The sequence below is a fragment of the Lepeophtheirus salmonis genome, chromosome 13, assembly GCF_016086655.4.
Source record: "Lepeophtheirus salmonis chromosome 13, UVic_Lsal_1.4, whole genome shotgun sequence".
In the NCBI taxonomy this organism is placed as follows: domain Eukaryota; kingdom Metazoa; phylum Arthropoda; class Copepoda; order Siphonostomatoida; family Caligidae; genus Lepeophtheirus; species Lepeophtheirus salmonis.
This window is the reverse complement of record NC_052143.2, coordinates 1193475-1265228: the sequence shown is the minus strand read 5'-3', so window position 1 is coordinate 1265228 and position 71754 is coordinate 1193475. Positions and strand designations below refer to the sequence as shown.

The following is a 71754-nucleotide window of genomic DNA, read 5'->3' as shown; positions in this document are numbered from 1 at the left end:
TAAATAAACGAAAGTAAATTATACACGAGTATCGAATAAACATTTTGCTCATTCGGGAGGACTATGTAATTTATATAAATTCACATCAACAGGGACTTTGATTGTAGTTGAGTTCAAAGCCTTCAAAATCTGTAAGAGGAGAATTTTTTGTTGTAACTCCAAGTTGAAATGGAATACTATCGCCTACAAACAAATAAACAAATTATATTGAGGTTTTAGTGTTAAAGATGTGACCCCTTACTTCTGATGACTCCATTCTGTGTTTGTGCCGCCAGTGCATTAAATTTTTTCTCACAAAAGTTGCTAATACTTGTTCCAACAGCATTCGGAATACTCACACTTCCCATCTAAAAAAACAAATTATTCCAATACTAATAATCAGATACAAGGAACATTCAATGAATCACTTACGGCGCAGACTCCAGTCTGAGAAGTGACAATGGATCCCAGGGTAAAGAACCTACTCCTATATTCAATGGAACAAAATCCGTTTGCTCGTCGAACACAGTTTTGATATGAAGAACCTGCTGGCATTCGTTCTCCTGCTCGATTGTACGAGGATATAACTCCGCTTTTTTCCGTAAAATACTGAGTACAGCCAGTTGGGGCCCTTCAAAAATAATTTGAATTAATTAAATGTATATTTAAGGGAAACAAATTATTCATCTGGATAGAAAATTGAGAGAAAATTTTATACTTATTTGTATGCTTTTCAAATACACCACAAAAGCACACGCAATGTCAAACAAATTATACTCGAATTTTATATATGTGGTAAAGTATTCTCGAAATTAAATTTTTTAGTAAATGACTGGCAATTTTCTCGGGGGCATTTTTCCTACAAACGTAATTCCTCACCTAAAACTGGACTCACAAGATATTTGTGACGTCTTAATATTCCAGAAGCGATTGACGTTTCCATCAGAACCCACTGAAATACTCCAGGTAATCGAATTTCCATCCCCAAATTCAACATACACTAGAATACCCAGATATAGTAAGGGCTTAACTTTTTAGTCTATGTAATTTACTTACTATGCTGCCCATTTAAATTTTCTCCACAAAGGCCTCCAATCCCTGGTGGATTAAACCCGGTGGGACTAGTTACCGTGACTTTATCCCCGGTACCTGCAGCTCCCGCCCCACTTTTTCCACAAACACCATCAGTTGGCTCTGCGGTTGCTAGCCTCTCAAAATCCAACCGAAGTTGACAAATTTCTTTTTTTTTTTTTAATGAGAAAAACAAACAAATTAAAATAATCAATGATTAATTGTTCTAGATATAATACTTACTGGGAGAAGCTTTGTTGATGGTATAGCTACAGGTCTGAGTACTTCTTAGTGCAGATGGGAATCCTGGATTACGGATATAGGTTACATTTTGAGACACAGTTGATCCACAGTCTGTAACACTTGAAAAATAAATGTTTTCATTGTAAATTTAAGATAGATAGATATCAATAGAGATATGAACAATAAATGAATTACTTGGAGTTATTGATATCTTTAAAATAAATATATATACTTTTATTATGTCACAAACCGGATTTATTCAACATAAAAAAGGTCTGTTAATGCACTTTACACTTAATTACTAAATTTGTCAAATGAACTATAAAATATATGTATTAGCAACTTGATTCTTGAAAGTACTTATTCAGACATACCTGAAGACGCAGCAAACACCAAAACCTGTAAGAAATACGTGTACATGTTAATAAAATGATTGATCAACAACTTTCTAAAAAACTATAATTACCTGAAGCACAATGTCCATTGATTTTTCCATTCCTGTTTTCGCATTCTCCAGTTGTAAAGCAAACCCCCTTTTTGAAAACAAATATATGTAAATTGATGTAATGTAATAAAGCTAAATATTTTAACATCAAAAAGGAGATTATTTTGTGGAGATGAAGGATAATTCTAAGTCAAGTGTGCTATGAGATATGTGACTCAATTCTCAAAGTTTGATGATTATTAGTCAAGTATCTTCAGTTTAGCTCGAAAATAAGAATAGTAAAGATTTCGATCTATGGTAAGAACGGAACACGTTTTATTGACTTCAAATTTTTTTAGAAGGTTCTCTCACTTCAAAATTTTAATATGATATTTTTTGTCTCTCTCTCCTTCAATTATCAAAAATATTTGTTTTAAATGAGTTAATTGCTCAAATTTAATATAATCTTTAGGATTTAAGTTCATTTTTGTTGATATTGAATAACATAAATAAGTTAAAAAACTTCATAATAATTAAATCCTTTTAAAATTAAAGATTAGAAAAAATATATGAGTGGGATTATTATGAAACGAGTCAAAACGTATCCAAATGTCGAAAAAATTAATTTTAAATTCGTTATTTATCGGGGTGTTACCTTACTCAAGGTCGTTACCTTTATTTCTTCTCATACATAGAATTATTATTCAATAATTATTTGGAATTGTTGAGAGCTTACAAATAGCTCATTAGAATTCAACTAATCAGCCTTTATAACACTGATTAGGATAAAAGAAGTAGAAATATTGACCGCTGACAACAAACTCTGTGTATATTTTTGTCTTAGGGATGTAACGGTATGAAATATCTTCAAAAATATAGAATGAATTTTGTTGTCAGCTGTCGAATTTTTCTTCTTTTCCACTCAATTGTGCTCTGAATTCAAATTAGATCTCGTTAAACTTGAAAGAACTCCGAATAATTATTATTTAATAATTAATCATTCTATAGCTGAGAAGAATTGGCTCACGACCAACTAATTTACATGTTTTTTTTTTGTTTTTTTGTTCATCTATAGGAAAGATTGCAAGGTATAACCAATTAACTTCATGTTTTCAGTATTGTGTCGATCCTTATTTAGGATTGAAGACTGTAGTCTTGTTCAGTTCAGTCCGGTCCAATGCAGTTCTTTCTATTAGTCATGAAACATATGAAGTTGGGTCCTTGGTAACGAAACTCAACTTTATTTCTTTTTCTTTTAATTATTTCTAGTACTGACAGTCCGAAGGACTGATAGGGCCGGTCCTAAGACTGGAATGGACCGAATAAATAAGGCTTGACAATGCACAACATTTTATAAACTAATATTATTTTGGGGATCACACAAGATATGAGGAAGATATGACTCACCATTCGCTCACTACATTCCACGTTATCAAATTTAACGATATTGAATAAACCAAATTGCTCTACATTTTGCACATATGTATGTAAGAAAATAATAATTAAAGAATCAACAGTTGACTTATTTTGAAGCACTCACTTGACTCTCTTCTGAACGGAGCAGCCCCTTCCATACCATTCAAATATATCAGTATGCAAATTAACAACTCCTGCACGTAGACCATTCTCTCCTCCTTTTCAACTGAGATTTGATTAATACATATTATCTAAAAATTCTCATTAGGGGAGTTAAAGATCCATTAATTATGAAACAACACAAAAAACCATTTGTACAATGAATTTTATCACAAGTGACCAAGCAACAAGGAACGCAAAAGTCTCAATATGCTGTTAAATATTTTTTGCAATGTAATCAAAGTAAAGAATTCTGCTCTAGATATCGTGGTTGTATAAAAGAGATGAAAAAATATATTGATGGTTTTATTGGTCAGCTGGCCCTACACAATGATCGTACAAAATATTTTTCTTCTCTTGCTGTTTGTGAATGGATTTCATGCAGAAAATACTTTGCTAAATGAGGATGAGTCAAAGGATGGAAAAGGTAATTTAAAGCAATTCAGTGTTTTGTTCGTTCTAATCATGGGTATATAATGAATGCATTTTTTTTATATATACAGTTTTATCCTTGTTTAATGTTGTGACCTTTCCTGTAAGTATGTACATATTATCTAACAGCTATTAAGCAGTTCTACACATATAAATACCTACTCAACAACGTTGTACCCATTCTCAAATAGAATGACGTTTGCGCTGGTAATGGAGCTCGAAATGGAACTTGTCTACCAGCAAATGAATGCGCTTCCCAACAAGGGGCTGCTTCTGGCTCTTGTGCTTCAGGATATGGAGTATGCTGTGTTTGTAAGTAGGTCTAATTCACTTTTAATAACAATTCAAGATAACCTCTACAATTTTAGTTTAATTCTCTCATTTGAAAAAATCATATTTAGTAGAATTGTATTGATCTTTAATATCCGTTCAATCCCTAATTCTAATTCATCCTTAAAGAACGTCCCAAATATTAAAACACCCTCTAAAGGGCTGCCTTTTCAATAATGCAATAGTAAAATACTTCTGTTTATCAATATTTTAATTAGTTTTGTGGAACTTTATGTATTTTTCATGTACGAGAAATTTCTCTTCATTAAGAGAGAATTAAAATATTTTGCATTTTTATAAAACAAATCATAAAGATTTATGAAAAATGACGTAATGGGCTAATATCTAGGATGAAGTCATTAAACTAAGAAAAGATTGTTTTATGGGACAGCTTTTGCGTTAGATTCGGTCTCGACCTTAAAATTTATGACAGGGACGGATACCTCCCTAATATTTAATCACATTTTGTATTCATATACACGCAGAGAGCAAATATTTTCAAATAGAGGCTACGTGTTGTTACCTTTATTGCATCATTTCCTCTTTTAAAAAAAAAACAGAAAAAAGACCCCAAATCATCGGGCAATTAGTCAAATAAATCAATCATACCAACTGCTATTTATATCTCAAGTACTCCCAGACAATCATTGTCATAATACCTCTTTGAAATGAATTAGATATAAAGGTATATGTATTTCGGTGTTCCCAGTAATTTTGCCGTAAATTATTTTGCCTCTAGGATTTTTCACCTTAATATATAAATAAATGAAGTTAATTCGTTGTAATTGTTTATTTTTGCATGAAATTAATATTCCCTTTGGACATACAATGCTTTAAAAGTTTGTTTTCTGTTGAAATAATGATGTAATTATGCTCTTGCCTCATATTATGGTTGTTCGTTGATCCATGAGTCATCATGTCTAATGATAATAATTACTAACGGAGAAGAGATTAGGAATTCTTCGTTTCAAATCGTTCACATGTTTATTTATTTTGTTTTTCTTATTATACTAATAATTTGATTACTTACTTTCTGTCTGGTTCAAATTCATTACATAATTAAATTTTGTTGGTGTGTACATTGAAATTTTGAGGGCATGATTCCGTCATTTTTTCTACAAAAAACAATTATTTTATGAGTTTTATAGTCCTGCACATTACATATGTTTATTAAAAATTTCCAAAAGAACGTCAATTTTAATTAATAATAACAAAAACCACGTATAAATCTCTTTTCTTTATATGTCAAGGCGAAATATCATTGAGGCAAAATGGATTTAAGGCAAAATGTTCTGAGGTAAATAGTTTACGGCAAAAGTATAAATCGCTGTATTTCATACTATGCATTTCCTACATAGTATTTTATTCGATATTACTTTGTGATATTTAATTGAAAGCGTATCTATACTTTTGTATTTCCATAAGAATAATAAATTGGCCAATATATATATATACGACAAAGGATCAACCAGAAATTGTATTCTTGTCCTTTAGGAAATAGAGCATTATGAAGTATTATTACTTATTATTTAACAAAAATACTTGATTGTGCAATGGAAGGTGACTGTATATAAGGCCTGTCGATAAGAGATTCCTTTTAGTTGTTTTTTTACTGCCTATTTTGATGAAGTCACAGAGGAGGCAATTTAGGAGGAAATTCGATTAAACAAATTGTATTAATATATAACATAGTATTTTATTTTCGCATCGGACAATAATATTAATGTACATTTTTACACTTCGACGATTACGGTACTAATGTTTTTTTTTGTTGTTTTTTTTTTAAATAAATTAAAAGTTGTTTTTAATGAAAAATAGGTCAGAACATAAATTTTCAAATAAATATACAAAAATAGTGGACATTTGTTGGATTTGTAGAGACTACCACAGCACAAATACGCCTAGTACCTCTAGAAAAAGACATCATTCTTAGAATAATAATATGATTAAACATATACATAGTAAGTAACACTAAACTTGGCTCCCTTGTGACGTCATCAAAAAGTTGTCAACTAACGTCAAACAAACTGTGTTGCAGGTTTCTTATCGACACACACCTTAGATATAGTCACTTTGTATCAAGTGAGAGGAGTGAATCAACAGCTGACAACAAAATGACTTATGGTATTTTATATATTTGAGAGGTAACACCTTTGCTATGCAAAAATATCTTAAGTGGAATGGAAACAAGTCCACGTATCTGCAGATTATTTTTATAAAATATAAATGTAATTGATGACCGTTTCTGCTCCAAATTGAGAAATTGCAAATATCATTGTCATTAACGGAATTGTATTAATAATAAAGGCAATAACGTTACATACTTGAATTAAACTCTTTTGTTAAATATTTTCATATAAATGATTTATAATTAATAATAGAACTTTATAATTATTTTTAACCACAATTGTACAGCGATTGACTGGTGATATACAAAACATGTTTTTCATTTTAAAAATAAATGCCAACCAAGAAATATGTCAAACCCCCTAGATGAACTTTAAAAGCTGCGGTAGTATTTTCATCTTCTATATTTCTATCGATCATAGTAGTTTCAATACTGTAAACATGAAATTAAAAAATTGAGTTAAATAACATCATAATTAGAACACTAAATGTATAAAACAAAATATTCGTAAACGTCATGTACCTACTTTATACATAGTATGAATATTCAAAATATTTATTTCAATTTGATCCATAGTTGTAATTCAATGTGGATCCATGTCAAGTGCCAACTGTACATACATTGAGCAAACTTCTATCTCTTCAGCAGGATCTCTAAGCCAAAATCCTTGTACCTACAGGGTAAGTGAGTTTTATTGTTCTTAAAAAAATATCTGGCAGGAATATTTTCAACCCAAAATTGTTCACAGGAAAATTGTCACAACAGAGGCGTCCTTTTTTATTCAAAAATCCATAATTATTCAAAGAAAATTTAATTTTGTGGATTTTTTTTTCAAAAATCCCCAGCTATTCACAAAAATACATTTTTTTGGGAAAAAAAAGTAAAAGGTAAAAAAACTTTAATTTGGGGGGATACAGCCCCTCTAACCCACTCCCTGCAGAAGCCCTTGCACAATCCGTGTTATCTCAGTTCTTATTTAGGACCGAAGATTGCAGTCCATCCAGTTCACTCTTTGTCCGGTTTCCTTACAGTCCTGTTTATCAGTCCTAAAACTTATGAAATTTGATCCTTGATGAAGTTATTCAACTTTATTTTCTTCTCCTTTTGAATCAGTTCTAGTACTGACAGTCTGAAAGACCAACAACATTAAGGACTGGTACCCTAGTTAAAGAAAAATATCACGCTGTTTCCGATGAGCATACAAAAGTTAAAAGCTGAAAACAATGGACGAGTCCTGGGCATACCTTGTGGCCGGTAACAAGGGCTGATTGGGCCGATCGTAAGACTGGAATAGACCGAATAAATAAGGACTCCTACAACACTTCCTACAATTATAATATATAAGTGGCGATTCATCTACTGATCTGCCCCACCTATGTACAAATGATACACACCCATCTAAGGATCCATAGAGATTTTCCCCATTTACAAATATGTATATCCATCACATCTTCAGGTGGCAAAAGGATAAAACTGAAAGTTTCACCTCTAAAATGACTACATAAAAAAAAAAAAGCTTACCTCTACTCAGCGTTTTCGAAAAAAATCAGAGAAACTGTAGAAGCTTTTATATTTAAATAGTATTGTGAAATTAGGAGGGGTCCTTTATGGTCCTTGAAACGGGGGTGGTTGTTGTTTTTAATCTACCTTGTAGCCTTAAGTTTATAATGCACGACCCGTTTACCTGGAGCATAGGTGATTCTATAGGGGATTCTTTCAAGTGGTAGCAGGGGTTTTAACTGTCTGTAGTTGGTACAGTTATCCTGTACAAGCATTGTGGATGCAATTTGGGAAATTAGGTTGGTTGGGTTGTTTCATGCTTACCCATCTCCAGATGAGAAAACTATCAACAGATCCTTAAATGAGTTAGACCCATCTGTAAATAAATCATTATAAAGGTACTATTAATTGTGATCAATTATTACGGAGGGCAATCCTTCGCACCTGGATTGATATGCATATGTCAGGAGTTTTCAAAATTTTCATTTTTTGAAAACCAGCAAGGATTAAAGTTGTGTGATTATTGTGTCAATTTTAAAAACCCTAGATTTACAAAAAGTATCTATTTTTAAAAATTAGTTCTTCGTTGAGGTGAACTTCGGAACTTATTTTTCAGACCTTCTTTCGATTTTACGACCAGAGACACATCCAAAAGCTTTAATTTTGGCAGGCCTGATACAAAGATAAATATGCTGGGCCCATTAGCTACTTACTCTTCTTTTTTTTTTATTGGAATTATTTTAGAAAATAAAATGTGGGACCATCTTGAATTTTTTTTTATAGAAAGAAATTTCAATTTCTTACTTATTTTTTTCGACACATTTGCTACCCTATAAAATATTATTCTCTAGGGGCGAAGGATTCCTTTGCTCTTGCCACTACGCCACTGCTTCCTTACCTTACCCGACATTCTTCTTCCTTGGTTGGATATTTTTTTTCTGGTTTAGTGCTCCCTTTAAACCACTTTTATATACATTTTGTTTTTATTTTTCTTAGCTTTGTAGGAATAACGATGACGTTTGCCGTTTGCGCCTGGACTTTGTGACAAACATTTTGGCACAGCCCTTTATGGGTACAGCTGTTGCAAATGCTGCTGCTGTAGGCGTTGGCGGATCTATAGGAGATTGCATAGATGATACAATGACTCTTTCATCACCTGGAGGTCAAGGGGCACCTACTATTTGTGGACTAAACTCTGGTCAACATAGTAAGGAGATAATGAAAAAAAGACAAATTCATCAAAATACATACTAATCGTTTAATTATATGTATTAAATAGTAATTGTAGACATGTCCGATCTGGGATGTAATGAATTGACATTCAACTTGAGTCCTGGATCCAATGCTAACAGAGAGTGGAATATAAAAGCGACTCAGTTTGTTTGCAATGATAATGATGGAGTGGGAGGTCCTCCAGGTTGTCTACAGTACTTTCGTGAGCCCTCTGGTACGGTTGCATCCTTTAATTTTGATACTTCGTCAACAGCAGTGGCGCCAACTACAACACACTTATCCTCTCAAAAATATAACGTGTGCTTTAGGTTTGTATTTGAGAGAATACTTTTCTTTTCCTTTGTGCCATCATCAGGGGCGTCCACAGGATTATAAATATATATATATATTTTTTTTTTTTTTTGGGGGAGCTTTGTTTTTGGATTTGATTTTTAAATCCGAAAGTTAAATTTTTATAATAAAATTTGAACAATTATTTTTATTAGATAAAATATTCGAAATTCCACAAATGTTAACATAATTTTTTTTACTATATTTCAAAGGTAAAATTTTTTGAAAAAAAATCTAAAATCCACAACTGCTCACATAAAATTTATTTTTTGGAAAAAAATTTAAAAAATTAATTGTTTTGAATAAATCATACAAAAATCCATAGCTATTCAAGAAAAATTCAAAAGTTCACGTAAAATTAAATTTTTTGGAAAAAAATTTCAAATATTATTATTTTTTTTAAATAAAAAAAAAATAAACAATTCAAAAATCCACAGCTGTTAACGTAAAATTATTTTGAAAAAAAAATTAAAAAATTCAATTTCAAACATTAAATTCGCTAGTTAAAAGGGGAAATTCCTAAATTTGGGGGGGGGGCTACATCCCCTTTAGTCCACCCCTTGCGGACGCCCCTGATCATGGCATTGACTCTATATTATCTTGAAGGAGATCAAGTAGTAACTGTGCAATATGTTATTATTTGCATCAAACAAACTCATTTGGACTGAGTATATCTTCAATTAACAACATGGCTAAATCCGTAATCGGCTCCAATTGCAACACAGATTGGATAACAGTAATTTGTTCAAGATTTTGAGTATTATAATTAGTCTTGTGTTTCTGTTTTTTTAAGATTCCAGAAGCAAATAATGTGTTGGCTACCCCTGTAACAGCTACTAACCCATCTGGTGTGAATCGACTATGCGGAAGGGCTCTTAATATGATAACTGCTATGGGTTCTACAACAGTCTGCAGTAAGACTTTTTTTGTATATAATTAGGGTTGTAAATTCTAAGGACTTTCGGTATGACAGCAGTTTAGCTATTAAATATATACAAAGGTGAATTCCAGCGGGGAATGGGCATGTTAAAAAAAAAGGAAAACTGAAAATCCTAACAATTCGAAGAATGTTTTGAAGGAGAGAAAGAATACTGCTCATGACGTTTCATTAGATCAGCTACAATCAACTGTGACAAGGGAGGAAGGAAAAAAGGATATAAACAAAACCATTTGCCAGTATTACTCCGATTTCAATCCCCAATTCTACTTTGAGTCCAACAAGGACTTACAATTATATTTCTTCAACACATCCTCAGGGTCTTTTATGAGCACACACGAATGTTCAATCAGATTTTGAATATAATTGAATCTATTTCAGAGAGGATGTTCATTACTCAGGAATTAAATAATAATGACAACTGCTAAGGAAAAGAAAATTCATTCTTTTTACTACCAAATGCAAATTAACGGGCCAGCTATAAACAATAATGGATTTACATGTATGGATATATTTATATATGGGATATATATCCTTTGTTAAGGATAGTACAGAAATTCTACTTCGCATCCCTCAAAGATATGCAAAGGGAGTAGGGGTGTCTATGGGGGAAGGGCTTCAGGGCTTGAGTTCCTCCTAAATTAAGGAATTTTTCCTTTTAACTAGAAAATGTAACATTGTAATTTTTTTTTCAAAAATTGAATATTTGAAATTTAATTTAATTTTTCAATTTTTCCTCAAAAATTTTCTGTGAATCCCTATAGATTCTTGAAATATTTATCCGAAAAATTTTATATTTGAAATTTAATTTGAGAATTTTTCTTCCAAAAAAATTCATTTTTTATCAACAACTCTGGATTTTTGAAATTTTTATCGAAAAAATTGAACTTTTTGAGAATAGATATGGATTTTTAAAAAAAGATTCCAACCAATTTAATTTTTGTGAGTTGCTATAAATTTGTGAAATTTTCTCCGAAAAATTTTATTTTGTTTTTTTAACAAAAAATTTTATATTTGAAATTTAATTTTGGGAATTTTTTTACAAAAAAAATTCATATTTTTGGAACAAGTCATAATTTTTTAATTTTTTCCAAAACATGTAATTTTTATCTGAATAGCTGTTATATTTAAAATTTAATTTTGGGATTTTTTTACAAAAAAATCATATTTTCGGAACAAGTCATAATTTTTTTAATTTTTTCCAAAACATGTAATTTTTATCTGAATAGCTGTGGATTTATGAGGAAAAATTGGCAGAAAAAGTTTTTTTTATTCAAATTTTGTTTTCAGAAAAATTTAATTTTTCAAATTTTTTTCCAAAAAATTGAAATTTTTAGATTTTTCTTCAAACATAAATCCAAAATCTAATCCCACCCCAATACCCCAAAAAAAAAAAATATATATATATATACATATACGATTCTGCAGACGCCCCTCCGTCATTCATGCGTCCACTCACTCGCTGTTAACTTAGATGTTCTATCCTTAAGAGTTAATGAATAATTATAACAGCTTCTGAAAATAAGATACACTTTTCATATTGGCAATTGAAAAAAACTCACACGCTAAAAAAATGCATAGAATTTACAACTTTACTTATAATTGCTTCGAAATTTTATAATTCCCATTTTTTTTTAAGGTATAAGCACGCCATTTATTCTCGGAGTCAATTTTAATGAGGATGAAATGACAGTTACTGCGGCGGATGCAACTATGAATGAATTAGCACAAGTAGGTTTTGTACATAAATTCAAAATAAATCCCTCTCTACTCTTTTATACTTGACTAAAATACAATATGACTTTACTATTTCAGATACCTGGAGGAACTTATGGTTTTTGGTTAGACTATGAACAAAAGTCCTGTTGAGTTCTTTGATCCAACTTTATACTTCTATTATTATTTAGTTCTTCAGGTCAAATTTGATTTAAGCTGCTCAAATTTTAAGTTGTATACCTCAGTTATCCCCAAAGTTTACCAAACGATTTAAAATAATATAAATACACACTTTATACTTATAACTAGAACCTTCGATTTATTGTGATGGGGTTGACGAATACTTGGGTATACTTTGATACAATGTATGTTATGCCAAAGTAAAGATTTGAACTAGAGACTCCGTACTCTTTACTAGAAAATTTAAGCAAAAATAGGGGTAAAATTTTTATTTTAAATATTTATTTTCTTAAAAAACAGTCATTCTGGAAAATTATGCAGCAAACCAAAAAATTTAATATTTGAAATTTCTTACCAAAAAGTGTAATTTCTTATGAATATCTATGTATTTTTGAAATTTTTTGTGAATAGCTGTGAATTTCTTGATATTTTTTCCCAAAAAAATTTAATATTTCAAAAAAAAAAATAACATTTCAAATATTTTTTGAAAAAAATTTAATTTTATCTGAGTCGTTATGATTTTTTTGAAGAATTTATTGAACAGGTGTCGATTTTGGAGGAAAAGCCAAAAGCTACGGATTTTTTAAATTTTTTCCACAAAAATTTTATGTTATTTTTGAAAAAATTTAATTTTTTGTGAATACCTTCTTATTTTTTAAATTTTTTTGTAAAAAATTTAATATTTGAAATTTCCTTTTGTAGATTTTTTGTAAACAACTATAGATTTTTGAAATTTTTTTCAAAAAAAATTTAATGTTTGAAATTTCCTTTTTGAGATTTTATGTGAACAGCTGAATATTTTTGACATTTTGCTTGTGAATAGCTATAGGTATTTTGAATTTTTTTTTCAAAAAATTAATTTTTGAAATTTTTTATGAATTTTTCTATTTAATTCCAAAAACCATGACCTCCCCCCCTAAAAAAGAAAATTATAATCCTACAGACGCCTCTGAATTGCTATCCTCTTTCTTTTTTCCCCCCCACTGAATTCTACTTTTCAAAGTACCTTCTATAGGGGTAAACTGTCATGCTGCTTTATTATATTAGCTATAACAGCTAATAAGCAGCTATGAGATGGCGAAACTTGAACCAAACAAAAATACTCCAATTAATACTCTAAGTCTAACAATGACATCCAATTATAACTCCGCCCCCAACAAATCATCAATGATGCTCTCTGTCTTTTCATGAGTATACAAGTATTTTAGAATTAATAATGATAACAGCTTACAAATAGCCCCCCCCTCCTCCCATTAAATGTAATCCTTTGGTTTTTGGATTTTTTTGGAAAAAAATTTGGGAGAAAATTTTCCAAAATCCAGAACTGTTCACAAAGATAAATTTTTTGGAAAAAAATTTCTCAAATCCCCACTTTTTCTCAAAAAAAAAAATTGAAAAAGTTAATTAAATTAAAAAATATTAAATTTTTGAAAAAAAAATTCAAATAATTAATTTTCTTGTAAAAAGTAAAAATTCCTTAATTTTGGAGCTGGGTATTTTTTATTTATTTCTATAACCTAACAAAGTAATTAATAAGAATCGCAAATTAAACATTATTTTTGGATTCCGATTCCACACCCGATTCCGATTAATCATCCCATCACTAATTTCTAGTGATTTAAATACTATGTATTTTTGAGCTGGTCCGTTGTTTTGGTAATATGAAGAATGAATTTTCTTTTCCTTAGCAGTTGTCATTATTATTTAACTCCTTTGTAATTGGTAGCATAAAGAATGAATTTTATTTTACTTAGCAGCTGTCATTATTATCTAACTCCTGAATAGGGAACTTCCTTTCCTAATTTATTCAAGTGTATCGAACCCCTGATTGAGCATTCCTGTGTGCTCACAAAAGAGCCCTGAGGTTTTGTTGTGGAGTTATAATTGTAAGCCCTTGTCAGGCTAGAATTTGTGGATGGCCATCGCAGTAATTCATTACCATGTCTTTGTGTATTTCCTTATTCCCTTCCTCCTCTGTGACAGCTAATTGTATCTGATATAATGAAACGTCATAGCAGCTCAGCTTCTCTTCCCCGAAACATGGGTAAATTCATACGTCAAGCCTTTAGTTATTCTTATAAAAAAGTGGGGAAAGGTCCTTGACCTAGAAATTGACCTACGTTTGTTATTATATGAACCCAGCACAAGTCCTGGTTAGACTCAGAGTAGAATTGAGTATCGGCATCGAAGTTATTTCTGCCCTTGTTAAAAAAAATGGAGTGGGATTTGTGCTTATTTCCTTTGTTCCCCCTCTCACAGCTGATTGCAGCTAATCCCATGAAACGATACGACAGCTAAGCTGCTCCCCTCTAAAACATTTTTCAAACTGTCAGGGTTACAACATTAATTTTGGGAGTTTTTGGCGGGATTTTTTTACAAACGAAAAGTACTTAAAAATCTACCATTTCAATAATTCAACAGTAGATTGTAAAATAAGAATTTTATTTGTCAAATTCTGGACTCCATTTCTTATGTGATATTGTTCATATTATCATCATGCAAAAAGTAAGTCCAGTAATATACATACAACATGCAATATGCAGTTTTAGCAAGGTATTTGATTATAGGTTAGCTCAAATCCTTCCAAATTAGCGTTACCTGCGTCTTGGACTGCTACTCCTAGACGGAAAGGGATCTCCTCACCTAAAATTATAAAAAATTCTGATGAAGGATACATGCAAAGGGTACAGTTTACAAATTTGGCCAGACGTAATTGAAATTCAATCATTATTGCAACCTTACACTAATAAGGAAAAAACTTTGTTTCGATCATTAAATTTCCATTTTATCATTGAAGCCTCAAGGCTGTCCACAATGTCGAGATAAAAACGTAAATCATGACGTCTGTCCAAGAATGTAAATTGTTCTAAAATACTTATAAAATGGAGACATACTTCGAATAACTCCATTTACAGTTTGTGCATTAATAGCATTAAATTTCGTTTGACAAAACGTGTTTGTGGTAGTACCGACCGCCCCTGGGATTGTGATTCCAGCAGCCTAAATACAAAATGCATATGTACACTAACTGAGATGGATTTAAATTATTTTTTTATTTGACCCACAGTGCATGCTGCAACCTGGGATGTAGCTATTGCCCCCAATGTAAAAAAGTTGCTTCTATATTCTATTGCACACTTTCCATCTTCCCTCCGTATACAATTTTGATAGGTTGACCCAACCGGAAGTCGTTGTCCTGCTCTATTATAAGAAGATATTGTTCCACTTGAGCCAGTGAAATATTGTACACATCCATTGGGAGCTCTGCAAATGAAAGACTTTGGATATCAATTCCGCAAAATATGTATAAAGCTTACTTAAAATTAGAATTACAGGGAATTTGAGATGTTTTGATGTTCCAAAGACGATTAACAGAAGTATCGGATCCAACAACGATGCTCCATGTTATAGAATTACCACTTCCGAATTCCACATACACTAAATTTAAGGAGGAGGAACATAATTCACACTATTAAAAAATATAAATAACTGTTCAAAACTTACTATGCTGACCATCCATATTATCTCCACAAAGTCCTCCAATCCCAGGGGGATTGAATCCTGATGCACTGGTGACTGTGATTTCGTCCCCTGTCCCTACTGCTCCGCCTGAGCTAATTCCGCAAGTTCCATCTGATGCCTCGGCTGTTGACAGTTTGACAAAATCAAGACGGAGTTGGCAAATATCTGTTTTGAGAGGTGAATTAAAACATTACTATAACAGATGAATTAAAATCTCACTGGTGTTTAGTCTTTGAATAGTAAATGAGCAGGTTTGGGGACTGTTTAAAGCTGATGGAAATCCTGGATTACGAATAAATGATACATTCTGAGTCACTGTGCTTCCACAAGTATTTGTGCTGTTCGTATACAGATCAAGTCAAATTATGATTAATATTATATGTTGATCTACCTGAAAACACAGCAGACGCCAAAGCCTAAGGAAGAAAAAAAAAGTTATTCCTTATACAATATTGAACTTCTGAATATACAAAGTGTGTTCAAACAGTAAGGTGACTTTTCAAATTTTGCGGGCGACGTATATTTGGTATGCTATATTTTTTTCCCTGGTTTTTTTGTTAGTACACACACGAAAAGGAACATGTATATATTGTTTAAAGATATATAATATGTTTTGTTTGTTAATGAGGAACATAATGGTTAAAAGTTTTTTTGCATGTTCCTTCTATACGTCTTTTATCGTTTGGACGATTGGGCTTTGGTTTCGATATCATAACCATATACCCCTGATTAGTCACCAGTTATGACTCTTTTGAGCAAATCAGGATCATCATAGACGTATGGCAATAGCTCATTAGCGCGATGCTAACGATTATTTTTGTGAAAATTAAGTAGTTTCTGAACAAACTTCTTTGAGACTCGTATCATGACCAAAACATTCGAAAAAAATTAATAGCACTAGCCAACCAATATGTCAATATCCTTATCAACTTCTCTGCTAGTCATTTGACTATTTTCAAAAACAATTTTCTTCTCTGCTAAAAAGATAAACGTGCTCAAAATCTAGCATACCAAATAACCGTTGCTCGCAAAATTTGAAAAGTTACTTTATTGTTTGAACACACCTCGTAAATGAGTATTGAACACTAACCCGATGCACAATTCCCATTGGTGGATCCTCCCATGTTTATACAATCCCCAGTGGAGAAGCAAACACCCTGAAGGCAAAGTATTTATTTAATTGGGTTTTAGGATGAATATGAGTTAATGAATTATTTATTAACTTTTGTGAATATATGTTTATGCATTTCATAATGCAATTCTTTACTTGAGTAAAAGAAACTCATGTATACGCACCTTACTTTTATTAACAGCCAAATGATCAAAATGGTATTGCAAGAACAATGAAGTATGTATTGTGCGGGACTTTATATTAAAACTTGCCCTACCGTCAGACAGTGTATATGCTGTCCAAACGGACAGATGCTCCCAATTCATGCAAATTAAGTACGTTTTGACCTATGATACAGTTGTATTTAAAGGTTTAAAGTTACAACTTAATCTTTAGTAATATTGTATTGGACTTCTAATAAAGGATTAATTATCAGTCACTCATATACAGGGTGCGTAAGCTATCTGTACCTTCAAAAAAATTGAACTTAATTTTCTCTCCCACCTTTTATAAGAATTTATAAATAAAATCAGATTTTGAAAGTCCGGCTGCTACATGTGAGGCCTCCCATTGTTAAAAATGGAGAACCAAGGCTTCACCTTGGTTTTCTGGTACCTATAGGTAGGCATCAGTGTTGTCGCTCCTGGTGCGGATTCCAAGGTGGGTTCCGTGCCTTTTCAAAATATTTGAGACCACGAATTCGTCAATTGATTCCATTTTTTTCATCCAGTGGAGGTTTGAAGAAGCTATTTCCTAAGTGGCCAAGATAAATCGCCAAAGTAGCGGCATTTATATCTTACGCACCCTGTGTATCTAAATCCTTGTACTATTACATGAAAACAGAATTTGAGAAATATAAATTTTGAATAAAATTTCCCATTTTTTACAGATATTAAAACCAATTTACAAAATCAAATTTTTATTTCTGACCCAAACGAAAACGTTAACAGCAGTAAAAAGTTATACAACATTTTTATGAACTATAACTCCCTCTGAATCCCTATTTACATCAAACTGTAGGACATGGTTTTTTTGTTTGTTTTTTTGTAAGACAGGTTAGGAAAAAAATCAATTTAAAACACCCTGAAGTATAATTTAAAAATCATACAAACCATTCCCTATAATGAAAAAGAAATATACTTACTCCGCCCTACAAATTGGGGATAAAATTGGGGATTCTTTTAATATTTGTCGAATTCAAAAGGATGGAACTTACCTCTCTATCATTGCACTCAACATTATCAAATCTAATGATATTGAATAATCCAAGGATTCCTATGAAAAATCTTATTTAATAATAATCTTATTAAGGCCAACTTTATCTCAATCTTTCCTCATCAAATCTTTCAAAGTATAACTATAAGCAATTTGAGACTTCTACAAATTTAATTAAATTGAAACAACATTTAAACTTTTGCATAAATACAAATATATTTATTTAAGCAATTAGATGAATAATTCTTAAATATTATGGAACATTTTTTTAGATATTTTTTTTTTAAAAATGCGTGTTGGACATACTCAATTTTAAAGAAGGTTAATCAAAGACTTCTCTGTGACTCCTGGGACCATCAAGAGGGGTATAAAGCACAATTTTTCACAAGAGATCCCACGCAACCTTCTGACAGATTGCATGAAAGCTAGAAGGTTCAAGAGGTGCAAGAAAATCCTCACATGAATCCAGGCAAATGGGTCAATTGTGAAAAATTTCTTGGTCAGGAAGATTTACACAGTTGATCAATTCCACAACCCCCGCAATGGCTGCTGGCTTGCAGAAACAAAAGAAGAGGTCCAAGTGGTTTACCAAACCAAATATCAGGTCCAAACAATGGCCTCGGCGTTAGGGCCGATACAATTATTCATGTGTTTCTAAATCCATCTCTCAAGTCCATATTTTTCTGCCATAACTGTATATTTTCTAAGATAAGCAGATAAACAGCCCATGCAATTTTTGTAACAAAAAAAAATCAAATAAATATTGCTACTTGATCAGAATTATTACTTTTCAAAGAAACCCTTTGAAAAAGGGTTGTTTAAGACTTTTATTTATATTTAATCAAGATTCCACATAAGATGTAAACCCATTTTTGAAATCACAATAATATTTGGCAAATCAATCACATATTCATTTTTATGTAGATTATTGATTTATTTTTTTTCTTACTCAAAAGTTAGCTCATGCCTATAATAAGAATAGAAATACTCAAAAAAATTCTAAAATTAGATTTGATACGAAAAAATTACTTATTAGGTTTGTGATTAATACGTCAAATACTACAATACTTAGAATACGGACTAAAAATATGGGAAAGTGTGAATTTGTGTTGAGTTCTGTATATCTTCTGTAACTCAGGATCAGTGTATTTACAGGGTTAAAAAGAAAAGGGGATTTAAAGACTTTATTCTCCTTCAAAAATATTATTTTACGCTGATTCCGATTTACTTGGCCGATTAAGAGTTATTTGTCACTTGAATACCGTGTAGATTGGCTCTTTTTTAGAAAGATTTGATAAGGAATGACCCATTGATATATATGTATGTACAATAAAAATGGATGACTTTACTTACTTTTGTTCCTTTGATGCCCCAGGGCAGGGATGTTGGACAATCCACATAGTAGGATTAAGATTATTATAGGGTAAAATACAAAATTTGTTAACATTTTGCAATAATTCTACTCTGTTTCAAGATATGAAAGCAAATGAAATTGGAATTTCTTCTGCTCTTAAAAGATGAAAAGTTCATGGATGAGAAAGATGTACATGCAAAAAAAAAAAAAATTTTTTTTTTTAGAATGACCCAGATGATGAAACAAAGAAATGAAATCTACATGATAATAAAGTTAATTGCATCGAAGCTTAACGTCATAATTATTAATTAGATGCATTTGAAAAGGGATCTGAGAGCATAATTTTTAGCGACACAATCAAAGTCTGTAATCAGCAAATAAACAAACTTAAAGAAGTATTTATGCTATTTTTTCGCAAACATTACTAGTCAAAGACTAGAGTTTATTATAAACACACTCACTTCAATTCAAGATGATTGTATTTTTTACACTTTGGTGTGTACTTCTATTGAATCAACAAGGAGTCTTTGGAGAAAATCATCGAAATAGAGACACGGATTTATTAGTCAAGGATTCTTCTCCAGATGGAAAATGTACGTAGAATAAAGTTTGAACTGAACCATTCATAAAACAAATTTCTTTCTTCCTCAAATAGTTTTGTCAATTTTTAATGTTGTCTCATTTCAAGTAAGATTTATCGTATTAATTTTTATTAAAGGGGTCTTGACTGGAAAATATTTTAGGGGGAGGCAGTTTGGTTTTTGGAATTTTTTTGGGAACAAAAAATTTCAAAAATTATATTTTTGGGGAAAAAATCTAAAAATTTTAAAAAATTCTTTGCTATTTACAAAAAAAAAATATATATTTCAAATCTCCAGAGTTGTTCACAAAGAAATTTATTTTTTGGAAAATAAATTTTAACATAAATTTTTTTGGAAAAAAATTTCAAAAAAAAATTGTTGAAAAAAATCCTGTAACATCAGTCGACCATAGAATGTTCTTTATGCTGTAACTATATAGTGTTATATGAGTCCTTATTTATTCAGTCCAGTCATAGCAGCGGGCCTCTCAGTCCTTAGGATCAGTCCTTTGCACTGTCAGTAATAGAACTGATTAAAAAACGAATAACGTTTTGAAGGACAGAAACTTTATAAGTTTTAGAGCTGTACAGGACCGCAATTAGTTACAAAGCAGCTAGTTAGCAAAAAGATTAGCTAAGATTAGTAATTAGTTACAAAACACAACAAAAACCTGAGCCCTCTAGCTTAAGTACAAGGCTAAAAAATGGAATTTGAACATGAACGGATTCCAGGCCAATCCTCTCAAGTCCATGTGGGTCCATGCAAGTTATTTTGGGGTTTCACAGCAGACTGTCAAGAATTCTATCCAAAAAAGTGGATAGAAAGAGCCTTATGAGGATGGAGAGACCACTTTTGACAACAGCAATGAAAGGTCCCCATCTCCTCTGTTGCAAGACTATTTTGAATAAGTCTTTTTGAACTCTTTTTTTGAAACTTTTGACCCTCCTACAGCGCTGATGCCAATCCCCTCCACTAAACCTTTTGAGTGCATGTTTATTTCCTTCCGACCCCTCCACCCTTATCAGCTGATTCTAGCTAACCTAATGAAACGCCATGCCAGCTAATCTTCTCTCCTCCAAAACATTATTCAAATTGACAGAGTGTTCAGTTGTCTTTTGATTTCTTTTCTTTTTTAACATACCCTAAGTACACAGGATTTTCATCACTAAGTAAGTCCTTTGAATAATAATTATCTTTTTAATGCAATTTCCACCAAGAACAATATATGTTCCTCATCCGCCACAAGAAATGGTACTTGCTTTACAGCCGCCGAGTGTACATCTAAGGGTGGATCCGCCTCAGGGACATGCGCTTCAGGATATGGAGTGTGTTGTGTATGTAAGATCAGCCTTCTACTAAACTACATACTTTGAGTCATTCATAATTTATCGTATTCGTTAAAGTTATCCTAGGATGCGGCACCATGTCCAATGCTAATTGTACGTATTTGGAACAAACGTCAATTACGAGTGCTACAAGTCTTTCTATGAACCCATGTACCTACACGGTAAATAATCACTTGTCCTTTTGTTATATATAAGAAAACAATTTGAATTCTTTGTAGATTTGCAAATGCAGTAGTGAGGCATGTAGACTGCGGCTCGACTTTACAACAAATATACTTGCTCTTCCCGTCATTGGGACTCAAGCAGCCACAGCGGCCGAAAATTTAGGTTGTTGTTTATTTGGGAACAAATTATGTAGATTATCATATATTAATATGTTGAATCGTATTTACAGGAGGAGCTCTTGGAGATTGCACTGTGGACTTTATGACTCTCTCTTCTCCTGGAGGACAGGCGTCCCCGGCGATTTGTGGATTCAATACGGGTCAACACAGTAATACCTTTTTTTTAAGGGGGGTTATTGAGTAATACGTATTTTGTATCAATTCCAGTGATTGTGGATATGTCTGATACGGGATGCAATGAACTTACCTTCAATCTTGGAACCGCCTCTTCTACAGCACGTCAATGGAGTATCAAGGCGACACAATTTGTTTGTAACGATGATAATGGGAGCGGAGGTCCACCAGGATGTTTGCAATATTTTACAGAACCCTCTGGCACAGTTGCCTCCTATAATTTCGATACATCTGCATCTGTTGTTGCTCCAACAGCAACACATCTTTCAAACCAACAATACAATATATGCTTTAGGTACATAAGTTTATAAGCACGTTATGACTTCATAAATTTTGTATCTACTTTCTTTAGACAAGGCGAGGGTAATTGTCAAATTTGCTACACTCGTCATGCTACTAACTCCTTTGGTGTCAGCATTTCTCCTGCGGCAGCAGCTGCACAAGCAGGGGTTGGAACAGTCTGCAGTACAGACTGGATAACTGTAAGTAGATCATATTAAATGTTTAAACGTATACCATTTAATACTTACATGACTTGTCTATAATACAGATTCCTGAGGGAGCCGTAGGTCCATTTCCCACTCCAGTAACTGGAACTAATCCGACTGGGAATAACAGATTTTGTGGAAGATTACTCTCAGGAGCGGATGGAGATGCAGCGGGAACTACTGTTTGCAGTAAAATATGAATTCGTTTTTAAATTGATTGATGTGTTCATATCTAACTTGGACATTGAACAGAAAATGAGAGCCGTTCCTCCTTTTGTTCATTTTTGAGAACCTGAATGAGAAAATATGGGAACGGCGTTCATTTAGCCGTTCATTTTTTTCATCATGTTTTATTTTTTACCTCCAGGACCAAAGCTAAAACCAAGTGGTGAAATAACGACCACTTGTACAATTTATTTCTAATTTTATTGGCTACAAGAATACTGATTGTCCGCTAGGGGCACAGAGGATATCATGATTCATGAATTACTAATTAAGTAACTCTCCAACTTCCATGACTTTAAGTAGATAACTTTTGGGTGGGAGGCTTGGTTTCTCGAATTTTTTTTTCAAAAACAAAATCCAAAAATTATAAAATTTGTTGGAAAAAAACGTAAAAATCTACAGCTATTCACAACAAATTAAAAATTTCGTAAATTTTTTTACACATCACAAAAAGTTAAATTTTTTGTAAAAAAATTTCAAATAATAAAATTTTTGAAAAAAAAAATCACAGCTAAAAAAATTAAGATATCAAATTTTTTGGAGAAAAAATTTCAAAAATCCATAATTGTTCACAGAAAATTAAATTTTTTGGAAAAAAATTTGAAAATTTAATATTTGGGCAAAAAATTTAATAATATTTCAAATATTACATTTTTTCAAAAAAAAATTCAAATCCTAAATTTTGTAGTAAAAGAGAAAAATTTCTTAAATGAGGGGGTCCGCAGGGGGCCTTCCACCCCCGCGGACGGCCCTGATTATGTGTTAAAAATTAGCATACGTCACAAAAACAAATGATAACCTGACATCATATTGGTTATCTCAAAATGGAGAAGGTTTTTTAGGGGCCCACTGAGCCAATTAACAAATAAGTGTCAGAAAGATTTTTTTTTTTTCAGAAATGAACTATAAAAACGTAAAAGGGTCCAAGCTTGATTCTAATCATATCTTATAAAAAGTCAAGGAAGTTCTAAATGCCAGAAAATATATTGTTTTATTTTCTTTTAGTTATTGGAAATGATAAAAAGCATTTCATTTCATAATATTTTCTATCAAAAATTATATATAATTTCTATTTTTCGTATAGGTATAGTTTCTCCCTTTGTTTTGGGCGTTAATTTTGACTCAAATGAGGCCAATACAGGAGCAGCAGATTCAAGTACAAATGAACTGGCAATTGTAATAATCATACATTATCAAATAAATTGACATTAATTACAACTATTTTTTTATTTTCAATGTATTAATAGATACCTGGAGGAACCACTGGATTTTGGCTCGACTATACTCAAAATCCATGCTAGATATCACTGTGAGAATTGATTAAGATGTCCATATAAGCATACAGTTCTTATATTGCAAGAAAGTTGATAATGGATCCAGTTGACGTATTTTATTTATCTATTTTTATTTGTACTCTTTTTGTGGATGTAATAGAACATGGCTAAAGTACTAATCTTTGCCGCATTAAAGATGCTCAGTAATACGAGTTGAAGAGAATCATTTTATTAACTATTTCTTAGATTATCACAAGGGTGTCCACAGGATTTTATGGGAAAAAATTACAGAAATGAAATTCAAAATTTTTTGGAAAAAATAATTTAAATATTTAATTTTTAGGAAAAACATTTCAAAAATTGATAAGTATTTACAGAAAATTAATATTTTTCTAAACAAAATTCAAAAATTCATTTTTCTAAACAAAATTCAAAAATTCATTTTTCTAAACAAAATTCAAAAATTCATTTTTCTAAACAAAATTCAAAAATTCATAGCTATTAACAAAAAATTAATTTTTTGGAACAAGATTTAAAAAGTTATATTTTTTGAAAAAAATTACAAAAATAAAATTTTAAAGGTTCAATTTTTTTAAAAAAACAATCAAATATTTAACACCTTCGAAAAAATTTTAAAAAAATCGATAGGTGTTTTCAGAAAATGAATTTTTTTGGAAAAAAAAAAGAAAAGTTAAATTTTTTCGGAAACAAAATTCAAAAATTAGTAGCTTTCAACAAAATTTAAAAAATAGGTAAAAAAAATTCAAAATAATAAAAAAATACAATATGAAATAAAGAAATAATATTTTTTTAAAAAAAGTTCCAAAATGAAATTAAATTTTATAAAAAAATTACAAAAATGAAATTTTAAATATTAAATAAAATATTAAATTTCTAAGAAATTTTTTTTAAAATCCATTGGTATTCTGAGAAAATTAATTTTTGGGGAAAAAAAATTCAAAATTAAATTTTTCGAAAACAAAATTCATAGCTTTCAACAAAAAATAAAAAAATTTCCAAAATGAAATTAAAAATGTTAAATTTTTATGAAAAAAAAATCAAATATTAAATGTTTCCCAAAAATTTTTTAAAAATGCATAGTTATTATAGTACAGAAAATTAAATTTTTTGGAAAAAAAATACAAACATTAAATTTTTTGCTCTATGTAGATTATGTGCCCGAATGACCTATTTATTTAAGTAAAGAAATCTTTAAAAAAATTAACGCTATTTTCGCTTGAAATTTTTTCATCCTGACTAAAAACAATTGCATTAAAAAGCAAAACTTCCCTAATTTGGGAGGGATTGCAGCCCACCCTCCTGTGGACAAACCTGTATCATTCAACGAACTTAAAGACAGACAATCTAACGTAGACCGTGTTAGATTTTGGAACATGTTTGCTCGTATTTTGAGGTTTGGCTGTACATCTATTATATATTATATACTCTAATGAATGAAAAGAGCAGATGATTGGAAAAATACATGGGCATAAAATAAGATTGGAAGGCTTGTCTTGCTTGACCACATTTTTGAGGATACTGAGTTTTGCCAGCTCAAGGTAGTATAGTATATAACACCATTTTCTTTAATTGGTTTATATATTATATAGAACATAAATATATATAAATAAATCGGAGCAATTGCGTACAAAATTACAAAAATACACATTATAGTTTATTCTTAATGCTCCGGGGTAGAATTTCAAATAAATATCAATCTTTGAAAAAAAAACAGTAAACAAGCAAATTAAAAATTATGATAAATAATTGTTAAAATTTTTTAAAACCCTTTTTAAAATACTTTGATGATTCCGTGAAGTTGATTGAGTGTACCAGATTTCTTCCCCAGCAAAATTCCATGACTCACATCCTGATTTAGGAATTATCATTGGGAGAGAGACATAGCGGGCTGAAGCTGCCAAGATTATACCTCTCAACTCATCCTCCCGAATAGGCTGATAGTTAGTCGGCTGGCGATGAGGACCTTAAAATTAAGAATTGCAAAGTCCAGAGCCCTTGTTACCTAAAAACTTCCACCCTTCTTCTTTAAAATTCCAAAAAGAACAAGACCTTTAACATATTTTTCTTCCCCATTCGTCAGCCCTTTTAAATTTATAGATACAAAATATTTTAGTATATAGATGGCAGGTCAGTCCACAAAAGCATGAAGTGTGTTATTATATAGTTTTCCACAGTCCTTGTAGGGCCTAGTATATTTAATACAATCTGTGGAGATTTTTAACTGCTATGGAGCTCCCAGAGTCGATTCACACTTGCATCCAAATTTAGGGGGCCATCTTAACGTGCCACAGGCATTTTATTTATCATTTGTTAGAAGAAATAATCTTTTTAGGGAAAATTATCCAAGAACTTTTGAAAGATTGTTAATTTATCTAAAATAGTTATCTTTTATAAAATGCTCAATTGTTACTTTTTTTATTAGGTAAGAGTTCAATTTATTTACACAAAAAAAGAAGTTAAATTTACAACTTCAAAAGCTATATGCAACCTCTACACATTGATCCATATTGATATAGAACAAAACTGTAAATTTTTTACCAAAAGAATCATTTTAAGACTATGTCCGCTTAACATGTTTGAAAAATATATAAGTATAAAAACCAGTATTTTATCTTATAAAGCAATTTCTTATAATTTGAGATTAAATGATATATTATTGGGTAATTTAGGATCTGAGTGTGTATTATTTTAGATGAAGTACTGTTATATATATAATTTAAATATTATAGAGAGGCACTGACACGTTTGTATCCTATTTCATTCATATTTATACGCTTACTAATTAATTAATATAGAATACTGTTTAACAACTTATTATAAAATAATTTTATGGCCAGGGAATGGAAAAGTATTTAACACTATACACCTATTATATATATTAAAATGGAATATTGTTCAATTGAGCTTTGACATTTTCAAAGTATGGATTTGTAGCTTCTTTATGTGCATCAATGATTTCCATTTCTGTAATAGCGTCATATTTATCCTTTGAATAAATCAAAATTTGACCTCCTAATTCACAAACAGCAATACCAAATGCTCCAGGATCCTTGTTTCCGAAAATAGAGTTACGAGCCCAAACTATTATCCTTACTTCATTGTTCTCTCCTCTCACCATGATGACATTATGAGCAATGCTGTTTTCCGACAAAAAACTTGTAAGAGCATGAATTTTTCTACTCATGGGAACGAGCTCCTTTTCATGTGGAACAACGAATACAAATCCTGGAGCTGAGTAGTCCTCAAATTCCCAAAGGAAAGAATCGAATAAAGGGATTAAAGGACATGTCTGTATGTATAGGATTCTGCTCAAGTAATGAATGTGCCAGTGGCAATGATTCACACTTGCATAAGCACATAGAGAGTTGAAGGCAAGACGGAGACTTCTACTTCCACTTTGAAAAATAATGCAAAGAGCTAGCTCAATCGCTTTTTGAGATAGCTTTTGAGGAGTTTGACTTTGAATATCCGGAACAAGGAGTGAGTGGAATGTCTCAAATGGACTTGCGTTGATGAGAATGGAATGTCTACGAGGATCCTTCTCATTTTTCTCCTTGATCTCAAATAAAATCTCAGACTCATTGACTTTTCCAAAATGAAACTTTTGAGGATCAAATGGAGCATTGACAGAGAGCATGCTCTGGGGTTTTCGTCGATTCGTTGAACGAAGTGGACAATACTGTGCTAAAAAAACCATATTTTCCATCCATCAATCCCTTTTCAGCCTCAGGTTTATCAAAATAGTATCGAAAGAGTCCTTTGCACATCCGGTCTCGCCATTCTGACTGGAGGAGTCGATCAAAGTATGTTTCTTCGTTAGGAGGTACATCATTGTTTTGGATATCATATTTTTTAATCATCCTCTAAAATATATAATATAATCAAATGAACAGGAACATGAAATAAAAAAGTATAATTACTATACATTGTTACTAAAAGTTTCAAAAAATCGTATCCATTTACTATACCTCGTGAACTGATGACGTCATTAATAAACTAGAAAACATTTGTTTATATTTTTCTGATCATGTTAATTATAGATGTCAAAGTGAGTCGCATGAATATACACTAATACATAATCATTAATATTACTGACCTTTACAACAAAATTCGACTACATCCATCGTATTTCTCCAGGATTAAGAATGCTAGGATATATTAATTGAAGAACGAGGGACTAAGGAGCCATATGGAAAGTAAATCCAAATATTTATAAGTTATTTATATTTATACAACTACCTAAATACAATGGAGGACTCTTGAGAATGTGACGTCATCTTTGATTGACGAGTTATTTTTTTAAATTTAATGTGTATTCAATAACAAAAATAAAATTTGAACAAAATAGAATCCAATTTACAAAATCATTGCTAAGATGATTTTTCCCGTGCATTCTGGGGTACAAAGTTCTGTTTTTTTTTTTTTTTCTGCTGTGACCACGATAAGAATATGAATGAATTGCTGCGATTTTAAATGAGTTATTACTTATTATCTATGACATGTTATAGGAAAATTTCCTTCTATTTCAATTCCCCCCTTTCTTGAAACACACAAGTGTTTTACATAAAGAAGCTACAAATATTTTTTATTTGTCTATATCATTCACAGAAACGGACTGGTTTCCAAAATAGATCAATTGACAACGTCTTTTCTTGTGTTACAATAAAAAGAGGAAGCACATCATTTAAGGATATTGAGTGTCATTAGTTTTTAAACACAAATTAAAATATGACTGAGAAACAACGAACGAGCTTTGTGAATAACTTTGTGTCTGGAGGATTTGGAGGGATTTGTGCTATCGCCTCTGGACATCCATTTGATACAATTAAGGTAAGAATGTTGAAGGCATAGAATAAATTAATTTAATTAGTAGTTGTAAATGGGTTGACATAACTTTAATTTGTATGTCTGAGGAGAACTAAGTTTAGAGATGTTGCAATGGATTTTACGCAACATTTACTCCACAAATCATCACAAAACCTCGACTCCATAATTATTTACCTCATAGTCCATAAATAAATAAACGTATCGAGCGTTTTCATGTGACGTCATAATTGTGATGTCGTCCATTTTGGGGGCATAGCTAACTAACCAATTGTATTACAATGAACAAATATTTCCATCAATATTAAGAAAAGCTGTAAGCTATTGCAAGTCAAAATGAGACCAACAAATAGAAGGCATATAGACCTTATAGGCATATAGATGTAATATATAAATCTATTATCTTGTTTTGTTATATAATATATATTACCATAATATCGATTAAAAATATGTGATTACATCGTTTCACAATACTATTCCCATGTTGCAGATAAAAGTTAACTATTATAATCGAAAAAGTAAAATATTTTTAGCTAACTATTCTACTTTTCTCGTCTGTATTCGATCCAAAAAAAAATTGTACAAATCTAACAATTTCTTGGGATTTCAGTAAATATTACTTTGATTTAATGCAGATATCAGTATTTATGATTAGCATCAAGTAGTATTTAAGGGAGGTCTTGAATCCTTTTTTATTGAAACACATCATTATTCGCAAGCGAAGAATATATTATTGTATTAGTAGGAGGGTTTCCCTCCTTTATGAGATATTTGGATAATTTCCACATTGGAGGATCATGAAAATAAATGGAAGGTCTCATTCTGGGTATGAGGTTGTAAGTTCGTATTTTATGAAGTATTGGGGGGGGGGGGCTCAAAAACGATCTGTGGACTGACGTATAAGGACGGAGGAGTTGGACATGGAGTTTTATCAAGGTTTATTGGAAATCTGTTCTTTATATGTATTAAAAATATCATCTTTAAGCCCCCAAGATGGCATCGCCTTCAATTATGATACCATTTATCACGGACTAAAATATAAAAAAGACTGAAAGGAGAGGTGGGCGGACTGATAAGTAAATTAGTCCTCCTAGAACCGATCCAACACTACGTTAAATATTATTTTTTAAGTAGCTGAGTTAATTGAATTGATTAAATGATTGGTCAAAACAATATCCTCAAAGGAAGACAAAAATTAACTACTTCTTGGGTGTTTAACTCATTAATATTGTCTTCTCCTTTCGAAGTCTTCTTTAATTTCTCATTATCTAAGTTTATAAACAGCTGAAATTTAGATAAAGATGTTTCCTGCAAATTGTTGCCTTTATATACTGAAGCGTCTGCAGGGGGTTGAATGGAGGGTCTATATAATTTTTCAATTTTTTTTCCAAAAGAAAAATTATTTCTTGTGAATAGCTATGGATTTTTGAAATTATTTTCCCAAAACATTTGATATGAAATTTTTTAACAAAAATTTAATTTTTCAAATGCTTTTTACCTAAAAAATAATTTTTTGTAAATATCTATCGATTTTTGAAATTATTTTCCCAAAACTGTAATATTTGAATTTTTTTTTCCATAACATTTTATTTGTAATTTTTTTACAAAAATATTAATTCTTGAAATTATTATTCCAAAAATTAAATATTTGAATTTTTGTCCAAAGCATTTTATTCGAAATTTTTTTACAAAAAATTAAATTTTTCAAATGTTTTCGCAAAAAAAAATAATTTTCTCATAAACATATATTTTTGAAGCAAATTTCAATTTTTTTTTCGACAAAATTCCGAAAACCAAGCCTCTCCCAAAATATAATCCTGCGGACGCCCCTGATATTTCTCTTTCTCTATGACATATCTAAGTCATTCCTATAATTGAAACACACACAAAAAGGTCATTCATTGTATGTAGTTTGATGATCCTTTTTTCTATTATAATTGCTAAGTGTGTTAATATTACTCTAAGGAATATTTTAATGCCCTTAAAAATGTCGCTACTGTCGACATGATTCCATAACCGGTTTTAAAGATATGACTAGATGAATATAATATATTACATTTTTGAAGCCACGGAATATTTATATACAAGTACAGTATAATATACATTTCTAGTTACAAATTCATATCATAAATTATTGAAGAGCTGCGTTGTGGGTCACTCATAGTGTGTGTGTCTGACACTGGAGAGTGGAGACATGCCCTCGGAAGCGATAATAATATCTAATATAAATAACTGTCCCATCTTCATTTGAAGGGAGTAGGAAATATTGATTTTCTCTAGTTTACTCAGCGATTAATAAAGATATATTAGTACTATGCCCCTCTAGTACATGTTACAATTACATTTAAATGAGTTGGAGAAGAGGGATGGAAGAAATATCAATATATGTAGGACTATTTAACTGAAAGACTCCAAGATGAAAAAATATCAGATCTTCTCATTTATCTTCATTAATAATTAATATGGACCAGGCAGCAAGAGATATGAATCCAGTGAGATTTACTGATATATATACGATAATATAGTCCCTGGATCATTGCTGTGTTCTTTTGTATATTACAGACTTAATCCCCCGGGGGTGTTATTGCATCACGCAACCTTTCCTCCAAATAGAAACAGAAATAAAGGACCCAATTTTATTTGGTAGTCAACAACGGGGCTTGATCATTGTTTACTTATATTAGTTTATTACATCAAGTACTTACACCGAGAGTCTTGTACGTAGAAGCAAGGAAATTTTTTGAAACAGAAAGGTAGTTTTCCAAAAACAATGAAAAATATAGCTAATTATTCATTCTCTATGTTGTAAACATAGAGAATGAATAATAGTAAAGGACTTTAGGCAAAGAGTGGACACTCAAGGCAAGGAAGGTAGGGGTTAGTAGTTCTCAATTCTGATTGGTTTAAAATTAGAAGCTGCTACATGTTCCTCCAGCTAGGCACGCAGCCCACGGCGTTACCTCGCTAACGCAAAAATACCCGATGTATTTTGTTGTCAGCTGTCGATTTCATCTTCTCCCCTTGATACGTCATGACTATTTCATAATGTATTATTTCTCATAAATACACAAATTAATAAGTTATTCTATACGTATGCTCCGTTTCCGAAATAACAGGAATATAATTTCTGGTTGATCCCTCGTAGTTTATATAATATATATATTGGCCATTTTATTATTTATATGAAGAAATTTTGGCTTTTTTTTTTCTCCAAAAATTCACAACTATTAACAAAAATTAAATTTGCCTACAAAAAAAAAACCTTTTTCCATGTGAGATGTCACTTTTGAGATACCGCAGATAACATCTCAGCACCCACCTAAATACCAGCTGCATAATCAATTTTTTTATAAATTCCAAATTTTTTTTTTTTTTTTTTTTGAAAAATTGCAAAAATTAAATTTGTTTACTAAATTTTTGAATGAATATGTCATCGATTAAATTTTTTAGAAAACATTTTAAAAATCTAGTTATACACACAAAAAATTAATTTTTTTCATAAAGAAATTTCAAAAAATCCAATTTTTTGGAAAAAAAAAAAATTCAAAACCCCGTTGTTATTCTCGAAAATCCAATTTTTTTTTAGAAATATTAAAAATTTCAAAAACCCATTGCTTCTCACAGAAAATTAAGTTTTTTTTAATACAAAAATTTTAATAATGTACAAGTGTTGACGAAATTTTTTAGGGAAACAATTTCAAAAATATAATTTTTGAAAAAAAAAATGGAAATATTTCATTTATTACAGAAAAATTTCACAAATACATAGCTCTTCATAGAAAAATATTTTTTGGAAAAAACTGAAAAATTAAATTAAATATATGGAAAAAAAAATTTTAGTATTACATTTTCTGGTAAAAAGGAAAAATTATTTAATTTTTGGGGTCTACATCCTCTCTAGTCCACTTGCTTTGAACATCCATGTTGCCTGATTTATTCGGTTAATCGTTCAATTTTAGCCCATTCATTATAAATCCAATATGTTTTTTAGTTGGTCCGTTAATTTTTAATTGGTAGATTAAAGAAAAAAAAATTATTTTCTTAAGCAGATGACATTATTATTTAATTCCTGAGTAGTAAACATCCTTTACTAAATAGATTCAATTATATTAAAAACCTGTTTGAAAGTTCGTGTGTGCTCATAAAAGACGTAGTAGAACCCTGAGGATTTGTTGAGGAGATATAATTGTTTGACTCAGAGTAGAATTTGGGATTGTCATCGGAGTAATTTTAGCAAATGTCCTTATTTTATATCCTTTTCTTCTTTCTCCCTTGTCACAGCTGATTGTAGCTGATTAATGAAACGTCTCTCCTCTAAAACCTTCTTCGAAATGATAGGGTTACCATATTGATTTTCCGTTTCTTTTCTTTTTTAACATGTCCATTCCACACTGGATTTTCAACTTTGACTATAATATTAATCTTTCCATCTACATATAAGTATACATGAACCTACTAAAGCTGTCTATATGTACATAGATATATATTCATTAGTGTTGGGTTTCGATCTGGAAATCCTGGACGGCTCTGAAACCGTTATAAATTTTGTTAGACCAAATTAGTTTGGTCCAACAAAAAAGCTCGGTCTGAACCGGTCTCATATAAAAATTCGGTCTAGATCGGTCCAAAGGAAGAATTCGGTCTAGTTCGGTCCCAAAAATCGTTTTAGACCGATTTTACAGATAATTTGTTTATAACTTAACATCATATCTTTGTACTAGAAGAGATCGTGTACTTTTGAGATTTAAAAAAAATGACTGAGAGTTGATCTACAAAAAGTCCGCGGTCTGGACCGAAAAATCGGTCCAAATCGCTCTAGAAAAAATCTATTAAGACCGAACTTTTTTTTGGTGCTGGACCGAGTCTCAACACTAATATTCATACTCTTCCATGTATGCATTGAGTTATTTATGTAACCTCAAAACCTGTTTCTCATTGAATCATGGGATGACTATTTCATAGTTATCCCATACTTTAAAACTTGTTGCATTCCAAAAGGATAATATTAGAAGAAGAATATGTTTGTTGCTGTACTACGTAGGGGGGCACGGACTCGACTCCACTATATAAATTATGTATGTATATTATCTAAGAGATATTACATATTTATCAATCACCAACAAACGAGTTATTATTAGTCTCTAGTGTATGAACATAGAATATCAGCAATTCTCGTTTCCAGCCACAATATAACATATTAAACGTTTCATAAAAACACAAATAAAACTTGTTAAAAGTGTGTTTATGACAAAGTTAATAATATGATTCATTAATGGTAGTGAATGTCTACATATGGCTAACTCCAATGCAGGGGCGTCCGCAGTACTATATCAGGGAGGGGGGATTGGGTTGGAACTTTTAGAAAAAAAAATTCAAATATGAAATTTTTTGCGATAAAATTTCAAAAATCCATAGATACTCAAAGAAAATTAAACTTATTGAAAAAAAAAATTTATTGCAAATTTTTCTGTAAAAAAAATTTCAAAACTCCAAAGCTATACACAGAAAATTAAATTTGAAACTGTGAAAAATTAATTTTTTTATAAATAAAAAAAATTCAAATTTTAAAGTTTTTACTTACAAAAGTTTAAAATTCCATAGTTACTCACAGAAAATCAATTTTTAATAAAAATTGAAAAATTAAAATTACAAAAATTAAATTCTTTGGGATAAAATTTCAAAAATCCATAGTTACTCAAAAAATATTAAAATTTTTGAAAAAATAATTTGAAAAATTAAATTTATTCGAAAAAAAATCGTCATTTTTTTCGTAAAAAAGTTCAAAACTCCAAAGCTTATCACAGAAAATTAATTTTTTGGTAAAAAAACAAACAGAATAATATAAGATATTAATGGTAATTGGTATGATCGAATTATTTGTCTAACTACTACATAGATGATTTCGGCTTTTTTATTTGTGTCTTTTTGGAGGATTTCTGTTGTATGTTGGATTTATGAAATTACGTGCCGTGCCGTCTTTAATGAGCACACACGAATGTTCAATCAGTTTTTGAATATAATTGAATCTATTTGGGAAGAGATGTACAGGAATTAAATAATAATAACAAACGCTAAGGAAAAGAAAATTCATTCCAGCTAAACAATTCACAGTATTTACATCAACACATATATCCCACCCTCACCCTCTCCTTGTCATCTTTTTTTATTACAAAACACTCAACTCATAACATAATAACGCAGCTTTTCATTTTTATTACCTTTCAAAAAGGATTGAAGCAATCCGCCTGTTCCAACACCTATGCTCATCAAAATCTAATTGTATTACTTTGGTGTATAACTAATTAGAAATGTATTTTTTGATATTGTTCGTTAATAAAACTTTTACAGCCTAGAAGAAACATAGGGTCATCTCATCTTTAAAAAGATGGACATTTAGTAGTACATATATGATATGTAAATCAGGAATACACAGGTCAAGAACATGTTTTATGATTAATTATATGTCTGTTAGGGAGTGAATAAGTATTTATACCGTCTGTATGCAACACGGTTATAGATCGAGATTGCATTCTGATTATTTTTTTCGATAAAATGTAAATTAAAAACAACTTCTATTTATCATTTGCAGTTCATATTAATGAAAAATTAATGAAATATTAGAAAATATTAAATTTATATTTTTTTGCGTCTGAACTGAATATACGTATCTCTTGTTTTAATATGTGCTAGGCCTGATTGGGACATATAGTCTTCTTTATAATTGGGTATAAAATATATATAGATATATATATTTTTCTTTACATCAAGTCATGCATTAAGTTACATTTAAGACACTCAATCGAATACAATATTGATTTTTTTTCTTCACTTTTACATACTGTATAAAGTATTAATACCAGAGGTTGGCAAGCCCAACCCGCTAATGAATAGTGACCGGTCCGTTATCTTATCATAGAAAATCATTTAAATATAGTAATCCTAAATGAAAGTTTCTAACATTAAACGGCACTATAAAACTAGACATTATCATAATAAAAGTTTTGCTCCTGTGATTGACAAATATTTCACGTGATATAGAACTGAACAAAATGATTAAATAATGAGTATTTTTTCGACTTTCCTTTTTTTTATAAATAAAATATAGATTTTTCTTCTAAATTGTGTTTATTTCTTAAATAGAATTCTTGTAGTAAAAAATAAGGGTATTGTTTAAATAAAATTATATTGAATACTTGTTTTCTCTAAACTAAACAGAAAATCAAATATATATTCAATAACATGGTTTTCCACCAGGATTCTGCAGCTAAAGCTATCTGGCCCTCTGCCATGACACTAGATAGCTGTTTGGCTCCTACTCTTCAAAAGCTTGACCAGCCCTGGTTAAGACTATATTAGGGGACCATATTTTGATATCGAAGAAAGATGACCCATTTCCAATCATGTCGATTTTAGGGAAAGTGTGGGGGGGGGGATATTATACAATTAAATTAAAACATTTTTGACCAGAGATTACTATTGGTATCATGATATTGTAGGAACTTCTAGATCAGTGGCGTAGGAATCATAGCGGGCCTTGCCCCAGACCCCTATCTTTGAATTTTTTATAGTTCTCGCAATAAAAAAATCTGATATGAGCACATGTAATTGTAATATATATACTAACAGAGGTGCCTGGTTTGCAGGGCTAAATAGAAGGGAATGGAAACAAAGAATGAAGGTAGAATGAAAGAGAGAGGGGTAAAGAAAGATACAGAGGGATAATTAAATACCAAACAGAAAGAAATAGACAGATCTAGCTGAAAGTTGGTGTGTGATCTTCCAAGAGACGCTACTAACTGAACATTATATCAATGGGCTTAGTATGAACTTTTCAAACGACCTTCGTATATTATAAAAATTAAATTAGTTTTAATCAATAAGTGAATTTTTTGAGCTTTTTTTTCCGGCAATTCCAGCGTTTTCCAATGATTTTTTTTTACGTCACCAGGGTGATACAGTGTTATCTGAGTTCCAAATAGCTGAAGGCTTCTTATGGATCTCGACAAATCGTATTGGGCACCAGACGATGTAAATAAAAGAGGGAAGGGGTAGATTATGGATCCAGGTCTGCTACTAAGCAGCTTGTCTGGGCCCTGTAATATCATAACTATAATATTTCTTAAGCCAGTGGTTCCCAAACTTTACAGTGACAAGGCCCCCCTACACTAATACATTTTTAGCTGAGGCTCTCTTTATACTATGTATGTGTAGACCGAAAGCATTCCTCCATTTTCCGTCTTCCTGCACCCCCCTCCTAGCCTCCCCTCCAGGCCCCACTTTGAAAACCATTGTCTTAAGCAACCTTAGCTTTTTGGGCCCCTGCTGGAACTTGGGGCACTATGCACGGACTAAGTTAGCTGCGGCCCAGTTTGTATCACATATCATTTCCTGGCCCAAGTTTCCAATGCATAGTTAAGTACCTGTTACTCCCTCAAAAAAAGGGAGGCTAGCTACGCCACTAATAATAACAACATCTTTAGAAAAGAAAATTCCCTATAAAATATGGACGATCCAAAAAATTCAGCCGGTTTGGATTACTACTCATCGCAACGTTTTTGAATATGCAAGAGCTATAATGAAAATAAATCACAATTATTGTTGTTGCTAAAGAATTATTGTAAATTCTCAAAATAGTGGGGGCACTGGAATTAATTTTTCAGGCCTATTGTTGTATAAATATATTTAGTATTCACTTATCTCTAACTAGTTAGTCCTTTGATTTTTGTTTAGTTGTAGGACTTAATAGTATGTAGGTAACACTCCATACGACAGGTACTATGCATTATTCATGACTTTTTCTGTATTGATTGTCTTACACAATATTCCGTCTTTCCTTCCTTGGAAAGAAAGTTTCAACTAACTTATGTAGGTATGTTTGTTGTGTGTTGTTCATCATAGTAAATCGTATACATATATATAAATCATATCAATTACTTATGAATTTAAAATCATCATACAAAAATTGGTTCGAAAAAAACCTCCCCCTCCTCTGAGTAATTTGAGAACCTTTTATTTTTTTTATTATTATTATAAGTTTGTGTAAGATATGGTGTAAAATACTATTCGCCTGATGTGTAGTCGCTCAGTCATCATTATAAAAACAACTTAACAAAAAATGATTAATCCTCTCAATATTGATATAGAGCCGTTTCACTGACGTACCAAATCGCATCGTAATTGAAGGCGACGCCATCTTGGGGGCTTATAGTTAGAGGTATAGGAGATACTGGAGGTCAAGGGGAGGACATACATAAATGTATTTTTTATTTTTTTATTTAAAGGTTCAAAAAGTACTAATCCCACACAAAATATCCTCTCCTACGCATCTATGCTTATCTACATATATTAATGAGACAAAGTTGTTCTGTATGTGTGTAATCCCTAAAGTCATTTTTGATCTAAGAAAGATCAATGTGATCATATTAAGGAAATCTCGCAGGCGTTTTGCTAATAGCATCGAGCATGCGCATCATATTAAAAAAGAGAAGAAAATTGAGTAGATAAAGTGATGCTCTGGATATGTTAAAAAAATAACAAAAAGAAAAGCAAATTGGTAACCCTGACAATTTGAAGTATGGTTTGCAATGGAGCACTATTGGTGTCATGAGATTTTATTAAAACAGCTACAAACAGCTGTGACGAAGGGGAAAAAGGAGATAGACATAAGATGGAACGGCGTAGCTTAATGGACAAAGCGCTTGAGAGAAGTTGTTCTTTTGAACTCTATGTGCGTAGGTTCGCGCCCCTAGAGAAGGAAATTTGCTTTATATATATATATGGACTTCAAAGAAGATTTCTATGTCAAATGGAGTAAATGTAATACTAGAATGTTTACTTATACTTAATCAGTGTAACTCCATGTGACCATCGGCAAGAATTACTTTGTTGTCAATCCTCAATTCTACTTTGAGTATTATAAGGAACTACAATTATAGCCCTGCAACAGATCCTCAGAGTTACTCTTCGTCTTTTATGATCTACCACAAATATTTAATCCGGTTTTGTACATAGCAATGACATGTTGTATGTACGGGGTGCGTCGAAAAAATCTTTACACTTCGTTTTTTCTACATAAATCAACGATTTTTTGTGAATGTGGTTAAATTGTCCCAGGCAAATACTAAAAATAAACTAGATCTTCCTGAATGTCTTAGAAGCTGAGACCTCCACCACGCTTTTTAATAGTTACGTCAAATATATACAGAGTGCAACAGGGAAAGTTTCCGCATCATTAAAATTCATTTTTTGAGCTAATTAATGTTTCAGGTGACATCTCAAGCAATGTTCCGACACATGTGTTGTATTTCTTGATTTGATCAAGATCGGGAACAAAAATGAATGAACAGGAATAAAAAAGGCAAAGGGTTTTGGATCTTCTCGACGTGGATGTTGATCCAAAAAGAATGCCAGACATTGTCGATGTGTCTGTGAGAACAGTGACAAAACAGTTCCTGTAGACCAAGGTCAAGGAAGATCCAACAGCATCAATACGATACTTGGCTGACGAGTTCAACATTACCATCAGGAAGGCAATTCATGATGACCTTGCCCTTAAAAGCTTTGTCAGGACTCCATGACATCTCACCGATAGGATGAAGATCTTAATGCTTGATAAATGCAAAAAAGTCCGTAATTACTTGAAGAGTCATCCGTCGACTGTAAAGATATTCTCAGCCAGGAAAATTTTCTCGGTCGCCCAGGCTTTGAACAGCAGAAATGACATACTTATAGCAGCATCACCTGTCGAAGTCCAGTGTACCTTCAGTGTATCCTGATGTGAAAAATCTTGGCCTGGCTGAAGGCTAACTATCTGAATGAAATTTAGCTGGTGCTTAGGTCAACTCATATTTTAATGTACTCTAAACTATAGTCTATAAAATATGAGTTGAAGACCCATATTTTATAACCAGCGTGTGTAGCTAATAGTGATGTGGCGTGAGCCGCCTCTTTGAAGTGAACTATGGGAGACAGCTACCCACTAATAAGAAGTTGGCTTATCAAATGATGGATTTATTTATAATGGAAATCGCGCCCCTCCCCCTAAAAAAAAGTAATATATATATTTTGAAGAGCCGTTTGGGAGCCGAAAGAGGCCAGCTCCATAGGACCATAGGACCAAGGTACTCCCTGGTTCATCATATCCAGAGTTGCTACAGTTACTTAGAAAAGGAAGTCCGACTACTGATTACTAACTAATCCGTAATCAAAAAGTAACTCACTTACTTTACTGACTACTTGATTTTCAATGTAACTAAGTTAGACTACAACTTACTTTTTTTATTACATTCAGCAGTTGCCCCCCTTGCCCTTTAGCTGGAAACAATTTGTCGCACGTCACCCTGAGACGCAAAAAAATCCAATGTTCCCTCCAAGCTGTTCATTTACGCAATTGGGCAATTCTCAAACATTGTCAGTGCACATGAAAAAATATCCTATGTATAAAATAAAATTTGATTTTTTTTCTATCTGTCTGGCAGCAATGCACTCTGATCACTTAGAACATTGTAGCGTGCTTTAGCCATCATCAACACTATGACATATAATGCTGAGTGCCTTATAGTGGTATGGTGCATGTAGCGTATGTCAAAGAAACAGTTGTCCTCTCCCTCCCATGGTTAATGGTATAAATGCCATTAGACTATTTAAAGGGATAGAGGGTACTTTGGAAGGAAAATAACAAAAATAGTAAGGCTCCATGAAGTGGTAAGTAATTTTAATTTTAATTCTGTTATGGAAATTGTAGTGCATTAGATTAATCGCTGCTGAAAAAAAGTAGACAGATTACTCTTACTTGTTAGGCACATCACTGATTACATCATGCATATTTTTTTCAAGCTCTTATTTGTATCCATTCATTCTTGAAGAGAGAACATTTAAGTATTGAGTAATTACATGTGAGTGTGATCATAAAAAACAAAGAGTGGCAAAGAGGATTTGTGTTTTCTTGGGGATTTATCCTCTATATTCTAGAAAAAAAGTTTGTGTGTCCATGGATGCCTCATAAATCCGGGCAATACGGGGTGATGTTGCTAGTATTTGATACTTTTACTGAATAATTTGAACAAAATTCAAATCAAATTTGATCAAATTCCCTTTTATTAGCTTTAAAAGCAGAAATATAAAGACTGAATATTGAAGCTGCCACAAAAAAAATCAATTATATATTTGAATTAAATCAAATTAATATCTAGGGAATAGATTTCACTATTAGTTTTCTTTTGAATCGATTATTATTAGAGAAGAGAAAAATAGGATAATTAAATAAAAATATCTTATCTTTGCAAATATAATAGCATAGTTATTATCTGTAACGCTATGTGAATAAAAAAATTAGGTAATGACATATTTTTAGTAGATATTAGGATCTGATATTTAAAATAACTGCTATTTCGTTGAATGAAATCCGCTTGAATATCCTTTTAATCTTATAAATATAGATTTTTGATGGCCTGTAAGATTCAATTTCTTTTTTTATTTCTTCGTCCCATTTTGAGATCGAAATATATACGGGATTTTCCTTAATAAAGCATTTCCTCTGACGTCATAAATTGCATTTTAATTGAAGGAGACACCTTCTGGGAGCTCGTAATTAATATTTTTACTTAAAAAAGAACCCTTGATAAATCAAATAGCTTTAAGAATTAAAAAATGCTCAATGTAGATGCAACTTTTGGGGCTTAAACATGTAGCCGCCCAGACACGAACCCCATGGACTATTCTATCTAGACGTTTCTGGAGTGCTACTCCTCAGAGGAGTGTCCAGCCTCTAGAGGATTCATCAAAAAAGAGTGGGCCAAGTTCGAGTCTGACTCCATACCTGATGTAAAAAAATACTGAGACCTGACCTTAAGTAGTCATTAAAATACTCATAACTGATCAGGATGATGTTCTACATAGAAAATTTATTATTACTATTACTATCCACATTAACTATGAATCTGGCCACCATCAGCCACACATTGGCAACATAGTCTTTTTTCATGATCCTCCATTCCTGGTTAAAGGAGGTCTTCATGGCATAAATATTCAGGTAGCGGACTTTGCAGGCCTTCTTCTCAATTTGCCACCAAATAGAGTAATCCAGTGGATTAAGATCCAGGATCTAAGAGGGCCAAAGGTTGTTGTACCAGAAGTTCATATTGCTTTAGCAATATTAGCAGTATGCTGAAATACCCACTTGACCTTGTTGGACTTCTTCATGGTCTTGGTGATCTATGGGACCACATTTTCCTTCAACATCATCAAGTAGTCAACTGCGGATAACCGGTATCCGACCGGAAACCAAATTGGAGGCATATTTTCTCCAGTTGATACCACAACCCCAAACATCATCACAGAGGTTGTATGTTTGGTCTTGGTGACTGTCCTGATGCTTTTGTCAGCCTTGTCAAAGCATACCATCCGATTATTTTGCTTTTTGTAGATGGGGTCAACGGTAAAGGTATTTTCATCAGTGAAAAAAATTAACCAGTTTCTGCTGTGCTTCAGATCATTCAAAGGTCATTGTTATCGCTGAAGAAGGAGTCTCATTTCTTCTAAGCGACCTTCCTCCATCCTTCGGATGGCCTTGCTCATAGTAGATCGATGCACCTTCTTCTTCTTAGTGTACTCTGACATTTACATCGTTGGGTTGACCTTAAAGGCCTCCATGATGTCTTCAGACTTTACTTTAATGGGTCTTCCAATCTTAGGTTTGCCCTTAAGGTTATCCAAACAATTTATCACCTGTCAGACTTTACTGACGTTTAAGGCCTTCATGACGTCAAAGGTGGTGCTTCCGGGCTGGAGTAAATGGTCTATAGGGCTCTTCTTACCTCCATCGGGACATATACATAATTTTTCTTTACATCATGTACATCAATCAAAGGCTTAGAATCTAAGCTAATCAAAAATAATCAGAACTTTAAGATTTAATCAATAACGCCTGCTCATAACAGTATTTTTAGAAGGGCTCATTACTTTTTCTACACGCGGTAGTTAATATCTGAAAGGGATTTGGATCAAGTATTGAGGAAATTATTAGAGCTGAGTGCTCACATATTGAATAAAAGTTTTGGCGAGCACTATTTCTCGATGATTTTATTAAATAAATGTCCTCACAAAACCTTTTGTTTAAATTTTACTCTTGAAAAATTGAAAATGATAAAATGCTTAAGATCGATCCTTTATATTAGTGGAACAAGGGTTTATATGATTTGACCTAAAACGTACTGTTAATAAAAATCATCCTGCAACACATTCCCTGGAGAAAAAAAGCAAACTATATCTATTTATTTACAATGATATTCACCGTATTTTACTATTTTTACGAACAAAATAATAATACGAGTTTATTCAATTCTTTTTTCTTCTATAATATTAGCATCATCATCTACTATTATTTGTGTGAATCGCGTTTCCTTCTCTCTTTTCTCCTTTTCCCCCTTTTTCTTCTTTTTTTCATGTATTATTGTAGCGTGTAAATTCTCCTTTTTTCCTTTTTTATTTTCAAAAGTCAATTCTCCTTCAACACTAACGCCATCTATAGACTACTTACCTTCTACATTAATTAATCAGTACTCCAATTCTATTATTTATATGTAGACTAGGGTGGTTTGTTTGTATACCTTTGCAGTGAAGGTCAGTGAAGAAAAGGTCGCGAATCTCGATCAAAGTTTAGAAAAGGGAAGAATTATATAATATTAAGTCAAAGGAATAGTCTGTAGAGGATTTTCACTGACGTAATATATTGCATCATAATTAAAGGAGACGCCATTCTCGGGCTCAAAGTTGATAATTTTACTACATGAAATGGATTTATGAATAAAAAAAGACTGTACTCTTCATTTGAATACTACTTAATGCTAATGATAAATGATGATATTTGAATACAATCAAAGTAAAATGTACTAAAAACCCTGGAAATATATTGGTTTTTGTATCGATTATGGATGGATGAGAAAAGACGGATAACTGGAGAAAAATATATAATGCTTTCCATTGTAAAAGTTAATTTTATATACAACACAGGAATAAAATTGTATATAATAACATATTTTAGAATCATTTATTTAACATAACTAGCTAACAAATGGAAACATTTTTGATAGACGGTAAGTTTTAGTTCCTATTATTTGTTGGTCCCATTTTGAGATCCAATAGTTCAGTTAAATATAAAAAGTGTTTTCATTGTTATAAAACTTGGTTGATTTGGTTCCCCCCACATGTCCAACATTAACAATGATGACGTCACTTGAAAATGCTCCATACATGAAACATTCAATCTTTTTTCCCTTGCTTTTTTTGACCAACTACGTCCGGGGTTTTTTAACTATTGGTAGAATAATTATGAAAGGAAAGAGAAAATTGAATTAGAACAATCCTGTAATGAATGTTCTAAGGAATTAAAATATATTTATTTATTAATAATATGGTCCCCAATATATATTTTAATTCCTTAAAACGTTCATGATATGATTGTTTTTCTTCAATTCCTTCTTTAATTGCATAACTATTAAAATACTCCACAAATTGCCCTTGGTTTGACCAACTAAGGGGAAAAAGACCTTCCTTGTTAGTCAATAAAGATTAAAGTAAAGGAGTATTCGCTATTTGGCATATAATGTTATTATAAATCGACATTTTTCTAACCTATAAAAAATATTAATAAAGCTTTTTTCTAAAGTAATCAATCCTATGCAGCAAAAAAAATAGAATTGCATTAGGAAATTGGGAACATACCTTTACTCATCTCTGAAAATGTAAAAAAAAATAATAATAATAATAACAGTCTTTCTTTTTGCTTTCGAAATAAACATTATGACAATTTTGTATAGAACATTTTCACTGAGATCATAAATTGCATTCTAATGAATGGAGACACCATTTTGGGGCTAAAACATAATATTTTTACATCATAAATTGAAGTATAGATTTTTGATTGACAGTAAGGTAAGTCCTTTTATTTGTGTGTCTCGTTTTGACTTCCAATAGTTGACGTTGCCTTACTATTTCTGAAAAAAAAGTGTGTGGTCATTGCTATAGCACCCGTTTGTTTGTTGAGGCCCTCAAAATAAACGTCATCAAAATTGTGAGGTCACGTGAAACGTCTCTATAGTTTAAAAAGTGTACATCTAATTATTTTGACCTGCTGACAAAATAAAGATCATTTTTAAAAAATTTGATCCTGCCGTGCGACAAAAATAACAAGGGAATTTTGCAAAATGGGATTTATTTCCTTATCACATTATTCAACCTAGCTGCTATGGGAATTTGATAAGAGTTGAAAAACAAACAGTCGTAATGTACTACGTAACATGGGATGTATATACCATGTGGCGGATAAACAATCTTTACACTTTGTTTTTGATACATAAATCACGGTTTTTGTGAATGCGGTAAAAATTTTCCGATCAAATACTAAAAATAAACACACAAACACTAGATCTTCCAAAGTGTCGTAGAAGCCGAGAAAATGCCATCTGAACGTGACCAACGAATTTCGGTCAGCAACCTTTTGGAGACTGGCAAGAAATCAACAGAGATTGCAAAGCAGTTGGGGATCTCCAACATGAACCCGGACATGAACGTGGACTTCTAGCAAGACTTCCTGCACACACGTGCAAAAAGGCCTAGAAGGGGTTGGAGGAGAACTTGCCTTTGTGACCAATGAAAATGTGGCCCTCCTACTCACCAGACGCCAGTCCATTCATTTTTTGGGTGTGGGTTGAGTCCAAGGTTTGTACCGTCCGCTACCCAAATATCAACAACCTCAAGGACGCCATCAACCTGCACTGGGATGTCATGTCCGAGGACTTCATCCGCAATGGGTGCAAGGCCTTCAGTGGCCCACTGGAACCCATCATTGCTCCCAAGGGGGGGGGGTACATCAATGATTTGGGGGTGGCCAAGACATCATATTAGTTATTTTCATTTTATTGACATACCCCATTACAAATGGTTGCTGAAATACATCGTGATAAAGTTTTAGATTGAAAGTGTAAAGATTTTTTCACCGCACCCGGTATGTATATAGTGAGGAAAAAGCAGGAAGGGGAAATCGTTATTTTTTTTTTTTTTTAATTAATGAGAGATAAATCGATTTTCGAAATAGATTTTTATTCTTCTTGACATTTAGTATTATTATACTCGTATTATAGAGGATATAGATGATCTAGAATGTAGCAAGTAACTAAGTAGATAATCATACTCTCCTATGTCTACTATCAGGAGCAGTGGGGAGAGAGGGGGGCGGAATGAAGAAGGAACGAACAAGCCAACTTAGTCTTTATTTTATCAAATAGTCAATAATATTATTTTTCCCTGCAAAAGAAAAAGAAAAAAATATTATTTGATTTCCCTCTCTTTCTTACTCTTCAAGTATATTAAATACATAATCTTATTTCGTATGTAAAATCATCATTACTTTTTTTTTTAAATAAAGAAAACAACAGCGTCTCTTATCTTTCAAGAAGAAGTATTATATATATGATATGTACATAGTAGTCATATTTACTTAAAATTGCTGACGTTGGAGTCTGTCCTCCACCTAGATATTATGTACATAGATACGTTCCTTGTATATTCAAATATAATATGGCTTCCATGCCTGAGTATATATATTTATTCATGTTTTCATTACTGTGGCTTTTTAATGGCTTCATAGCTATGTGGATTTTCTATCCCTTCTACTTGAAAACACTTTACCTTTGTATATTGTATGTCAGAATCAGTACATCAACAATCTTTTAATATGATTATTCTTCTTTTTTTTTTTTGCATTAATAGTGATATATATGTATGTATATCTTGTGTAACGACGATGAATTAACTAATCATATTTATAGGGAAATGGATCTGAACTTTCTTCATTTAGCTTTCTTTTAAGTTCAGAGTGAGGGCACGAAGCCTACTTTCCATTCTATCCCCATTGTTTTTGATTACAAGGTTTCATTACGTAACCAAAACGACAGCTGAAACAGTCAAGTCCCATACAGCCTAGAAGAAGCAAAAACTTATTCATCAACAAGTATACTTACTATCTCTGGACTATCTCTCTGTGGTCCTCCTCCGTCCATGACCTCAATCTGCTTGCCTTTGCAGTTTAAGAAATATTAGAGAAGAATCTTTATCGCACCTCTCATTCACAAGGCCTCAAGAGCTGTTTTCGGGCGTGTGGGGGCTGTACTTTCTTGTGACAAAGGTCATATTTAATAAAAAAAATATAGCTAAATATTATATTTAATCAAATTAAAGATTGGTTTTGAGTTATCTTTGATTGATTCCATAAAAATCACGTTTTTTCATGCTACTCCAAGCTTTGGATTCTCACTCTGTACATGTTTTCAAGACCAAAGTTACTAGTTTAACTACGTTTATTAAATTGAATCAACATAATAATTTTGAGGAATTAGAAGAAGTTGATATAAAATAATCGTTTAATCATAAGGCTATTTTGAAATAAGTCTATTTTTCTACATCTCTTTCTAATTAAATGCAAATATCGATAAGATTTTTAGAAAAGCCAGTGTTTATTATACAGATGGATCTAAGATAATTTGCTTATCTATAAAATCTTTATACATTTGCATATGGCTAGATAAAGTCTAACGATTTTGTAGAGGAAAAGCTACAACATACAAATTCAACTTTTGTCTTGAAAAAAAAAAGGCATATTAAAGGATTTTGCCCTATTTCATGATTAAATTTCATGGAAACAGGGCGTAGGAAATGTTTTCGTTTGTAGGGAACCAGATCTTTATATATGTATATTTTTTCTTTTCTCTGTGTATAACCGTGCACCCTCTTAATTGCCAATTAAATACAAAATTAATTAATTAGATAACTTATTTTATAAATATGTACTTTTTAAGTACATATTATACTACAACTATTAAATACGATTATTCAATGTAGGCTTCATATTTGTCAATGACTGCTTTCATCTTTTCCAAAGAGATATACAGGAGGAGTCCATTTTTTCTGCAATAGAATCCCTTATCGGAAAATGGGTGACTGCAACAATTCAATATTTGAGTAGGTTTTGGTATTAAACTTTCTTGTGGAAAAACCCCATATGTAAAAATCTTGAGGGTTTTTATCTAGGGAGAAAAGAGGCCATAAATCTTTCGCTTCCGACCAAAAGTAGAAATTTGATGAAAGCCTCTTTTGGGTCATATTTAAACAATGAGTAGGAGCGAAATCTTCTGGAATTCATACATTTAGTCGCTTGAGGTATTATACCAAAGCAAGGCTTAAAAATACTGTACAAAATGGTGAAAATATAAATATTGGAGTTGATTTTGAGTAGGACCCAATTTCCCCAAACATCACAGATGAGGTTTTGATCTGTCTGGTCACCAGCGGCATTGCTAACTTTCATCATTCGGGGGACAGGACTTGGCCCCAAAAATTATCAGTACTTTTATAAATAAGTTATCTTTATATATTAATGATAAGACCTTTGGGGGTCTTCAGAAACTTTTAGAAGGGCTCAACCGACGGCCATGCTTGTCACTATTTTTATCCTCTGGGACATTATTGATGTCTTTGGGTATGAATCCTTGCCATTACGGTACTTAATAGCCTCCAGATTAAAAAGTTTATCATCGTGATGTGGTGAGTCTTTCTGATGATTTTTTGAAGCAGCGAAGGAGCCCGATTTCTTCTTTTTGCCTGAGAGACTTTTGAAAACATTGACGAATCCTAGGCTTATAAACCTGCCTCATAAGATCTGGCTAGGTCATTTTGTGTATGAAATCTTGGGAAATATAAATATATTTAGCCTTTTTTGTTATACAATCTCAATGGATTTCGAAGAATCCTCATCCGTACTGATTTTATCACTTCTTGTGTTATTTTTCATAGAGTTCCGTTGCCAGTCTCCTTAAATAGTTTCAAAAACCTTAAACCCTCCTTGTCAGGAAATATATCAGTTCAATTTCGAAAATATCCTTGGACTGAAGCCTCTTTTATACAAATTTGAGAAGGCTTCTCTTTGATCTTCAATCCTTCTGAAAAGATACACGGTAAATTAAATAAATCGGCGAAAATGCATCGTCTAATCTTTTTCTATAATTGAATGAACAGAATACCCATTAATATTTGAAATTAGTCAACCAAATTTAGAGTGAGTTCTTATCCCGACAGGACTGTAGAATAACACAAATCCCTTAAAATCATATGACAATTCTTTGAAAAATAAAATTGGTGTTCTAAATTATAAGTAATAAGTTTGTAAACAAAGCGATATAGAGTGGCACCATCCTGCAGCAAAATAAAACCAACCCGTGGACTTCTTTGTATGGAGTACAGTTGAGTGACACAACAATAGATCCTTCTACAACAACAAATACGAGATGAGTTTTGAAGATCCGGTAAGAATTCCGGAATATGTCAAAGAAGACTGTCATCAATACCTGCTCCCAATCACGAAGTCGAGTGGAGGCCATTATTGACGCCAAAGGCGATTATATGGAATAATAAAACTTCTTTTATTATTCAGCTTTTATTTGGGATTAGTTTTTGTTAGTTCCATTGAAAAAAAAATGTGTTGGTTAGGAAATAAATCATTCAGCTAAAACAGCACTTGTCTAATAGATGTTTTTTCTTCAATTAAGACTTGTATTTATTTAGAACAATAATGACAATAACCAAATTAGTGATACTTCAATACTGCATTTTCAAACGCTTTGTTCAAATGATTATATTTATATGTATGCCTATGCATAGACTTTGAATGGATAATGGGACAAGAAAAATGATATTTGTTAAATATCACAAATTAATCCAAGTTATATTTTTCACACTTTTTATTGTTTATTATTATTATTTTTCCGACTCAATACACACATATTTTGGCAAATATTTACTCCTATAAACAAACATATATAGAAATTTTACCCATCTCTGCCTTCAGAGTTTAATTAGGTTATTGTTTATTTATTTACTCGTTTTGAAGTATCATTAGTTTAAAAATAAGTGAAAGCTAAAATATTCGAAACATGCATACACTAACACACAGAGAGAGATATATATATATATACATATAAATAGAGACAGGAGCTACTTGAAATGAAAAAAAAAAAAAAATTCCTTTCGAAATGAATTTATTTTTTTCGAATACTAGTCACATATAAGTAATTTTTTATAAATAATATCATTCCTGTGACAGCCTCGGCCATTTGAAAGCAGACTCACTTATTTATAGATACATGTAGAGTCTTGTTATATACATAGTACATTCATGCTGATCCAGGAGGGGAGTACCTAGTTGACTGCTCTGAAATAGACTCTGAAAAGACATATGTACATAGATGGATCATACAAGGAAAAATGCATTTACATATCTTTGTGGAAATTTAATAGAAAAAAAATTACGTTAAATGAAATTTGTACTAATTTTTATTTGTTTTTTTAAAATGATACTTTTAATGAGGAGAAAGTATGTATGTAGTTGATATTGAATACATGCCAAATCCCCCCTTACAAACTCAGTATCCATCAGTTTGTTTTCTTATTCTATGCATACTTTGATACAGCGGCGTTGCTAACCTTTTTATGGGGGCTTAAAGCCCCTAAAAGTATTTGAAGCCTCTCAAATTTGTAATATATCTTATATATATTTATATGTCTGTTGATGGTTTTATCACTCATGGAATCCAAAATGATCGAACAGATCAGTTTTAGCATGTAAACTTATAAAATCTCAAAGCATGTTCCTATAATTATTTTTTTTGGTATGTCTCGCCCTTTTCCTCGGTCTCTTCCTGGGCTGCAGAGTCGGTACAAATCGGTTGACGATAGCCAATAGCCATGATAGTTCTTTACTTAGTGAATAGTCAATGTCATCAGTTTAAAGTGTAACGTTCCAGTGAGTGGTTGATTGTATTGTTGTTCCTTGGTTACTAGTCCGTCAATTATGTTCAGAAACTAATGAATGTATTGGCAATAGATAGATTGTGATCCATTTCATTTGTTGTTCATCTTGTTAAATATCTTATATTCCAAATATTTTCTTTATACATGGCAAAAGTATTTACTGCATAGAACTAATAACTATCTATTTTAGCTATAAATTAAATCTACATTTATAGTCTTTAGACTCAATAGTACTTATATAAACAGTAAAATAGATTATTTAAAAATGTGTGTCGGAATCGTCATTTTCTATAACAACTCCGTGGCCCTGATCTCTTCCATCTTCTCTTCTCCCTCTTTATTTTTCTACGTCTCTTCCTGTCTATAACTTCATTCCTTGTTTCCATTCCCTTCTATTCCGTCCTGCAAAGCGGTCACTGTCTGCTATTATATTTATAAACCTATTTGTATAAGTAATTACATAATGGATTTGATATTTTTTAGGGATAGCAAAGCCCCTGATTTGATATTTAGCCAAACTAGTATGGTATTACTTAGTAGGATTACATAAATGGAAACTAGAAATGGAGTCCCTATTTTGAAAACTTGGCTTGCACTTAAAATTCAACGACTTCAGAGTATTTTGCAGAGCCGGGCGGTTTCGTATCAAAAGTGCACCTTCGTATCGATACGGAACGTAAATATGATAAAAAACAATAAGAAGAAAAAAAAATGGTAGAGATAAACTGTACGGACTCAAGGGAAATTAAGTCCGTTCCATGTTTCGATTTAGTTGTACATAGGTTCTTGAAAAATGTTCCAAATATTAGAACACTCTTTTATAGTATAGTACTTTAGTTTAAAAATTGAAAAAGTTTATCAAAAGCTAAAGTACAGAGCTCAAAAGAGATCTGAAGTCTCAAAAAAAAAAAAAGTACTTGGGAGGAAAGACTTGAGTTTCGATACTCAGTCTGATTGATCTCAGTATTGCAGGGGCGTCCACAGAGGGAGGGCCGGATGGACTGTAGCCCCCCCCCCTGCCTCCCCAACCCAAATTAAAGAATTTTTGCTTTTTACAAGAAAATTTAATATTTGAATTTTTTTCAAAAAGTTTAATATTTGAAATTTAGTTTAGTTTTTCAATATTTTTTTTCAAAAAATTTGATGTATATGAATGGTTATGAATTATTTAATTTTTTTCCAAAAAATTTAATATTTCAAATTTTTTTCTAAGAAAATTAATTTATGAAATTTTTTTACAATAATTTTTATTCTGTGAATAGCTTAGAATTTTTTTTCCAAAAAGTTTAATTTTAAATAATTTTTTCCCAAAATCAATAATTTTATCTGAAGAGCTATGGACTTTTCTATGTTTTTTTTTTTTTCCAAAAAAATAATTTCCTGTAAATAACTATAGATTTTTGAATTTTTTTCTAAAAATTTTTTTTTTGTGAATTAAATTTTTTTAATTTTCTTTGTAAAAAAATCAAGCCCCCCAACAACAAAAATAGTAATAATCCTGCGGACGACCCTGTATAGGACTTTCTCCCACATCCAATGACACTTACATAATTAGACTTACAGCCAAAGCTTTTTATAACATTCTTCCTTTGCTCCTTTCCAAATCATTATCCTAATAAAATAAATAATCATTTAAATTCACAAAACGATAATGACAGTTAGAATTTCTCATCTTCATAATCTAGATTTCCATAATCCCAAATAATTATGTTAGATTCATGTATCTACATATTATGATAGCCTTACAAATTAATGATTTATACATATATCCTATTTCAAATCCATAATTTAATTTCTCCTTTCCACAGGTTCGACTTCAAACCATGCCCCTCCCATCCCCAGGCACTCAACCTCTCTATAATGGTGCTATGGACTGTCTTTCAAAAACTGTGCGAAATGAGGGAGTCCGTGGTCTATATAAGGGTAAGGATTATCCGATCATGGTTGAATTGACTGGGCAGATTGATTAAAATGACATCAGGAATTGATGAGCCTGTATCATACAACTTTTCATCATTGATCATCCAAAAGGCCCTCTATCTCCCAGTAACAGGGGTGCACCCTTGAATGGTTCCTTGAGGATTCATTCTATACTTTCGGTCCATCATACAAATACTACTCAGAATATCTCCCTATCATTTTGACCATATTTTGATTTCCAAAAAAGAGGACACGAGGCTCCATCAGCGTCGGTCCTCTTAATATTATGACATAAAATAAATTTAATAAAATATTAATACATTGTGCCTCTTCTTTTTGAAGAAGAAATGTTTTTGACATTACTTTGTTTAGTTTGATTCTAACCTGTAAACGATTTTCAACTGTAAAATTATTTGTAAAAAAAAGTCCTCAGAGTACTGGACAAGATTGAAGGTCAGTTTATTACCCTACATACAGAATTTACAGTTAATTTATTTGTCAGCCCTTAATTTTCTACTATATTGGATTTTCACAACGTTGATTGGTTGAATCGTTATTCGTTCTTGTCAAACTAATAATGATTTCCTCTAGTATTGAAGAATAGTCTCACCATTGGCAACAATTGGTACCAATTAACTGATAATAGAACAACAAAAGACCCTTTGTATTTTATTTTGAGCTGTCGATTCCCTAGTCCCATTTGATATATCATGGCTATTTCATTTATTTATTTTTTGATAATTTAATGCATTTTTGATTCTTACAAGAAAATTTCATATTTGAAATTTAATTTAATTTTTCAAATTTTTTTCCAAGAACTGTAATTGCTGTGAATAGCTATGAATTTTTAAAAATGTCTGGGAAAAATTCAACATTACAAAAAAATTATATTTGAAATTTAATTTTAGAAATTTCTTCTAAAAAATTCAGATTTCTCTTAACAACTTTGCACTTTTGAATTTTTATTACACAAAATTTAAGTTTTTAAGAATAGCTGTGAATTTGGGGAAATTTTTCTCTGAAAAATTAAATAGTTAAAATTTTTCCAAAAATTAAACTTTTGAGAATAACTATGAATTTTGTTAATTATTCTTGGAAAAATTTAATAATTAAAATTTTTTTACAAAAATTTTTATATTTAAAATTAAATTTTAGAAATTTTTTCCCAAAAAATTTCATTTTTTGTGAAAAACTCTGGATTTCTGAAATTTATTATAGATACCTTGGATTTTTTTTCTGCAAAAAAATTAGTTATCTCAGAATAACTATGGATTTTTGAAAAAAAATATAAATTAAATTATAGAAATTTTTTGTGAACAGCTCTCAATTCTTGAAATTTTTCCAAAAAATTAAACTTTTGAGAATAACTATGAATTTTGTTAATTATTCTCTGAAAAATTTAATAATTAAAATTTTTTTTCAAAAAATTTTATATTCAAAATTAAATTTTAGAAACTTTTTTCTAAAAAATTTTATTTTTTGTGAACAACTCTGGATTTCTGAAATTTATTGAGAACAGCTTGGATTATTTATTTTCTGCAAAAAAAAATAGTTCTCTGAGAATAACTATGGATTTTTGAAAAAAAATCCAAAAACCAAACCAAGAATTGTATATATCTAATCCTGCGGACGTCCCTGGGAATACACTAAATATAAGTTCGTGTCATCATGGTGAACTCTCATATTTTCCTCTTTTTTCCGTTTGGGTAGAAGAATCAAAAATAAAAGAAGGGGAAGAACGGAAAAGGAAATATTATTTTTGGATTTGTTTCAAAATTCCTCATTCTATTTCCCTCATTACAAATGTATGTATGCATATAACTAGAGTCAAAAAAGGATGTGTGTAATTTTCTACTTTTTATAGCTTTAACATCGATTACTTATGTACTTCTTTGCAAGCATTTCTCTTTGACCACCACTGTATATTTAACAGCAGTACATATATTATATATTTGTAGCAGAGTGTGGCCATACAATATATGAAATACGTAAATTGGGTGAGAAATGATAGGTGACAGATTCTAATTATATTTATATTATATATGTAACAATACCTTGATCTCCTCTCCTTCTAACTTTCAAAATATCTCGTTCATTGAGTGATGTCACTTTCGTTAGGGGTGTCTGTAGAGGTTGGGCTGGAGGGGGCTAGCCCCCTCCAAAAAAAAACAACTTTGCTTCTAACTAGAAAATTAAATATTTGAAGTTTAATTCAATTTTTTTTTAATAAAATCTAATATTTGAAAATTTTTGTCAAAAAGTTTGACGAAATTAGAAATATAAATTAAGATAAATTTCAGAAATACACAGTTTCTTACAAAAAATTAAACTTTTGGAAAAAAATTCAAAAAAATAAATATCAAATGTTAAACTTTTTGTCAAAAAATTTCCTTTTTTGTAAACAGTTATGAATTTTTGAATTTTTTTTTACCAAAAAGTTTATTTTTTTGGTAAAAAACTGTGTATTTTGGAATTTTTTTTTGAATAACTATGGATTTTGAAGTTTTTTCCCCCAAAAAAATAAACTTTTGTGTTGGGTGTGGATTTTTGAAATTTTTCTCTAAAAAATATAATAATTTTTTTGCAAAAAAAAAAAATTTGATACTTGAAATTGAATTTTAAAATTTTTTATACAAAAACTGTACTCTTTTGTAAAAACAAATTTTGTATTTTTGAAATTCCAAATTTCATTTTTTGTGAACAGCTCTGGATTTTTGAAATTTTTCATATTTTTTCGAACGAAACAATGAAAACCTTTTTTTCATTCATTTAATGACCCCCCAAAAAAAAAAGAAGGAATTTTTGTCTTAATGAAGAAAATAATCTATAGCTCAGTTTAATTGCTAATTTTTCAAGAGTTTGGCAAACTAACGGACGTGGCAGCTGTAAAATAGATTTATGGACTAAAATCAAACTTGAGCATTCAAAAGCATTTTACGTCTAAAGTCCAACAGATTAAGTATTTGCTTATCTACCCATTATAGAAGATAGACATAGATAATACTGTATCGAGAAGTTTAAAAAAACACGGGACGGGATGGCATAAAATGGGCCTGCTTACTTTGTTTATGAGGTCAAGATTTGATTTTTTTTTTTTGCATAATACGTGTTTATAGTCTATTTGGAAGCTAAAACCCCCATTCTAAAATAAAATAAAATCTTACCTCATACAGCCCCCCACCTACTATAAACAAATATCCGTATTAAGCCTGTACGTCAGTTTCTACTGTATAAACTAAAAATATGATATTTAGAAATGGAATATAAATTTTTTGATAGTGAAAATGTCAGGACTTTAATTAAACTATTATAATTCAATACCGAGGCATTTTAATCACGCGTTCTCATGATTAATTTTTTTCCATCAAGTGAATTACCCAAGGTTAATAGAAATACAAGTTTAGACCATCATGTCATTAGGCTTACTATAATTTTTTTCCAATTTGATGTATAGTACCAACTGCTAGGTAAGAAAGACAGATTTTGACGTCATTGAGAGTAACAGCAGTACTCCAACAGTAACAGTCAAGCAGTGCCATACATATAATCATACCTACTCTTGGTTAGAGTTATTCTCTATGACATCATCATTAAAAAGCGTGGTGGAAGTCAAAGATTGGTCGGAAAAGCGTTATGGTATAACTTTGTATTTCTATTAATCTTAGTATTACCCAAGGTTAATAGTAATTCAAGGTTATACTAAAACGTATGTACGACTGATGTTTGACTTCCCCCATGCTTTATAATAGTGACGTTCAAGAATATGATTGGTTGTATGATTTGTCGAAACCTGTCTGTCTTACCAAACACTCTAGCTATATTGACGTCATATAATATGATAGGTTGCGTGTTTTTTCCATAATATGCCTGTCTTACCCAGCAGTCTGTACAAGAAATCAAATTGAAAATTCTAGCAAACCCGATTACATTATGGTCTAACATTGTATTTCTATTAACCTTGGCATTACCTAATTTTTCACCATTATCACACAGCATGCGCATTGGACATAACAGAAAACGACGAGTGGGGCACTTAACCTAATGCTCACGTAATTTCGGGATAGTTCAGTCTATTTAAAAAGCATTATAAAAAAGAATAAAATGGACAGCTGAGAAAGAAGTATATGAAGTGTTTTTTGTGCTTTTTATGTTAGAGTAAAGAACACCCTATATATGGAAGGTGCACTTTTTAAATCCCCTTCTTTTTTTGACCAACTAAAGTAATGCAGTGGTTTTCAAACTGGGGAAAGTGATAGGTCTTCAAGGGCATGCCAAAGCAGAAAAATAATAATGAGGTCAAACATTCTGAACCTCAAAAAAGAAGAAAATGTTCAGAGTGTGGGGGTTAATATGGGGACGGGGAGTCAAAGTGGATGGAAGTTTAATAATAATGACATCATATAGGGTCTTTGAAAAGTATTGGAATGGTATTAAAATGAAATTTAAGAGGAGTTTTCGTAGGCATTTTTTTTTTTTTTTTACATCCGGTTCGAACTTTTTGACGTGATAGTTTTAAAAGTGTTGGTCAAATTAAATACTAGTAAGTAGAAAATGGAAGCCAAAAGAAAGGAGGTTGCTCTGTATAGTCTGTGCCTTTTACAACAATATCATAAACATACTCTCAGTCAGCAACCCGACAGTCTAGAGGGTCAAGAAACTTGTTTTTCACTCGATATCTCGTTTTTTAGGATTTATCAAGGGGTGTAAATCAATTATTTTAACCTGAGTAAGTCAAGTATTATAGACTTATCACGGGTAATTTTTACGGCCCTTGACACTGTCCACTTGGCCCAGTCATTTTCATTATTAGATTGGCTTCAAAAGCCTCTGTGCCAGCTTTTAGAGATTGTTTGATTGTTCCACTACTTTGAAGTTTGTCTTCAATGTGCTCCGAGCTTCAAGTAATTTCCTGGCCCTCTAGACTATCTGGCTGCTGATTGAGAGCATGTTTATGATGTTGGTGTTAGTATGACGGGTGCAAACTATGGATGAAAACATGTAAAGTAATTACGCAACTTTTCATTGTTGTTGCATTTCAAAAGGTGTGGTGGGAATTGTAATTGAGATTCCTCAATGATCCACTATTATTACTCTATGGGGGAAAGGTCATGTATTATTATAGGAGACTTGCTCACATATTGAATGTCTTAAGGAATGACAAGGACTTTATTTACTTATTAATTATTATTCTGATGAAATAAATTCATTTCACACAACTATTCTACTCTACAAAAATTGCCCTTAGCTGGTCAAAAAAGGCAGAAGAAAGAAAGAGTGGGTATATCATGTACTAGTTATTGTAATAGTATCCTGGGGAAAAAAGTAATTTTGTATTTTTCGTTTTATTTCAATGCTTTATAATAAGTGTTACAATTATCCAATTTAATCCAAGTATGGCAAATTTTGATTGTTGACTCGTTCCACACGACAATCCAACTTTCCCTTCTCGTAGATACCATTGTCCATATTGGCAAAAACTCGGACGACCAATTTTCAGAGGCCTCTATTGAGACCACATTTGCACCCCCAAGCGCGTATGCTATAGACAAGAATAGGTAGGTTTGTACAGGTTGGAACTGTTAAGGTGGATGCATAAGAACTTCCCATCCGAGCTTCTACCAATTCTGGCCGCTTCTGAGCGATTACCAGCATCAATAGGTCGAGTTGTTCACAGTAGAGGGCAGAATCGAGCGGGAGGGTAATTCCTCGAACCACTCTTGTGTCGCACGACCGAAAGATTATCATCCCCATATACATCGCCAATTTTCTTGGTTACTTTCAACGCGCGTTTTTCCCTTTTAGGTGGTAAAAATGTAAAATAGGGAGGATTTCATCCTTTGAGACCTCCATACTCGACCCACGACAATTCACGACTCAACAAGCCAAGTGCAATACTGTTCAAAAAGCGTTTGTAGTGTACAATCACACCTTTACAATAGTTTATTGTATGATTCGATGTGATCAATAATGATGTAGAATGTATAGGCAGCTTTAAAAAAATTAGCGGGAAATACGAAATAACTTTTTCTCCAACCTAATATATGCATCCACATTTGGAAGTTGCAATTTTTATAAAACGAGTAAGGGGAAGAATAAGGATTTCATTCAGGATATACAATTCTTCCCGTTTTGATGAACTTGCTTATGTACATATTATTTATTAGTGTTGGATTCGAATTATTATAACAACTATCAAGTTTGATTAATTGAATATTGAGTCGGGTCAATTTTTTGAGCATTGAGTCATCAAGTAAACAAGTTCCAATAAAGGTATGAGGCAATTCAAAATATTTTTCATCATGGAATTGATAAAATCAATGTTCAACAATGAAGTCAGTTTGAATACTTCAAACAGGACTGCTTCACGTCCGGCTCGACTTGTCTGCAGATCCATGGCGCTAGTATCACGTAGAAACTCAATAGGATTTTACAGGATAATTACGACATACAAAATTATCAACCTAACCTTGCAAAATTCAAGCTCAAATCAGAGTTTATATCAAAGAAATGATGGCATCGAGTCATTTGAACTTTTCGAAAAAAAAAAATTAAGTTTGAGATCCTGTCAGGGTGTCACTGGATGCAGGACGCCCTGACCATCAAACAATCCTTATAATGCAATCAAAAAAACTAACTCCCAATTTGACTAAAGATAAAATATCCCGCCTAAAAAAAGAACAAAGAAATACCTCAATATAAATCTAGAAACAACTGGATTTGAGATTAATTTATACTTTAATATTTCGAGTTATGATCATTCGAGTTTGGTAGTTTTTGAGTTAGTCTTTCGAGTGAGTTATATTGACGATCAGAAAGTTATCAATGTAGGTAAACTTGAGGGTTTTTAAAGCTCGAGTTAATCTCGTATCTAACACCATATTCTTGATATTAGACATGGTCTATACACATTTACCTACATAAATCTTTTTGAGTTGATAGTTATGATTATCTTCATTATAATATCAAAATAATTTTGAGTATATTTCTTGAAAGAATCATCATCCATCCAGGATTTTAAAAATCAGTGATTAATTCAGGTCACGTACTGATTCTATATACAACAGTATAAAATCATCTACTTATTTACTTAACTAGAAAATAAAAATCCATGAATGAAATCCACCTATATCCGTCATATATTCAGACACACTTTCCTAACAAAAAAAAATGAGTCGTTGACAGCAGACATGAACAGGGCTGGTTTTACCGTCTGCAGGACCTAATGATATATTTTTTTCTTTTTCCAAAAAATACATTTCCGATACTTGTTTTTTGAAAATAATTGTCCGTGTAGGCCTTAATTTTTTAAGGTTAAAGTGTGGACCCTAGGCAAGGCCAGTATAACCGTGAGCATAGATAAATTGTGGGTTTTTTTTTTGTTTTTCTTACTGTTGAAGTGTCTTTTTTTTTTTTTTTTTTTTAAAGCAGAATGTTATATTTCATTTTTTTTTTTTTCAAATATTCTTCATTTTTTTTTAAATATATTTATTTATTTCTTTGGCCGGAGTTTTTATCAGTCGAAGAATAGATAAACAATGCTCTAATAAAAGTTGAATTGAAATAAAAGGTTTAACCATCATATAATCGGGTTTGTTAGAATTTTTAATTTGACCATAATTACCATACCAACTAGAGGGGAAAACAGACAGATGTTGACGTCAAAGAGTATAACAACGGTATATTTACAGTATATACTACTATAAATTATATGATGTAATAGTATCAGTATATAATTTTGACGTCACTATTAAAAAGCGTGGTGGAAGTCAAAGATCAGTCGGAAAAGCGTTTTGGTATAACCTTGTATTTTCTATTAACCTTGGCTCTAATAATATAAATGATAACTCCCTAGCAAATCTTTACTGTTACTCTCTATTTTTCATAAGCACACTCACATGTAGCTACTCAAACCTTAAATGTTCTCTCCCCAAAAATAAAAATAGTAAGAGCTTGAGAAAACATTTTTAATATGACTTGATATGCTGGAGCAGGGCTCGGCAACCTTTTGAGAGTAGGGCCCAAACAGATATGTAGTGTCATGGCAGAGGACCAAACAGCTATCGCTGCAGAGACAGGGTGGATTAGTATGCATATATTTAGATGATTCTCCATTATAAAATGGCGTGCAGGTCAAAATTAACTCGCGGTCCGTTGGTTGCCGACCTCTGACCTAGAGAGTACTCTAGCTTGTTCCTAAACATCATATAAAGTCCCATTCATTTTTTAATATGAGTTGACCTAAACGCCTATGAGATTTTATTGCTTATAAATACTTTTTATTTATCATTTTAGTATGATGTGCATGCTTGATTTCATTTTTATTTATTAGATCAAGTATCCACAATCAAAAATGACTTACTTTCAACAAAGTTACATACAAAAGGCAGACATAGTTTATTTTATTAATATAGATAGAAGATAGATATTAACAACGTGTGGAGTTCTTATTTCTTACAATCAAGTGCGAGCCTAAGATACGTGCATTCAATATCCTCCCATAAAACTGAAACATGATTATGGTCCCAGGGATGAGAAGGGATGTTACAAGGATATTAAACTTAGGATTAAATATGCATATTTTAGAAAATATTCTTTAATTTTGTACGAATTTGAAATAGCTCATGTTAACTTGTCCGAAACGAATTAGAGTCATCACATCGTATTGAAAGTAACAAATAAACAAACTCGTACATGATTAATAAGAATGAGGATTTATGAGTATTTGTTGTTATTTAGTCATCCATAAAATATTCCACATTTTTATTAAATAAAAGTAACAAGATCAAAAATTTTAAAGTACTTGACCAATTTTGAAAATTCCTATCCTTAAGGGGCTTGATAACCTTTTCCTAGATGGGGGAAGTACATCTATAGAAAAGATACTATCTATTTTTGGCAATGGTGGTACAACTATTTTTTTTAGTTGAAAAGTATTGGGGCACCATGGACCTCCACATCAGGGTTAATTTCAAGACAAGACAAAATGAACTCACCAACTCGTGCTTTTTCTTTGACGATTACGAAACGAAACAAAAACATTTTTGAATGGTTCATTTGATAAGAACAAATTTAATTTCTTGGCAATATTAAAAAAGACTAAATATGACGAACACGAGACGAAGTTTACCCATCTCATTTTCCACGTTAATAATCTCTTTACTCCCCATGATACATATGAAACAGTGCTTCTAAATCTTAATGAACAATTTTGCAGTGTTATTAACATATAAATCAAAGTAAGATACACTTTGTAGCACGTAGTTTGAGAAACACGGTCGTAGATTAAGGTGTGACACATCATTTTTAAAGGATAAAGTTTTCATGATTTGTAGAAAATTATAAGATCATTTATTAAAGAAACACCTTTGGCATATATATATAAAATGAATCAAGTTCTAAGATATCTCAAAATCTTGGATAAATGTAGAGCTGATTTTGTTCTTTTGCCTACGGCTTTTGTGTGGTTTATTTTTACTGGGAAATGAAACAGGGAATCAACAGGTCTACAGGGGGTGGGCTGGAGGGGATGTAGCCCCCCCCCCCTCAAATATATAGATAAATAATCCTGCGTACGCCTCTGGTAAACTTTGGCTATTTTAGGTTAGAGAGCAAATTGTCTTCTTCATTTCCTAAGGTACATATTTGAAGAAAATTAAAGGAGAGACATTATTTTTGTTCCTTGGGGGATTTTTATGTCTTTAAAGTCAGAAAACAAAAAAAAATTATGAGTTATGTCCCACAATAATAAAAAAACATTCACAATGAAAAAAGCCTCAACTCAATGTTACATATAGATTATTTAGTGTGTTTATACATAGTGCTGGGGGTAAATAGAAAAAGCTCATGGGTTATTCCACATCTGGGGTTAAACATGGTTAGTTCTGAAAAATAATGAGTATAATTAATATTATTTGTGAAAATATTGTTATTTTTAAGAAGAAGAAAAAACAACCCGTACAGTTAATAGTATAATCAACATTGAAATTCAATCCACACCCTGGTGTCATCTTTAAGAATATGTATCTAAAAACGTACACATTTCCATAAATCTATTAATTTTAATTAACACATATTTATAATTAATGAGTTTCTAAATAAATCAGGTATGGGTGCTCCCATAGTGGGATCCGCTCCACTCTTTGCTCTAAGTTTCATGGGATTTGGTCTTGGAAAGAAACTCCTTCAAAATGATCCATCAGAAGAGCTTAATATTCCTCAGTTATTCATTGCTGGAGGGATCTCAGGAGTCATTACGACCATTGTGACTGCGCCCGGTGAGAGAATTAAGTGCATACTACAGGTAAGTGACTTGTAAGTTAGACCTCTGCAATTAATTTTTTATGATATGACGTTGATATCATAGTCATTAATTATTTATTAATACAGAACACAAAAAAAGAGGAGAGAGAAACAGTTTGGATTTGAAACTTTGAATGTAGGATCAAGGAGTAGAGAGAGAAAAGGATAGCTTGTTTTGAGGCTATTAACGCGAAAAAAAAAAAAAAAAAAAAAAAAAAACGAGAGGAAAAACATACACAAAAAATAATACCTCAAGATCCGTAAACTTTCAATTTAGAACCTTGAGTGTCCATTCTCCTTCTTTTAACAATATTTTTATCATTAGTCTCTTATCAAGTTAAAAAGAGATGACAAAAAGAAAAGAAATAGAAGCCATTTGATTGGCTTCCTTCATAGGATTGCAGTGCATAAATCCTCCCCCAAGCGCGTGTCAATTAAAAGGAAGAAGCAAAGGATACCCTCCATTTTATTCGTTAATGACCCCTCTAGTTGGGACAACAAATATAATATCTATTTCATGGATTTATATAATATGTCCCATCTAATAAAGAAATTCAACTCGTATTATTTTAAATTGTCGCCAATGATGTGATGATAATATAGGTGACATACACGTGGCTTCCCTTGAGAACCTGTTTTTTTAGCGCACACGCTTAAGAAGGGCCTATTCTGAAAAATCATATTATATTACGTACTTGTGTTTTCACCAAGTCATAGAGTAACAACTAATTAGTAATTACGACCAAATCCTTGGAAACTCTTTAATAAATAATAAAAAAGTACTTAAAAATGGATGAGCTCTATTTAATAATTGATAAATGTTAATCCTCACTCCTCGTTGTTAATAGAATTACATAGTAATATTTCATACTCTGCAATAGCGTGTTCTCTCTAAGTAAAAAAGTATGTACGTACTAGGGGAGGAAGATTCTCCGTTGTTGACTCTGACGTGATGTTCCGAGTTGTTGGAACCTAAGGTCCGGGCTGGCGTTGAATTAATAAGGTGCACGCCCCGAGTATTGTTGTAACTTGTACGTACACGGTACAAACTTCTAGGAAAACTCGGTTTCAGAGATTAATATGTCGTGTGAGTGTGATCCATCCCTTAAAGGCGAGCACTCCCTACTTCACTCACTCCCCCCTCTCTATTTCATCCATTAACAACTTAAAATGCAGTCTATGAGAATCGCTCCTGCCGGGAGTTGCTTCGTCGTCCTTAGCTTCCTACTTGATCCACTTGTTTCTACAGTCTTTTTCTCATTCTCCTTTACATAATATGATATGTGCTTCAATATGCAGTGCTCTTCTAGGTTCAACATGCCACCGGAGGAGCCCCTCGCTACAATGGGCCCATCCACGTCTTCACATCCCTACTTAAGGAAGGAGGACTTAAAAGTGTCTACAGAGGAACGGCCGCAACTCTATTAAGAGGTAATGAGTTATTTTCTATTTATTCAATATGTATATTTTTTTGCGCTTATTTGGGGGAGGTTCCGTGGATATGGGCAAGGTCCCGAATCTACCATATTATTCGTACACGGTTTGACTCTTTTTTTGGGGGGGGGGAAGTACCATTTACTGCTACTAATTCTTATCACGTTATACGGAATTAAAGAGCTTACTGAGGGGGGACAGAGAGAGAAAACCCGTTTTTCTCTTGTTGCGAGTCGTTTGAGTCGCTAGGCTCGTTCATCTTGCAACAGGAGAGAGAAAAAGAATTATCCCTGTGACGTCAGCAGAGTCTTCTTTCACATACACTATTTGCAAAAATGAATACTCTAATTGACACTATTCCCTGTCGATGCAGAGTCCATTTTATTATGCTGAGTTATGACTCTTATTCAACTTCCTTTTTTCGTAATGTTCCTACTCCTGGGAGTAGGAGAGGGAAGGGAGACACGCACAGAATGATATATCCATCTAATATCTGTGGATGATCTCTTTTTCTCTACATTAAATAATAGTTCATTTAATTCCATACACAACTTCATCTCATGTCCGTGTTCCTCAATAAATTAAAACTGATTCCCCCCTCCTTCTGGCTTTTGGTGGCCACTTTGTCGTCATTACAAATATGTAATATTTTTTAGGAGGATAGGATTTACATTTCTCCGACTAGCTGCATGGTACATCTTTTTAGAATCAATATATGTATATGTACTTAGTCTTGTCCTGTTTGGTCATTCCTATTATTTATTCTTTGTCTCTTCAAAAGAAAGAAAAGACAGTATCATTTTCTTAATGATGATTTCTTTATGGTTAGTATTTTTTAAAGAGGGGGTGTGGAGAAGATAACCTGAGGTTGGGACACTTGAAGAAATTATAGAATCATATCGTGTACATAATTAATTTGTCAACATATTAGTTTTAATTAGATAACCCCTCATTAATATAAGGAAATGGAGAGCTTGGGATTCAAAGGAGTTAATAACTTAGGAATGATGTATGCACTTTTTTTTGCCTAAATATCATTTCAATTAATGAAAGACTTCCTTCTTTCTACTTTTCTTTAACCCCTACCCAAAGAAAGATTTTGATGAAAGGGAGTTTTTTCTTCAGGGATTCTGTATAGTTGAACGACTTTATCAGTTAACTTATCGCAACGAAAACATTATTTATTTTTTAAAGTAAACAGTCCTCATGTTCGTCGTCAGGATCCATGATAAGGAAATCTCGCATCTTTTTCTCTCTGTTTCTATATGTACTAATTGTAATTGACGAGGTATCATTATGTTAATAATTATTGTTGCTAAGATAATATTTCATAAGATTTTTTATCTGCTTCTCCAACACCGTCACTACACCAACACCTCACCTATTATTTGTATATTATCTTCGTCTTACCTTTCAGTGTTGGATTAGAAAATGAACTAAAAGTTGAGGTTTTTTTGTTTTTTTCCCAAGTCTTAAATCAAATTTAAATCATTAACTAGAGAAATATTATATACTAATACTGTTAGGTAAAGATGTGGTTCATATATATATCTATTAACGCAAGTGGATCTGGCGGAGCATTCTACTACCCAAAGAAGCTATTATACTATGGACAAGTTGACTCGTCTTACGTGGCAGTACTTAGAGCCTTCATTGCTTCACTTTTAGGTGTAAATTATGCGTTTACAAAAGCATAATAATTACTATAAGAGCATTCTAATACTGTCAGGTAAAGATGTGAAAATTTGTTTAGATCTTCAGGAGGAGTGGGTCAATCTTATTTATTTTTTTATGTTATATGTATTAATGATGAATATTGTTATTTGCTAAAATATACAAAAAAATCTTTGCACACCTGCGAAAGGTTCATTTCTGTGTAAAATATTGTTCTTATTCTTTTCTATTTAATAATTAATTTACAACTTGGTTTATTTGATATCCTTATTCCTATGGGTTTATATTAATTTCTATTCCAGATGTCCCTGGAAGTGGGGGCTATTTCGCTTCCTATGAAGTGATTCAAAGAATGTTGGCTCCAAATGGAGATCGAAGTCAAATAGGAATTGGAAGAACGGTCTTTGCTGGAGGTATGGCCGGACTGTGTCATTGGGGGATTGCCATTTCTCCAGACGTTTTGAAAAGTCGTCTTCAAACTGGTAATAAGAATTTAAAATATACATATATAACTTTTAAGGCCGTAATCACTGCCTCTTCAATAATTTTTTTCAATAGAGCATTTACACTGACGTAATATATTGCATCATAATTTAAGGAGGCGCCATCTTGGGGCTCAAAGTTGATATTTTTACTAAGTAAAATGAATAAAACTCCATTAAATGCCTTTATGAAGGGAAAAAACCCCATAACACTTCTATTGAAAACTATTTTATGCTAGTGATGAAGGATGAATGAAATTTTAGTAATATGTACTGAAAATCCCTAATAATTACTAGAAATTGATTTTGTTTTTGATCGATTGTGGACGTGAAAAGTAGATAGTTTAAGTTAAATTTCTTATTCATTTCTTTATAATAGTTAATATGTATATGCAATACGGAAATAATATTGTATAACGATGTAATTACTTATTTTAATACATTTTAGGGTCATATATATAATAAAATAGAATAAGGAATTGAGCGATATTTTTTTAATAGACAATGCGGTATACGTCCATCTATTTATTGTTCCGATTTTGACATCAAATAGTTCATTAATTTCCTTAAAATAGTATAAAACTTGGTTGTTTTGTCCCTCAAAATTTTGACGTCAAAACGCTCTATAGTATTATTTATCGACCTATTTATGATGAGTCATCCATAGTTGCTAAAATCCGTCACCCAATAACAAAACTGTGATTACGGCACTGAATACAATTATATATATCCATTAAATTGAAAGTTCTCTAATTTCGTTTTTTCTCTCGTCATAATGAACACATGTTTTTGTATTAGAGAAGAATATTATACATATTTTATCTATTTCTTTCTTTCTTCCTTTGCACAACTTCTCTTCTTGTGTATTTTTCAAAGACAAATAGTTGTGTGTATATTATATGTACTAGTATAAAACTTTATTTATATGTATACAACAAGTTATCTGGCCTTATCTCATGATGTGTTAGGGTCGAGAGAGGAGAAGGGGGGAGAGAGGAAAATAACTTAATGTAAGTTTTAACGGAATTTGAGAATAACATTTTTGTTCATACGAGATATGTAATATGTACATATATATATAAGTAAATCTGCAAACAACATTCATGTTAATGTGCGATTTATTTTGCAAACTCATGATTCTATATTATTCTACTAATGTTTCTTTATTTTGTAGCTCCTGAAGGAAAATACTCTGGATTAGTGGATGTGTATCGTCATTTAATGAAGGAAGAGGGTCCTCGTGCACTATTCAAGGGCGTTGTCCCAGTTATGACACGTGCTTTTCCCGCAAATGCATGTTGCTTCATGGGCTATGAACTCGCCCTCTACTCTATGAATCGTATTGCTCCTGATTTGTGATCATTTGTATCAAAAGTGATGACCATTTTTTGTTGCATGTTTCTCTCTTAAAATTTGTTATTATTTATTAGTTGAGTATTATCGTGTCTTCCTCACTAACTGTTAAATGTAGTCTTCATAAATTGTGATCACGGGTTAGTTAGTAGTTAGTGATATGTTATTCTCTATTATATGATATTATCTAGTTCTCACAGTAGTGGAAGTTACAGTCATCATTGTAATGTACAATATCTATGCTCACTTTGGTGTTAAACTCTTTAATTTGATTACAATGAAAATGTATTATTAAAACTAAATAAAAAATATTGCATCAATGAGAATCTCAAAATCGTTTCTTTTCTATTCTTTGTCATGATAGATACATCAATTTAAAACTTTAGTTTTTATTGAGCATTATATGTACAAATTATTAGTTAAGTCAATGACTAACTTCCCCACACTTCAGAAGATTACGATATCCTTTGCATAATTGCATATAAATAACTCTATTCATTACTTTTTATAATCAATATATAATAATAGAGAGTTGACTGACTGTAAAAACAGGCTTCTTTTTCTATATTCATGTTTGAGGGAGTGACTCATTGTAATTTAAAAAAATGTACAGGATTTAACGTTTTTCTAAATTGTTTATTGGTTTACAATAACTTTTTAACGTGTAAATGAATAAGACTAAATATATTGTTTGGAAATATTCGATTAATTGAGACAGGGACTAAAAGGATATTCGCTCAGAAGGTGACGTGGGATTTATATTAAAAAAAGCATAAAGCCTAGTTATCCAATGCTGTGTGCAAACTGCAATATGTAATTTAATTACAAACTATTAATTTATGTTATAATTTAATTCTGATCGATTAGAATTACTTATTCATTTCGTTTGTACGTGGAATTTAACTGTGGGCATCTGAATTTTACAATGTGCCGGAGAGCACTCATCAATGAGTCATTTTAATCGTTGCAACCACCAACATATTGAACATCTAAGAAATATTCACTTATTGCATATATCTTCATCACAAGTGTTGTAATTGTTTAATTCAAAATTATTCATCTCATTCTTTACTTACAATTTATACAATTTGATTATTCATAATATGTTAGCTGATTAAGGTACCGTCAACACATTTTTCTTTGTTTTTATATGATTATAGAACCTTAAGATAAGTTGCCATTTTGTTAGTCGCAAATACATCTTATATGTATAACGTAGTTGTAAGGTGGGAAATCGTTCCTATAATATGCCTGACGGGAGATAAAAAGAAATAGTTTCTGCAATATACTCGTTGATGAGAGATGACTTGCAAAATGGGTAAATTAGCACAATTTGTAGGAGATAATATTTGAAAATAAATCAAGAGTGCAATACCTCTTCTTGAATTTGAAGTGTCTTAGACTATTTTTGAATAAGGATAACGTTTACAGATACATACATAGGGGGAGTAATGCTGAAGAGTTGAAATAAATACATATTATTTCTTGGCAAAGAATCATTTAACACTATAAGAACAGCATTGAAAATTAGAAATGTCATCTTTGTTATACATATATTTGTATAAATAATTCATTCCTAAGTTGCTCATAATTCTTAATGAACATTATTTAAATGTTTCAGCTCTGGATCAAAATATCATCCCTTGTAAATGAATGAACTACGACTTAATCAATTAAATCTCAATTTCTTAGTGTAAACAAAAGCAGTTCAATTAGCTTTTTATAAGTAATTTGATTTTATATGAGAATCCTGCTATGAATGTAAAACTGATTATTGCAATTTGTAGCTTTTTTTTACTTTTAGATGACTTCATTATATTAAGATGCAAGTCACTCTGATGTTTGTAATACAAAAATATAATACCCCCATGACAACACGTGTTTATTGTTAATTAAAACTGTAACAAAAAATGAGTCTAATTAGGTAGAAAACCTAATAAGATAATTGCTTTTAATTTCTTCTTTGTGAAAAAATTAAATGACAATTTAAAACATTGTCTACACGAAAAAAGAACATTTGAATGAATGTGTGAACTATTAAATATGACATTACCTTACTAAAACAAGAAATTACTCTGTTTTCCGATGTGAGCTGCCATTTTGTTTTTAAATATAATATTAGTATTTATTTGATTTACTCATTACTAGTGATGTGCCGCAAGCTGAATTTTATTACATGGGTATTTTCGAGTTTTTTTAAAATAAATAGTCGAGGAATTATAAGGTTTACTCGTTACTGCCCTGAATACTCGATACTCACCCTAACACTTTTTGCTTACTAAAAAAACTCTTCATTCAAAAAAATCTTATTTTTTAATGAATTTTTGAAACTCGTCTTTTAAAAATTTGTGTAGCTCTCGAGTGGATCTGTATTTGTAAGCGAATATATTATAACTATGTAATTATAAAATGATCTTATAATAAAATAATACTAGTATACCAGAGAGACTATAATACATTTATCATCAGGTAATGATGACCACACATAATTATTTTTGTAATTTATGTTCCACGGATTAATCTACAAAATTAGTTTAACTTATTTGAATCGTGATTATAAGCGTAATTCAACAGTTTATATAGCCAATAAATCAATATTTGAGTATAGTCTGGTTAAAAATTGTAACAAATATGTTTTTATTGGTACAGATGTTTATTAATATGAATGTATATTAATGATAATATATATAAAAATAAAAGTTTTTAAACGGCTAAGTAATTCCATGCAATGCCTAGTACTCCGCTAGTCTGAAATAAAATCAAAGAAAGATTCCTTTTAAAACGAACTGGGATTATGAGTACCCATTGCACATAGTTTAGAAAACATCAATTCTAAATTTTGCAAAGAAAGGAAGTCTGTCTATGAAGATTTAAATGTTACAATGGGCTCGAAAAAAAAAAAAAAGAACCTCGATTTTTCTCGAGTTCGAGTAATACTCTGCTTTTTATGCCCTCGAGCCGAGTTTTTTGTGTCGTTTTTATTTAGTTCATACAACTCGAGTACCAATTTAGGAGTTTTTCCTTCTGGCACATCAGTAATAATTTCCTAAAAGTGACTATTACTCGTACTTATAAACATAGATACACATATTAGAGTGGGGTACATATGTACATATAATCGATATTTTTGCTTCATTTCCTCTGATCTAATCAGTATTCTGAACATTGATTGTTTGAATTCGAATTAGCTCCTGTTAAGCTTTGAACGATTCCCAATAACTATAGTTGGGAAGGTTTTCCTCAGTATTTCACTGGAGAAAAGTTTGCTAGATACAGTACAGGAAATGTCTAGTCAAGTATGAGAATCAACCGTCCTATTTCCCCCGGGCATATCTTCTGTCCAGAGCATCAGGGGACTTTTTTATACATGTGCAGTTTTTTGTGGGGCAAACAGTTGATAATCGACTTAAGCTAACACTAAATAATAGGCAATATAAATTCAATACTTGTTCAATATATATAAATTCAAAATATCATATACCGGGTGCAGTGAAAAAATCCTTACACTTTCAATCTAGAACTTTATCAAGATGTATTTCTGCAACCAGTTGTAATAGGATATGTCAATAAAATAAAAATAACCAATATTGGGTAAGCTAATCATCGATGTAGCCCCCTTGGTAGCAATGATGGCTTCCAGGCGGCCACAGAAGGCCTTGCACTCAATATGCACCCAAAAAGTGAAGTCCAATGGGTTGGCATCTGGTGAGTAGGGGGCACTCATTTTCTTCGGCCAGAAAAGAAAGTTGTCCTCCAACCACTTCTGGGCTTTTTGGACGTGTGTACAGGGGCAACGTCCTGCTGGATCAGCACGTTCATGTTGGAGTTCCCCAACTGCTTTACAATCTCCATTGGTTTCTTACCAGTTTCCAAAAGTGCACGTACATAAATTCGTTGGTCACGTTTAGATGTCATTTTCTCGGCTACTAAGACACTTAAGAAGAAATAGTCTTTTGTTTTTTTAAATATTTCACCGGAACAATTATATTCCATTCACAAAAACCTTGATGTATGTAGCAAAAACGAAGTGTAAAGTTTTTTTCGCTGCACTCGGTATATAAAAATAACTATTTATTAATACTTTGTTCATAAATTTTATTAGGGTTGTATCGATCTTTAATATGGGATTTAAAATCGGCCATGTCCGTTTTATCCGTCCTTAAAAATGCCCCAAGTT

General features: G+C 31.6%; 6 protein-coding genes and 1 long non-coding RNA gene across 9 annotated transcripts in view; 3 read left to right on the top strand and 4 right to left on the bottom strand.

The window, feature by feature from the left end:
* LOC121128102 (uncharacterized) overlaps positions 1–3472 on the bottom strand; it is a 3703-nt gene extending 231 nt beyond the window's left edge. The window contains exons 1-10 of the mRNA XM_040723672.2: positions 3258–3472; positions 3125–3183; positions 1760–1826; positions 1668–1692; positions 1294–1412; positions 1036–1218; positions 859–979; positions 412–610; positions 242–347; positions 1–183 (exon numbers count right to left, since the gene is read on the bottom strand). The exon at positions 1–183 is cut by the window's left edge and continues 231 nt beyond it. Of these exons, the coding sequence (XP_040579606.1) occupies positions 86–183; positions 242–347; positions 412–610; positions 859–979; positions 1036–1218; positions 1294–1412; positions 1668–1692; positions 1760–1826; positions 3125–3183; positions 3258–3342 (1062 nt within the window). The 5' untranslated portion in view covers positions 3343–3472 and the 3' untranslated portion in view covers positions 1–85. The remainder of the gene's footprint in view (positions 184–241; positions 348–411; positions 611–858; positions 980–1035; positions 1219–1293; positions 1413–1667; positions 1693–1759; positions 1827–3124; positions 3184–3257) is intronic.
* A 96-nt stretch (positions 3473–3568) lies between these two features.
* On the top strand, positions 3569–12203 carry LOC121128101 (uncharacterized). Of its 3 annotated transcripts, XM_040723669.1 has the most exons (10): positions 3569–3719; positions 3796–3827; positions 3916–4036; positions 6759–6862; positions 8679–8889; positions 8962–9223; positions 9852–9981; positions 10039–10159; positions 11822–11913; positions 11998–12203. In XM_040723669.1, exons 1-10 carry the CDS (start codon positions 3593–3595, stop codon positions 12049–12051), a joined length of 1254 nt encoding a protein of 417 aa, XP_040579603.1. In that variant the 5' UTR covers positions 3569–3592; the 3' UTR covers positions 12052–12203. The 3 variants fall into 3 exon arrangements, with proteins under 3 accessions (XP_040579603.1, XP_040579604.1, XP_040579605.2); XM_040723670.1 differs by lacking the exon at positions 11822–11913; XM_040723671.2 differs by lacking the exons at positions 3569–3719; positions 3796–3827 and having other exon boundaries at positions 3924–4040.
* Positions 12204–14503: 2300 nt separating this feature from the next.
* LOC121128635 (uncharacterized) lies at positions 14504–16786 on the bottom strand. Its single transcript, XM_040724225.2, has 8 exons — positions 16691–16786; positions 15992–16016; positions 15820–15938; positions 15583–15765; positions 15396–15516; positions 15144–15342; positions 14973–15078; positions 14504–14721 (listed from the first exon to the last, which is right to left on the bottom strand). The coding sequence occupies exons 1-8, from the start codon at positions 16722–16724 to the stop codon at positions 14624–14626; spliced, it is 885 nt and encodes a 294-aa protein (XP_040580159.2). The 5' UTR covers positions 16725–16786; the 3' UTR covers positions 14504–14623.
* Positions 16787–19508: 2722 nt separating this feature from the next.
* On the top strand, positions 19509–23910 carry LOC121127885 (uncharacterized). The gene is made up of 11 exons (XM_040723452.2): positions 19509–19873; positions 19936–19967; positions 21079–21199; positions 21265–21368; positions 21426–21534; positions 21602–21700; positions 21759–22020; positions 22078–22207; positions 22276–22402; positions 23523–23614; positions 23686–23910. Exons 1-11 carry the CDS (start codon positions 19753–19755, stop codon positions 23737–23739), a joined length of 1251 nt encoding a protein of 416 aa, XP_040579386.1. The 5' UTR covers positions 19509–19752; the 3' UTR covers positions 23740–23910.
* A 2484-nt stretch (positions 23911–26394) lies between these two features.
* LOC121128700 (GDP-D-glucose phosphorylase 1) lies at positions 26395–28122 on the bottom strand. The gene is given in 5 exon segments (XM_040724290.2): positions 26395–27424; positions 27426–27596; positions 27702–27729; positions 27830–27910; positions 27973–28122. Coding segments are annotated over 3 exon segments (1005 nt in total). The 5' UTR covers positions 27723–27729; positions 27830–27910; positions 27973–28122; the 3' UTR covers positions 26395–26611.
* A 115-nt stretch (positions 28123–28237) lies between these two features.
* colt (carnitine/acylcarnitine carrier protein colt, mitochondrial) lies at positions 28238–67903 on the top strand. The gene is made up of 6 exons (XM_040724291.2): positions 28238–28563; positions 52224–52338; positions 62439–62635; positions 63945–64065; positions 66045–66224; positions 67399–67903. The coding sequence occupies exons 1-6, from the start codon at positions 28462–28464 to the stop codon at positions 67581–67583; spliced, it is 900 nt and encodes a 299-aa protein (XP_040580225.1). The 5' UTR covers positions 28238–28461; the 3' UTR covers positions 67584–67903.
* Positions 61661–63946, bottom strand: LOC121128702 (uncharacterized). The gene is made up of 2 exons (XR_005868252.2): positions 62885–63946; positions 61661–62815 (listed from the first exon to the last, which is right to left on the bottom strand). It is a non-coding gene; the product is annotated as an uncharacterized lncRNA (long non-coding RNA).
* Positions 67904–71754: the final 3851 nt, after the last annotated feature.

What these genes read in the sequence shown, in the direction of transcription:
- LOC121127885 (XM_040723452.2), top strand. Translation starts at nt 19,753, where the DNA reads ATGATTGTATTTTTTACACTTTGGTGTGTACTTCTATTGAATCAACAA. An exon ending in TTCTTCTCCAGATGGAAAAT is followed by an intron (nt 19,874 to 19,935) that starts GTACGTAGAATA and finishes TTCCTCAAATAG; the next exon opens with TTTTGTCAATTTTTAATGTT. An exon ending in GTACAAATGAACTGGCAATT is followed by an intron (nt 23,615 to 23,685) that starts GTAATAATCATA and finishes ATGTATTAATAG; the next exon opens with ATACCTGGAGGAACCACTGG.
- colt (XM_040724291.2), top strand. Translation starts at nt 28,462, where the DNA reads ATGACTGAGAAACAACGAACGAGCTTTGTGAATAACTTTGTGTCTGGA. An exon ending in ATCCATTTGATACAATTAAG is followed by an intron (nt 28,564 to 52,223) that starts GTAAGAATGTTG and finishes TCCTTTCCACAG; the next exon opens with GTTCGACTTCAAACCATGCC. An exon ending in AGTCCGTGGTCTATATAAGG is followed by an intron (nt 52,339 to 62,438) that starts GTAAGGATTATC and finishes TAAATAAATCAG; the next exon opens with GTATGGGTGCTCCCATAGTG.
- LOC121128101 (XM_040723669.1), top strand. Translation starts at nt 3,593, where the DNA reads ATGGTTTTATTGGTCAGCTGGCCCTACACAATGATCGTACAAAATATT. An exon ending in GGGTTCTACAACAGTCTGCA is followed by an intron (nt 10,160 to 11,821) that starts GTAAGACTTTTT and finishes TTTTTTTTTAAG; the next exon opens with GTATAAGCACGCCATTTATT. An exon ending in CTATGAATGAATTAGCACAA is followed by an intron (nt 11,914 to 11,997) that starts GTAGGTTTTGTA and finishes TTACTATTTCAG; the next exon opens with ATACCTGGAGGAACTTATGG.
- LOC121128635 (XM_040724225.2), bottom strand. Translation starts at nt 16,724, where the DNA reads ATGGGAGGATCCACCAATGGGAATTGTGCATCGG. An exon ending in TAATATGGATGGTCAGCATA is followed by an intron (nt 15,517 to 15,582) that starts GTAAGTTTTGAA and finishes CCTTAAATTTAG; the next exon opens with TGTATGTGGAATTCGGAAGT. An exon ending in CCCAGGTTGCAGCATGCACT is followed by an intron (nt 15,079 to 15,143) that starts GTGGGTCAAATA and finishes TTTTGTATTTAG; the next exon opens with GCTGCTGGAATCACAATCCC.